General features: G+C 41.9%; 7 protein-coding genes across 10 annotated transcripts in view; 4 read left to right on the top strand and 3 right to left on the bottom strand.

Annotated features, from left to right (window-relative positions):
• The window catches only part of LOC128445721 (mothers against decapentaplegic homolog 6), a 23,320-nt gene extending 20,043 nt beyond the window's left edge, over positions 1 to 3,277 (bottom strand). Inside the window, exon 1 of the mRNA XM_053428526.1 lies at positions 1,871 to 3,277. Coding sequence (XP_053284501.1) covers positions 1,871 to 2,618 — 748 coding nt within the window. The 5' untranslated portion in view covers positions 2,619 to 3,277. The remainder of the gene's footprint in view (positions 1 to 1,870) is intronic.
• Positions 3,278 to 15,623: 12,346 nt separating this feature from the next.
• Positions 15,624 to 19,452, bottom strand: tmem208 (transmembrane protein 208). Its single transcript, XM_053417943.1, has 6 exons — positions 19,246 to 19,452; positions 17,780 to 17,875; positions 17,510 to 17,569; positions 17,276 to 17,412; positions 16,429 to 16,513; positions 15,624 to 16,295 (listed from the first exon to the last, which is right to left on the bottom strand). The coding sequence occupies exons 1-6, from the start codon at positions 19,249 to 19,251 to the stop codon at positions 16,158 to 16,160; spliced, it is 522 nt and encodes a 173-aa protein (XP_053273918.1). The 5' UTR covers positions 19,252 to 19,452; the 3' UTR covers positions 15,624 to 16,157.
• Positions 19,453 to 20,278: 826 nt separating this feature from the next.
• Positions 20,279 to 25,939, top strand: slc39a1 (solute carrier family 39 member 1). Its single transcript, XM_053427067.1, has 4 exons — positions 20,279 to 20,620; positions 21,679 to 21,809; positions 22,298 to 22,606; positions 23,864 to 25,939. The coding sequence occupies exons 1-4, from the start codon at positions 20,506 to 20,508 to the stop codon at positions 24,215 to 24,217; spliced, it is 909 nt and encodes a 302-aa protein (XP_053283042.1). The 5' UTR covers positions 20,279 to 20,505; the 3' UTR covers positions 24,218 to 25,939.
• On the bottom strand, positions 25,401 to 53,031 carry LOC128444336 (monoacylglycerol lipase ABHD2). 4 transcript variants are annotated; one of them, XR_008339148.1, is made up of 15 exons: positions 52,842 to 53,031; positions 50,769 to 50,840; positions 50,391 to 50,418; positions 50,065 to 50,280; positions 46,970 to 47,145; positions 46,270 to 46,437; positions 45,837 to 46,020; positions 44,698 to 44,790; positions 43,767 to 43,868; positions 43,462 to 43,531; positions 43,270 to 43,354; positions 40,409 to 40,629; positions 34,966 to 35,103; positions 30,869 to 31,090; positions 25,401 to 28,906 (listed from the first exon to the last, which is right to left on the bottom strand). XR_008339148.1 is itself a non-coding variant. In XM_053426795.1 (12 exons), the coding sequence occupies exons 4-12, from the start codon at positions 50,271 to 50,273 to the stop codon at positions 40,421 to 40,423; spliced, it is 1,296 nt and encodes a 431-aa protein (XP_053282770.1). In that variant the 5' UTR covers positions 50,274 to 50,280; positions 50,391 to 50,418; positions 50,769 to 50,840; positions 52,842 to 53,031; the 3' UTR covers positions 36,952 to 40,420. The 4 variants fall into 4 exon arrangements, 2 of the variants coding, with proteins under 2 accessions (XP_053282770.1, XP_053282929.1); XR_008339150.1 differs by having other exon boundaries at positions 30,879 to 31,090; XM_053426795.1 differs by lacking the exons at positions 25,401 to 28,906; positions 30,869 to 31,090; positions 34,966 to 35,103 and having other exon boundaries at positions 36,952 to 40,629.
• On the top strand, positions 32,266 to 36,048 carry rlbp1a (retinaldehyde binding protein 1a). Its single transcript, XM_053429820.1, has 7 exons — positions 32,266 to 32,274; positions 32,658 to 32,786; positions 32,892 to 33,096; positions 34,160 to 34,338; positions 34,951 to 35,109; positions 35,201 to 35,311; positions 35,385 to 36,048. Exons 1-7 carry the CDS (start codon positions 32,266 to 32,268, stop codon positions 35,529 to 35,531), a joined length of 939 nt encoding a protein of 312 aa, XP_053285795.1. The 3' UTR covers positions 35,532 to 36,048.
• A 2,257-nt stretch (positions 53,032 to 55,288) lies between the features above and the next one.
• LOC128437731 (EGF-like repeat and discoidin I-like domain-containing protein 3) lies at positions 55,289 to 66,251 on the top strand. The gene is made up of 10 exons (XM_053419967.1): positions 55,289 to 55,512; positions 58,183 to 58,308; positions 58,396 to 58,527; positions 61,441 to 61,554; positions 61,793 to 61,974; positions 62,129 to 62,284; positions 62,373 to 62,517; positions 63,159 to 63,343; positions 63,447 to 63,602; positions 64,166 to 66,251. The coding sequence occupies exons 1-10, from the start codon at positions 55,437 to 55,439 to the stop codon at positions 64,307 to 64,309; spliced, it is 1,416 nt and encodes a 471-aa protein (XP_053275942.1). The 5' UTR covers positions 55,289 to 55,436; the 3' UTR covers positions 64,310 to 66,251.
• A 1,003-nt stretch (positions 66,252 to 67,254) lies between these two features.
• Positions 67,255 to 69,367, top strand: LOC128440585 (hyaluronan and proteoglycan link protein 3-like). Its single transcript, XM_053423342.1, has 5 exons — positions 67,255 to 67,381; positions 67,517 to 67,739; positions 67,856 to 68,001; positions 68,456 to 68,758; positions 69,078 to 69,367. The coding sequence occupies exons 1-5, from the start codon at positions 67,255 to 67,257 to the stop codon at positions 69,365 to 69,367; spliced, it is 1,089 nt and encodes a 362-aa protein (XP_053279317.1).
• Positions 69,368 to 69,618: the final 251 nt, after the last annotated feature.

The raw sequence follows: 69,618 nt of genomic DNA, 5'->3' as shown, positions 1-69,618 counted from the left end.
AGTTACTGTGTGGAAGCATCAGAAACCGACAGACAGCAGCAGATGTGAAAAGTTCATACAAAGTCACTGCAGAGTCAGTTATCACCTCCACAATGGAGGTTATGTTTTCACCCGCATGTTCGTTGAGTTATTCGTTTGTGTATTTGTTAGCAGGATCACGCAAAAAGTTTAAAACCAATTATCACTAAACTTGGTAGAGGCGGGGCACTTAGGTCAGGGAAGAACAAGAAGTGAGTACAGATGTTGATCACTTTCTTTAATTATGTTTTATCGGGTTTATCGGACCACTTCATCTTTCTACTATAAGAACTACGATGTTAACGGCGGTTTGGCCTCGATGGAGTTATACTCTCTTCCGAGTGCCGTCCCATTACTTGTGTTGAGCGTAAAAGTTCTGAGCCTACACGGAGCAATAAGAAGCAAAAGAAGCACTGCAGTGATGACAACAGACAAGAATTCAACCCAACAATACATCGCAAAAGAATAACTATATCTTCTTTCTCAAAATAAAATCAGCAACAAACTTCTGCTACACGTGAGGTGACACGTTCTTAAAAAGGTCTTGTGCCATCGACAGACCATCGCTGGACCAACTACTTGAGCTTTTTTAGTCGTTCTTGCGTCCTCGGCGCCTAGACTTTTTTTTTTTTTTTTTAGAACGCAGGGGAAAATATCCGTAAAAAAATACAAATCCACAGTAGTAGGGACAAGGCCTTAATGTTGTGCTCGATGTAGAGCTTTATGTGTGACACGTAGGTCCTGCTGTCTGTATTTTTTGAGTGGGTGCAGCCCATCTTTCCTTCTGAACAACAAACTTATCCTGTTTGTCTCATGTGTGTAATTCACCATCATATCTCCTCTAACCTGCGTCTGCAAGTACAGTCCCCTCCTCAAACACTGTGCTCCTTCTTTTAACAAACACAACTGCATTCTGTCAAAGTGCTTCTTTCACATTTAGGACATTTTCCTTCGCAGGCTCAGTGCTGCTGCTGCTGCTGTTTCAGGATCAGCCCTCAGTTCTCAGTGCCTCCAGGCCTCAGCGGACATGAGTTTGTGGCTGCGGCCCCTTTAAGAGCAGAGCCAGTAATTGCCGGAGTCCTCAGTCAGTCAGATACCCAGCGAGTCAGTCTGGCGCCAGCACTAAGCAAACTGTATATTATCGGCACTCCTTCACCTAAATAACAAGAGGAGGACCTCCTTGTCAGAGAAAAAAGAGCCTAAGTGCAACTTGAGAGCGACCTTCAATTGGATGATGTGGGAAGCTGCAAAGTTTTACGCAGATTTAAATGTGCGTGTGTGTAATGAGTTTGGAATGTGCAGAGGAAATCAAAGTATTGTTTGACTGAGGTTTAAAAAAAAAACTGCGTTATGAAAAGATGATTACAGAGTGCAGCATCAGTGACATGTGTCCTCAGGAGTTTCGGTGTCATGAGTTCAATAAAAACACGACCTCATCCTCAGTGATGAAGAACCTGATGGGTTTGTGTGTGTGTGTGTGTGTGTTGTAACTGCAATAACAACAACAGGATTGTTTAGCTCCAGGGAAACAACCAGCTGATATATTGGGAATTACCAAAACGCCCATGTTAACGTATGGGTCATAAATCTTCATGTATGTAAACTCAAATCATGACGCACTTCAACTTCAAAACATGTTGTTCTGTGTGTGTGTGTATGTGTGTGTGTGCAGGGTCGTTCACCTGGTGTCAGCTTTCACGAGACAATATGAGATGGTTTAATTAGAGTGATGCGTAATTTGGTGTAAGTTGATCAGCTGGATAACATGTTTACTGAAAGTTTTAAAGTCTTTTCTATGGGGAAAATGTCTTAAAATGTATTGAACCCCCTCCCCGCCTTCCAGTGTCCTTACCTGGCCCACATAAGCGGCTGTAGTGATAGGGGTTGCAGCACACCTTCGCGCTGTCCACTGCGCCAAAGCTCTGGCAGTGGCTCAGTGATTTGAGGTTGGCTGCGAGCGGCAGGTCGCTCCAGCGGTACAGCTTACACAGGAGGAGCTGTGGGGAGATGGGATGCGCACCCAGCCGCAGCTCGGTGCCCGGCACCATGACGCACTCGCTGGGGAGCCCTCCCTTGGCGTCCACAGCCTTGGCCAGGGCCTCCAGAGACCTCTCCTTGAGTCGCTTCAGAAAAACATGAGCGGTGCTCGCGAGTTCATCCTCCAGCCCAGCATGCCTCGTTGCGCACTGACAAGGCCCCCCTCTGTCTTTCCTCGGGGCCCAGTAAGGGCTCCGCGGTCGGAGATCCCATTCCCCAAACAAACAACACGTCACCGTACTACTGTCGCCCTCCTGTCCCGGCCGAGAGCCCCTGTGCTCCCGGGCGCACATGGCACCGCGGTCATCGTCTGGGTGCTCCTCGTCCTCCCGCTCCGCGCACTCCGTCAGGTCCCCCGCCTCGGCCCCCGCGAGTCCCGGGGACGGCTCGGCGTGTGTCACCGGCCGCTGCTCGTGTCTGTGCAGCTTCCCCGAGTGTCTCCCCGCGCACGGACCGCTCCGGGCGCCCTCACCTCTTCTGCTTCCATCCCGCCCGTCGCTCTCGGTGACCAGACGGCTTCTCCAGAGTCGCCGTACAAGACCTGAGCGTTTCGACTTAAACATACGACAGCCTAGACAGTTTTGGATGTGTCCTGTCGGTCCCGTCCGGGTCTCGAGAGATGCCACATCTGATTTACACTCGTCGCGCAGGACCAGTGGCGTGTGCACGGTGCGCACAGCATGCGCAGCCGGGTGTCACCGTGTCCTGGCTCCGCTGCAGCATGAGAAGGTAATATTCAGTCATGAAGGAGAAGGCTCCACTCAGCCACCGCTCAGTGACCCGCTGTCGCCAGCTCAATCCCACCACAGCCCCCTCACTGAGCCGTCAACCCCCCCAGCACCGTGGAGATCCCGCACACGATCCACCGACCATCGCCAGAGCTCCAGGGACGCGCGATCGGTTCAAACAGCATCAGAAACTCAGCACCGAAACTTTTTTGCAGAGTTTCCCCCCGTGAGCCGCACTGAACTCCACCGCGAGTAAAATCCCTCCTTCACCCCAAGAAAGTAATCCTCACACCGGTGAAAGCCCGGAGATGTCTGCCGGCTGGTGGAAGCGTATCTTCGGCTGCAGAGCCCGGGGATGAAGCGGAGGTGGTCGGAGACTCCGGTGCCAAAAGTCCCGAGCTGAAAAGTTGTTTTAGAGACAGAGCTGGAGTCTCTCCGCTCTCCACTGTGTCCTCTGCAGACACACACACACACACACACACACACAAGACATAAACACACACACACACACACACACACACACACACACACACCACACACACACACACACACACACACACATCACTGTCAAGTCAGACAGAGTAGCATAGGGTCGACTGGTTTTCAAAATTAGACTCCAGGGCAACATACATTTATTTGTTGAAGAGAAAACTCTATCTAAGTACATCCAAAAATACCAGATATAGTAATAAGCAGGAGATAGATGTGATTAATTGTGTTAGTTTGCATATGAATGTGCCTTATGGTAAACATTTATTTCTGTATCTCCACAACTTCCTGAGAAGTTTCCTGGAAAGAACTTTGGATGTTTCTTAATTGCTAGGGGCGGGTAAATGTTTTTTCTTTAAAAATACTTTAAATACAAGTATGAATATTATTTCACTTTTCACGTATCACGGAAAATATACTTAACAACACATCTATCAAAAGAGATCATTTTAATCAAACTTGGACACAAGGCTTTTATTTTGAAGGCCACATAACTCAGCACCTCATGTTACTCCATCTGACTTGATTCTCTCTCCCTTTCTCGCTCTCTCTCTCTCTCTCTCTCTCTCTCTCTCTCTCTCTCTCTCTCTCTCTCTCTCTCTCTCTCTCTCGCTCGCTCTCTCTCTCGCTCTCTCTGTCTCTCCCCCAACCCCCCTCCCTCTCTCGGGGCCCAGAGGAAAGCTCTGGAGCCATTGGTTGATTCCCGCCATCATGTGCCAGTCTAGACACTTTGGCGGCTGGGAGCCGCACTGATTGTTGCGCAAACACGGTTTCAAGTTTCTTAACTCTTAAAGACGCAACATCCTGCTCTGCTCAAACTGAAATGTTCCGCTGTGGCTGGTGATCACACTGGAAATCACACTGATCAACCCTGAGTGGGAACATGACAGAAACATGAAAACCCTGAAAACAGTGTTCACATACATATATAATCTGATCCTTCTGAGCATGATTTATTAGTATATACTTAATACATAATAATATAAATATACATAATATATGTGTATGAGGCAGGATTTAAAGCAGGATCTTATTTCTAATAACTCCAAACTGCGAATAGTTTAAATCGATGAATTAATAAAGCACAACTTAATGGTACATATTCATATAATTCATTATAACAAAAACACAATAATAATATATAATTGATGCAAACTATAATAATTATTACTAATATCTTAATTATTACATTAAATATGAAACTTATATTTAAATGCAACACATTATTTAATATTGTCTCGGCCCAACGCACAATGTGCAATAGTAAAGTACTTTGTTGGACTATTCTATTCACAAAATGGTTTTTATTCACCCTGCTGGAAAATGGTTGAAGTTCTGATCAGTTAGTACAAGCATGAGAATAGATGGGTAGAGGGACTAGCTGAACATTAGTAGCAAAGAGCACAAGGGGTATATGCGGGTAAACAGGAGGCAAACAGGGGGTTGGGGTATCCCCTCCCCCCCAGTGGCATCTCATCACTGTGCCAACGTGACCACCTCCACCAGTGCTGGAGACTGGCATTTTAACAACTCCACGAGCGCAGGTTCAAGTGGATGTTGTGGCCGTGGGATTAGCACGCCGCTCTCGGTGGATGGCGATTCACACCTCATATCAGGAGAGTTAATCCTGGGTGTGTGTGTGGCATGTCCAGGGCCAGTGTGCCCAAACTCCACAGGAGTATGTGAGCTGGCTTACGAAGGGGGGAGTCACGTTACAATGGCAGGAGGAGAGAGTCGAGGAAGAAGAGGTGTGTGTGTGTGTGTGTGTGTGTGTGTGTTGGGGGGGGGGGGGGGGGGGGGGGGTTCACTGGGCACCTGTTCAAAATGTGTTCCCCTGTGTAACTCAATCAGAGGCAGAGAGGGAATAGAGAGACGTTTTGGAAGAGGTCCGTTTCGTCGACGGTTCAATGTTTAAAAAAACAACACTGGAATTCACGGATATTGGGAAACATGATTTTTACGTGTTTACAACAACAACACACAACCATGTACATTCTTTAAATATATGTATATCACAGACTCTGAATAACATGAACCATCATCATCCACTGTCAGCTCTGTTTTCTATTGTCGTCCTCTGCAGCGCATTCATCACCATCATAGCTTATCAATGAAAAGGAAGAGGGCTATTACATCAGCTGAGTCAAGCACATAAATCAAAAAGGGTGTAGCACACATTCCTCGTCGTCAACGCTCAGTTACACATCACGCTGTCAAAGTCGGTCGTTGAGGAAGTGTTCAGATTCTTGACTTAAGTGGCCTCAAAGTCCAGGTACCACAGTGTAAAAAATACTGCAGTAGAAAATATTTCATAACAAGCAAAAGTGCTGCATTCCATAAATCCCGAGTGGGCCTGTAGGTAGAAGTGCAAATATGGTACTCGCTCTGCAGAACAGTGGTTCAGATAATAGAGATTAATACTGATGATATGAGCAGCACTCTACTCTTGTGTCTGGAGCTGGTTTGTACTATTTTAAATTCAGTGAGCTCGTTTAATCAAGGGATTCCAGACTGTGGGTCATTATCACAAGTATGTTTGTTTTTGTAAAATGCCATTTATAATATACAGTTGTCATTCGTTAGTGGCGATCCTGGCCTGCCTCCCAAAAAGTGAAGCCAATATATCTGGCATGCCCCCTTGTGGCGGGCTGCAGTACAGCTCAAAGAACAAATACATAGAACAAACTAAAAAGTCCAAGTACATGTCAAATACAACACCCAGGGGGGGATCAAGACTCTTTGGCTTCACTTTTGGGGATCTGTCATATCCTCCATCTTTTCATTCAGTCTTTGATTGATAGTTACAAGGTACAACTTAGTGACATCTAGTGGTGAAGTTGCAAGTCGCAGCTGAACACCCCCCACCTCACCCTCATCAGGAGAACCTGTGGAAACCTTCAGTTGTCATAAAAACTCAATTATCTCTAGTTTGTCCAGTCTGGGCTACTGTAAAAAAAAGATTGGCAGCCTCAGTAGAGAGGACCCACTCCTGATGTAACTATAAAGTATTTAAATATAAAGGAACCATTCTAGGGTAAAGAAAACTACAATTCTTACAATTTAAATAAAACATCACTAGGATTATTTTATATTCAGTTTCTGCCAATAGATCCCTTTCACCTAAATCTTACACACTGGACCTTTAATACTTGTCAGCCTATTAGTGCAGAATTAAAGTTTCCGGATTGTGTGTGTGTGTGTGTCGTTGATAAGGTGTGTGTGTGTGTGTGTTGCGACAGGGGGGGAGGAGGGTGTATAAAGGTTGGTGGGAGAGTAGACAGGGTGTCCGGCACCAAACCACCTCCCAAAATAAACGCCGTCCCTGCGTCTGTGTGTCTGTCCAGCGGCAGACCCGCGGGCTCCCACAGCCCCAGCGGCAGCACAGAGGAGTCAGGCGGCCTGTCACAGGAACAACATGTCATCAGCTTCATTGCTCCCCTAATGGCTCTCAACCAGAGACGTGGCAGACTGTGTGTTGCCCCACCAAGGCGGCAGTTTACTCTGCACTCACACACATGCATACATAAACATTCATGCACGCACAAACACTCCTGCTGCCCACTCCCAGCCACTTACAGGCCAGCACTGGAGAGACTGGGAGGCCCCCTTATGAAAACATACAGGGGTGCTGCAGATAATGTCTGGCCAGGCTGCTCTCTTAATCTGAGCGCCATAGGAATCTGTGCACAAAAACACTGCCAAGGCTCAGTCACGTTAGCCAGCTAAAATATTTATCTGCTCGGAGCTGATCCTGATTTAAAGGTCCAGTGTGTGAGATTTAGATGAAATTAATCTTTTGGCAGAAATTGAATATAAAATAATCCTAGTAATGTTTTCACGAGCGTGTTTCATCTAAACTGTATGAGTTGTTGTTTTCTTCAACCTAGAATGGCACTTTATATTTAAATACTTTATAGTTAAGACAGGAGCGAGTCCTCTTTACGGAGGCTGACATGTTTTTTTACAGTAGCCCAGACTGGACAAACTAAACACCTTTGAGTTTTTACGCCAACTGATGCTTCCACAGGTTCTCTCTCTATTTGGAAGAAGAGGGGGAGGTGAAGGGTATTCAGCTGCAACATGCAACCTTACCACTAGATGTCACTAAGTTCTACACACTGAACCTTTAAAGGAAAAGTTCAACAGTTCTGGAAAATACACGTATTTCCTTCACGAGAAGTTCAGCACAAATCCTATATCATAGCATGAAACTACAGCCAGCAGCTGGTTAGCTTAGCTTAAAACAATGTGCATGGGAAAGCAAGTAGCCGGGGCTCACTCTACTGTTATAAACAAACAAATATATATATATATTTATGTTCTTTTTTAAGGTAAGATTAGTTTTAAATATTTGTTTGATGCTATATAAACATGGGGAGAAACGTCATAATTGACAGCTGAAACTGATCAGTGATTGGTTGAGTGCACAGAAAACCTTTTCTGTCCTTTGTTGCTATTTGCAGCATTTTATGTATTTGCATTTGTAGTGACTTGATGTTTTCTTAATTTGCACATGTGCTTTCTCTTTGCACGTGTTTTTTTACCTCCCAACGAGCAAATATTCAGCCTGTGTGTTGCTTAGAGCCAAACGTTACTGCACAATCTCTTCTCAACCTTCTGCAGAATGAGCGCTGCACGTTAAGAGGCTGAGAGAAGAGGCCGACAGGGCTGCTCTCCTTGTGAACAGTTCTCAGCTCAGCACACACCCGTCTCCGTCTGCTGGACTTCTGGCTCCACACAGAACATGATGGAGCCTTGCACTGCCCTCTCACTCACAGTTCAGCTCTAATGCTGCGCCATCCCTTTGGCACTGCACTCAGCTCCCCTTTCAATGAAGTTCCATGCACTTCTTCTCTTTTTTTCTTCCAAAAGCCGCATATTTATTTTGTTTCTGTCTCTCTGCGGGTCCGACTCTCACGCTCACCACTGGGGCCGGGCGAGCCGCTGGCCGCTCCAGTTGGCTCATTAATCACTCTTCTCCTGTCCCCCTCCTCCCGGAGAAACAGAGTCACTAATTAATGGAAAGCACTTTATGAGAGAACACAGGAGTTTCCTGGAAATTAACCATTAATCTCGACTTCCATTATATGTCTAATAGCATGAGGTGGGAGGGGATGGATGGGTTTGAAAAGAGCGACGCAGTAACACAACGCCGGAGAAAAAAAGCTGCCTAGCAAAGTGTGTAAAACCTCATTAATGTTAATGCAAGCATTAGCCAAGTTAACTAACTGTGCAGGCTGCTGCATCGTCAGCTGCAGGATGGACACACTGTCGGTGTGCACGAATGCAGACTCACATGTTTAGTATTTCACTTCATTTGTACAGTATATACATGCAATGTGTCATCATCATCATCATCATCATCATCATCATCATCATCATCATCATTTCCGCTGGACCTTGTTCAACATACATTCCTCTCAATTTACAATCAGATTGTATATAAAGTCACATCTTCACTTCCTCCCACATCCAGGAATGAAGCTAAAATATCCCAGATACCGACGCTGCCATTTTACTTCACACAAGTTTGTCCAATCACGTATCAATCACGACGATTAATCACCGATTTATAGCATGAAATAATTAAAACCAAGCATATCAGAAACCTGAACACTTGAACATATACAAGTGTTCAAGTGAACACAAACTTACTTGGCCAATAAACCTGATTCTGATTCTGATTCTGATCCTATCCATTGACACAGGGGAGGCAGGATGTATGACCTGTACTGAAGCCAGCCACCAGGTGGCGATCAAGACGTTTTGGCTTTGGCTTACCTCATGTCGACCATCTTTATATACAGTAATGCTTTTTTCCCATTTAACCAGTTGAACGAACACACTGTTGCTAAAACACACTTATATTCATTGTATTGAATTCAAGAATAGATTTTGATATCAGAATAAGACAGAATTTGAGATTAGGAATTGAAGATCTTATATAAATATGTCAGCATGAGTCGAGGTAAACACAAAAAGGGCCACACAGCATGAAGTTTGAACTTCTTACTTAATGCTTACTCTTCCCTTTTTCAGATTCCATCTTGTTTCAGTCGGAATCAGCAAGCTCAAGCTACTTGTGTAAACACAAATCTAAAAAGTACTCAAGGTTGTGTGCTTCATCGCAGACACCAGAGTCACACACTAAATCCTTGCCCTTGGATCCTGTCGAAGCCGCATCCTGATTTCATCAGTGCCAAGGCTGCACGACATGATATTTGTTTACATTCACAGTATTGTATTTTGTTTAGACTTCCACTGGGGGGGAACAGTAACTAAGAAAACAAGGAAGGAAACAGGATGAAAACAAAGGAAGAGGAAGGGAACCCAGTGTGATGGAGCCTGTCTCTCGCTGATCCTGGTTCAGCGGGAGTCATGCAGACAGTGGCGCCACCGCAGCAACTAATTGCCTTGGTCACTCACAGAGGACCTTCCATTCAATGCTTTTTCTTTTTTTTCAAATGAAAGCACAAATATCTAAACAAAACTACAGAATGTCGGGTGAAACGTGACCTGGTTCAGCTGTTATCACATCTTAACATCAGTCACTGATCCTCACTGAGGTCAAGTGCTGGAAGGAAACTAATGAGACGAGTCTGAAAGTGTGCGTAACATCGCTGGAGGCCATGATTTACACTGTGGAAGTCAACGCTTTGTTGGATCATTCTTGACTCAAGTGCATTATGGGTCATTTTATTCATTTATTAATAGATACAGTGGAGAGATCTTTCTGTAAACTGCTCAAAAGTCCTGGTGACGGGGCAATGAAGAGAGTGTGATTGGTTTCAGACTCAGTTTCTACACATGCTAAACAAAACAAGCTCTTTAAAAAAATCCCAGGTTGTAAATCAGAGTGAAAGTGTTTGGAGGTGATTGATTGATTGATTAAATTCAGGAAAACTGCTTTTTAATCAACAAAAAACTTACTTTTTAATCAACAAATTAAACATGAATCAAGACAAATCTGTAAAAGTCGTAGGTCTTTGGAACTGTTTATTCATGTATATTTTGTGTGATGTATGTTGTGTGTGTGGTGCACTGTGTGTAAAGTGTTCAGTTGTTGTGTTGTATTGCAAACGAGTTATAAAGATGACTCGGGCTCAACGGGTGTGTTTTGTTTGCTCCTGTTAAATAAACTAATAAACGTAACCAACTAAATATAAACACAGACACTGTAAGATATAAATAATATCATATACAATAAAAAACAGACCAGATATTTAATCTTACAACCATTAAAACATTGGATTCCTTTAAAACACAATTTAATATTTTTTCACGTAATTTAATTTCATTATACAATTTTTATTATTATTACATGATGTCATGGTTATATTGAATATTGGCTTGTATTTCATAATATTAATGTATTTGTATGGGGTAGACTGGGATTGAACCGAAGGTCCTCTAGTTAGTGGACGACCCACTGTACCTCCTAAGCCACAGCCAGATCAGATTCGTGCTTTGGTTTATGATTCGTGTTTTCACTGGGATTATAAACTTTGCAATAAATAAAAGATGAAAGCACAGAAACGCAGCAGCAGGGACAACAGTGAGATATCTGCAAGCGTGAGCATTAATCTAAATGTATTTAGCATCATGAGACTAAGTTCGGAGAGAAACTCCAGATTGTGCGTATGTGTGTAAGAATGCAACACATTCCGAGGTGTAGCGTGAATTATTTATTATTTCTCTGGATTTAACTCCCAGAGCAGAACATTCATTATTAACTTGACATTCCTGCCTCCCTGTTGATTTGTTAGTTTGTCCTTAAATTACCGCAGATCCACGCATCCACCAATGAAGCATTTCATGCCGATAATGTTTCTCTAAATCCAGAGTAACGTGAAGCTAATTCTCATAGTGTCTGACAGAGAAGGATTTCATCATGAGATGGCAGCTGCATGGGGATGCTTTGGCCAGAACCATTTAAATGCACAAAACAGGACTTCTGTGCCTGTGAGTTCACGGCCTCCGCAGTGAGGATTTGGCAGCGCACAGTGAGTAACTCAATATAGATGACCTAACGAGGCTGAACTCAGATTGAGCAGTAAACCAAACCTTGAGGTCCTCGGGATACTTCAGTCCTGATGCTGATGATTTTCAGAGTTCAGGTGGAGATCAGGGGCTCGACTCTGCTGTGCTGCTCTATTCGATATGAGTTCTGCTGGCACTGCCTTTGTTTTAACATGAACTGTGTCTGACATGACGACTCACTGTCATGTTACCAGCAGGTCATATCAGGAGTGGTAGAGAATACAGGTTGGAACGTTACAGTTATAAGTTATAGGCCAGTACTGGTTACTGCAGACCGGGCCTAGGATGGTATTCCTGTTATAATTTAGGGTATAGCCTATAAATATCATTCTGAGCCTTTGCAGCTAAGGTATTTTTATGCTCATGGTTAAACACTGCATTTAATTCTCCTTATACTTTAAGCACATGAACTTTTTTTGTAATAATATGAGTCATTGTTAATATAATGTTATTAAATATTCAGGTTTTCTTTTGGGAAGATTCTTGTAATCATGATTTTTGTATGTTACGTTAGCCTGAGGTGCTGATGTAATGATTGCTCTTGATTGGCCAGCTCCATTCATGTTTCCTATAGAGAGATAAACATAAAAACAATGACCTTTCATGACCTTTTCCTTTTCTGAAATCGCTCACAATCAGTGGCTCCATCAGACTTAAGGCAGAGTTTGTGACTGCGTCGTTAGAGTTAGTAAAATTTAAGGAGCCACAGAAGTCTCAAAAGATTATATATAAGTTATTATGTTGTGGGAAGAGTTGAGATCTTGTCCGATACAAACGAGTATTATTTATAATTTATGGGGAGACAACAGGATAGATGGTTAATGGGGAGGTGTTGATGTGAAGATAACTCATCCATCATAACCAATATGTTATTGGCCGATATTTCCAAAGCAGCAGAGCTCGGCCCATAAACACCCGTGAGCGTCATAAAGTGAAGTGAAATGATCTGATATCTTAAATTAATCTGCTGAGAGCTGTAGCGCATTAACAGATGAGAGGTCCACGGTTTTTTATTGATTCATCAGATCTGTCTTCAGCTCTCAGCCGATGACAAACAGGAGCAGATGACGGGCTGGCAGGAGACTGAGCGAGAGGTTAAACAGAGGTGACAAGCTCAGTGGAAGGTGGAGCATTCGCCACCAGGTCTGATGATCAAGATACTTTTTCACACAGACACGCGCACACACACACACACACACACACACAAACACACACACACACACACACACGCACACACGCCGAAGTGAAATGCAGCAGTAATTCTTGTCAGCTTCCTTTTAAGGCCACGGTTGGAGCTGTGAATTCTCCCCGGCCGGTGTCGCCTTTAAGCTAAAAGGATGATGCTGGAAATAGCAATGCTTATTTGTCAGTAGCAACAGAACGTGTGGATCGTGAATAAACCCGAGAGTTGCTGGGTCTCTGCTTCACTCTTTTCTCTTCTTTGTGCCCTGCGTTGATCCCAGCCGCTCCTTTAACCCAGAGTGTGCTCAGTGTTTTGGTCACTTGAGTCCAGAGTCAAAACAAGGGTTGAAATGATGAACTTCAGGAGGAGGACTACACCCACGGATCAGCCAAACACCGCTCTGATTCTGTTTACACAGCGACGGGCCGAGAGTTCGAGGGAACACACTCAGCATCGCCTGTAATTGCTTGTGATTCACTCCCCGGACTTCAAAGACAGGGGAGTGCTGCAGTTCAGGGGTCAAAGGCTCCACTGTTGCCCGAATGCCCCCGAATTTCCTGTTTTGTCTGGATCCGTGAGTGGAAAAGGGATCTCCGATGTGGAGGCCACGATCCGTCGGTGCAGCCAATGAGACAAAAGGCTCCGCCGCCCGAGTCTTTTTGAGGTTATCACATGAAACTGAGTCACAGAAAGAATGGAATGTAACTCCGACTCCCTGATTTCGTCTCGTCAGGATGGATGCGTCTTTACTGCCATGGTAAACAAGAAACCTCACTTTCCCACTGCTTTCTTTCCCCTCCGTCTAAAACCAGCAGCCGAGATGGGGACTCTCACAGGCAGCGAAGTTATTTTCAGACATATGCTCCTCTAAAGCGAGACAATACGAGCAAGAGAAAAAAATGGGTTTGCATTTGGAAAAAACATATTATTCGTCCATTTTACAAACAAAAAAAGAGTTGTGCAAATGCTTTTTTCTGAGGATTTTGCAAAACACACGAGTCAGAACACTCAAAGTACATATGTGAGGGTTTTTTTTGGGGGGGGGGGGGGGGGGGGGCTGGGGTTACGTGCAAGTAAGTGGCCCCAGTGCTAAATTACACTGCAGCATGGTCCCTCTCCGAGCCCACATCTGGGATTGGCCCTGACAACTGGATGCCGTGCTGCTCTAATTTTGGTTACTTTGTTTATAACCCTATAATAGAGACAGTAGAGGACCACAGGGCTGGAATGAAGGAGGGCCGGCAAAGTAAAGGCAGTCATTTTGAAAGAGAGCTCTTGGGGATTGTTGTTGATGCAGAAAAAGTATAAAGTTGGGTAGAAAAATAATTTAAAGATTCCTTTGTGAGCTTGTTTTCTTTTTATCACCATCGCAGCGGTACCCCCTTCGACCCGGAGGATGCAGGCTGCAGCTTGTCGGGTTGGGTGAGCACGGATGGAACAATGATGAGAAATCTGTAATTACACTGGGAGCAGATCTGGGCTTAGCCGGCCCACTCACTCTCTTTGGAGTCTGAGCGTGGACATAATCACTGAATACACTTTGTCAACACTCGGATCGTCTGTATAAAGTCACTTTGGGTTCCTGACAATAAACAACGTGTTTGCCTGAGGACGCGGCTCAGCTCACCGGATGGAAACAGAAACGTGGCCGTGCACCAGCTCTCCTCAGTATCAGGGGATTAAACTGTCGTCTGTGCATTGATTTGTCAGCTTCCATCTCAAAAATGGCTAATCCCAACATATGTGAGCAGTTTCAAGAAAGAGACGAGATTATGTCTGGAGCGCTGCAGCCGGTGACTTCCATGTGAGGTTCCACTTCTTAAATCTAACGTGATCTGTCTACATGTCACAAACTATTTAAATTTGTGCTGTGAGCCGTCTGTGTGCAGCCTGAAGCTGCCACATCATTCAGGAAGTGATCACAGCCTCGTGGCAACATCAATGCACATTTAAATAAATACATATGATCTGACATGAAGCATTTTAATTAAAACAATTGGTGAGTTTTGTGGTCACATTGAATTAAATGACATTGAATTAAATGACTTCCTCAAAATCACATATCGAGCTAAATATATTGGTACATTTTTTATCAGACTGTTATGTTATGTTCCCAATAAGAAGTTTTATAGATCAATCAAGTTACTGATTAATCTAAACAAGAATTAGTTGTAGCTTCAAACTACAGTTATGACATGAAGATAGTTGAAGTAAACGTTTGGTTGCTTTTAATAAAGCTGGGAAAGACAGAGAGACAGATGGATGGAGAACTCCTGTGTTACAGCAGCAAGGAACAGCTTCTCAGTGGAGCTCATAACTCCGCCAAATCCAAACAGTCCTCAAAATGTCAGATTAATGATAAGACCAAAACATTATTTCCTACAAAATTGACAAAAATCTAAAAAGAATAAGCTTGCAATGTTCGGGAAAGTGATAAACATACATTGATCCCCATTGAAAAATGTAATGGTTTCCCTCATGGCCAATACCAGACCAATGTGTGTTGATGAAGTGTTTTTAAGAGTGGACCAGTGAAGAAAGACATGAACTCATTAACTCACACATCCTCAGTCGAAGCTGGGGTCCTGCTCCGATATCATTTCTTATGAAATAGAAATATCATAATTTTAACCAAATGAAAACATTTAGTTTCTTCCTAGTTTCTTGTTTAGTTGTAATTCTGTTTGAAATCATAAAAAGCACTTTGTCAATAAATGTATCTATCAATCATCTTTATTTTGAGACCATTCAAATACTGTTAAACCCAGAGATGGCCCAGACTCTTTTGTTAGTTTCACTTGATTGTGTAGAAAAGGAAGAGAACTTAAATGTTAAAATGATAACCTATAAGTTTATGAAGCTTATCATTTAATTCAGATCGTGTCCCAAGTTTGACTGAGGAGGTGAGAATTTCACATCTCTCCATGAAATATATTAGAAACCTTTCAGTTGAGTCCAGCAAGCACAACATGTGTTTAATGTATTTATTAAAGGCAACTCAAACTACTCTTAGCATCAAGGAACATGTATAACACTTGCTCAGTACATTAAGTCGTGACTGAACGGACACGGCTTGAAAAACAACAACACAGAGAGCATGACTAAAATAAGTTTCATCTGGAAAGACATTGTGAAACAGATTTTTATTGCAAAAATGTTCCAAGTAAAAACTTGATTTATAACCAGTTGATTTTATCAGCTCAAGAATGAAATCGCTCAGTCGTGCAACGAAGGATCGATGAGTTCTGTCGAATCAGAGAATACAAAATACAAAGATGCACAATGAAAAAAGTGGCTGAAGGAACAAAGTCAGTTTGGACTCATTTGGGGTTATGGAGGTATACATGGTGTAGGAGAAAGGAGATCCTCAGGGGGCAGTGTAACGGGACCGTACAACACAAAAGCTCTTAAATCTCCGCATGAGGACAAATGATATGTAGACAGTGACATAATCCAAACAGGGAACATTTCATTTCATAATTTAAGGAGAAAATTGGATTAGAAGAGAAGGCGGGAAGAAAACATGGAAAGCAAGATTCCACTCGATCAGATTCGGATTGAGCTTTAATTGAATCACAAAATGTTGTCCTGAATAACTTATGAGTTTCTATCGGTATATTCGATTCTGTGTATAAAAATACTGCTCCGTCTGCTCTGCACCCTCAGAATCTCTTCTGCTGTCTGCGCTCTTGTCTCCTCTGCTTCTTCTCGTTCACTTCCTCTGGCGCTGTTGGGTTGTCTGCCATGAACCAGGGCCCCAAGAAGTTCACCCAGAGCAGGTGCACGGCTCGAGCCGGAGCCTGAAGCACACACACAGGACCAAGATCAGATTATCAGACATCAGGAAAAAACAATTACGCAGAGAAACAGCAGCTATCTCAAAAGATTTATCAGTGGAACTAGACACAGAACAACATAAAGAAAAGATCATACCAGCAGCCAGAGGTACCAGAAATAAGAGGAGATTATGCTGAGCACTTGAACGATGGCAGTGAGCAGGACCACGTCCTTCAGGTGCCTGAAACCAGGACGCAAAAACACACAGGTAAGACATTATCACTGGTGCACACAGAGGCAGCTCAACATCAAGGCTGTCTGTTTAGTTTCATTGGCTTTGGTTTATTTAACCAGAGGAAAAATGATAAAGCTGCTATTCATTTAGACGCTTTTATATTAAACAGGAAAAGGATGAAAGGGTCTTTGTGCCTTTCTTAAGACTGAATATGTAGAAACGAGGAAAAAACTTCTTACATTTTCTGACACAAAAACTAAAAACACAAGATTAAACACATGCGGATTAAACATAGAAATAATATAGTATTAATAAATGAAAAATATTACACACAAATATATATGCACATGCAGTAGCAGCAGTCTTAAGGTGCAGGTAAATTATAGCCACAGGATGTAAAGTGCGAGTTCACTGGTGTTTGTGTTCACAAAGTCAGACTGGTGGAAATTTAATGAATTAAAATGAAACAATATCGTTATACTAGAGAATAATAGAGACCCTGAGAGTAAAACATTTTTCTTCTCACAATAAATTCTCGTCTCAGGAACACTGTCCCCGACTGCCTAAGCACTGACTGATGCAGAAGTGATGCAGCCTGACAGATGAAAACCAGGTAAAAAAAACCACATTCACCCGCTCCTCATGATAACTCACAAGACAGATCACTGCTGTGAGAGCAAAGTAACATTTGACAGCGACATCAATGATTACTGTATGTACACTCTCCGGATAAAACAACTAAGGGGAAAACTTTTGGAGATTACTCACTCTGCCATTCCCTGCTCCATGTTTAGGTCAATTCCTCCGTCCAGGAGACTTCCATCCTCAGCAAACACTGGCTTGGCCATCGCAGTCATGGAGCGGTAACACCCGATGTATACGGCTAATGCAAACATGAGCAGCAGCTGCAGGAGCAACACAAGGTTTAGGTTCCAGGACGGACACTCGCATTCGATCAGTGAATATGAGGATTTTAAATCATCTTAAATCGAACAGACTCACCCATGTCCAAAAGGTAGATGAACTGTAGAAAACCAAAAGATTTACGGTAATGTGTATCGCCTGCGGTGAGGAGCAGAATAAAACACAGCTTCAGCATTTAGTCATTTCATTGATTTATTAAAGAACTGAAGAGAAAGTGTTGAAACCTGATCCAGTGAGACCAAGGACAGAAACAAAGAACAGGTCTCAGAGAAGTAAAGAAGATGTAATCAAAAATTATTTTCTCTTCACTGAACAAACACACAAACAAAATAACACTTGTGTTCTTACGTTAGCTCCGAGGATGACTCTTGTGTAGAACTTCAGAGTGGCCTCGTTCTCCTCGTAGATCTGCTTCTTTCCCTTTGTGCCGACTTTCCCTTTGGGCTGTTGAACAAAACACACAAAAAAAAGGTTCATAAATATTCGTCTGTTTTCCAATCCCATCCACTGACAGCAGTAAGTTCCCTTACAGACATGAACTTCTCCTGGTCCTTGACCAGACCTCCTGCTTTTCTGATGGGGGTGAATTTGATAAATAACAATAAGTCTTCACTTGTGTGATTTGTGTGTCTCCAAGTGTTAAGATATTCAATCTATAGCTAATTAGAAATAAAAACCTAAATCATTATTCAGCTTTCATGTGACTTGGGAAATAAAATCAACGCTCTCGCTTATAATAATAGATCAATACCACATAAACCTCCAGTGTTGTTTCTCTATTAGCTATTTTCACCAGTTCAACATATAATACATTGACTTCACAGCCACATTCATTCTTCTTCAATTCAATAAGGGAATTATGCCAGCTGTTGTTGTTACGTTAACTCAAAAAACTAAAATCAATGCAACTGCCATTTTTGTGTTTTCACAAATGAGCTACAAACAAATAGAAACTCTGAGTCTTTTTAATAACCTAAGAAGGCCTTTTATTCTAGAAGTTGTTAAAATATTATGTGGAACCATTAAACTTATTGTTACTGAGAAGAATCTGTAGGAATTCATGTGTCGGTGTAGAAAAGGTGTTTATTCTACAACTACAGGTGAATGGAGAACAGGACTACAGGTGAATGGAGAACAGGACTACACATGAATAGAAAACAGGAACACAGCTGGATAGAGAAGAGGAACACAGCTGGATAGAGAACAGGACTACAGGTGAATGGAGAACAGGACGACAGGTTAATGGAGAACAGGACTACAGGTGAATGGAGAACAGGACTACAGGTGAATGAGAACAGGACTACATGAGCAGGACTACAGATGAATGGAGAACAGGACTACATGAGCAGGACTACAGGCGAATGGAGAACAGGATGACAGGTGAATGGAGAACAGGACTACACGTGAATAGAAAACAGGAACACAGATGAATGGAGAACAGGACTACAGGTGAATGAGAACAGGACTACATGAGCAGGACTACAGGTGAATGGAGAACAGGACTACAGGTGACTAAAAAACAGGAACACAGCTGGATAGAGAACAGGACTACAGGTGAATAGAGAACAGGACTACAGATGAATGGAGAACAGGACTACATGAGCAGGACTACAGGTGAATGGAGAACAGGACTACGGGACCAGGACTACAGATGAATGGAGAACAGGACTACAGGTGAATAGAAAACAGGAACACAGCTGGATAGAGAAGAGGTATACAGGAGCAGGACTACAGGTAAATGGAGAAGAGGAACACAGCTGGATAGAGAAGAGGACTACAGGGTTGTAGTCTCAACATGTGTGTGATTCTCTCACCGCCATTCTCTCTGTGACCCGCTGCTGCAGCTGTTCGCTCTTCACATGAACTTCCGTGTGTCGCCTCTTCTCTCTGTCTCCGTGTCACAGCATTTAAAACACCGAACACCGAACCACGAATCTGGATGCGTGAAATCTCTTAGACCACATCAGCACTCGGCGAATCCTGAGTCTTGACATTTCCGGCGCAGGAGACTGACGTCATCAGTCCGCGGTCGGCCTCATTCGAGTGGCTCAGAGCGCGAGATCTGCTCGTGAGACTTGGTCTCAGGGCGACATCTGCTGGTATAACTTTATACCAGCAGATGTCGTAGTAGGTTTTAGTTTGCTTTATCTAACATTATTTATTGTCCATCAATCCATTATTACAATTGTATATTATTTTGTTGTATTCTATTTCATTGTAATTTGCATCCCTGTATTATTTTATCAGCATAATACCATAATACTTTTTTTTTCCAGCACCGCAAGTTGAGCATTTCAAAGTATATGCGGGCAATTTGAATATTAATAATTGCTATTTTAATAATATTTTATTTAGCTGTAGTGTGCAGTCAGAAGTTCCCATGAACACAAATATATCAATCATTGTCACATGTGTTTTAAAATTGCTTTTAAAACACATGTGACAATGACTGTAATAATAATGACAATCACTATTATTACTGCACCACAGCAAAAGAAATGATTATTATGATGATTTTAATAAAATGGAGTGAGTGCTTGGATTTTGCTAACAACAACAACAACAACAACAACAACAACGGTCTGTCGATGCCCCCCCGTAACATTTTTCAGGGTAGTCTAAGTAGTCTAACTAATATTCCAACAATATTAGCGAGTAATACACTACTAAGTCATAACTATGAGATACTAAGTCATTATTTAGAGATAGTTTCTTATTATAATGACTTAAAGGATCATTCTGTTTTCCATCGCAGTGGCAGAGATGTGCTTCAGAAAGTTAATCAATAACACATCGATTCAACTTGGCAGCAGAAACTTTTATATCTATCTAGTGAATCACGAGTTTCCTCTTTCCGCCCATTCCTTTGGAGTAGCGAGTTTCCATTTTTGACCCTCGTCGGCCACCGTAGTGAGCCACTTTCCAAACATCAACATGACGGCGGCTGCTCCTTCTTCTTCTCTCGGTGATTCTCTCTATGAATCTCTCAGTGTCTGTGAGCAAGAGCTTCTCGCTGCTTCACTGCTTATCTGATGATAGTTAGAGGAACTTCCCCCGACAGGCTGAGCTGAAACATGGAGTATCTGCTGCAGGTGAAGATCGGCGCTCTGGTCGGTTTATTGCTGCTAACGCTTTTCTTTGGATCTATCCCCGCCCGGGTCAAATGGTTCAGACGCACTAATGGAACAGGTTCGTACCTTGATTGTTATAACGTAAGTGTAGCACGTGAGCAAGTGTGTGCGCTCGGTTTGATTCAGATGTTATATTCATCTTTCAAAGAGAAATCCCCTCCAGAATCATATAATCACCCTGGGTCATGGTGACATTAATTTCCAATTTTATTTTCTTAAGATAACTTTTTGTTCTTACGACAACGACGCCGAACTAACAAGGGGAAGTCGCAGATTCACGTGCAGTTTTTATTTATATTGTGTGATGTGTGAGTATCCACACAGACACAAGTAAACCTTAAATCAACAGAAGTTCAAATGAAGTCTGGTGCATCAGATTGTCACTTCCTGCAGGCTCCTGTGTGACTTAATCCCATTTCCAGTGAGGACAGTGTTGCTGTGTGGACGTTATAAACATCTGCTGATTTTATCAACTGGGACCTACAAACCAATAACGACCTGATAACAGCTGCTGACAACACAGCACCGTTTATACCACAGACTGGGCTTCAGCCATTGATCATGAACCAAACCTAGCCCCACAACCATTGTGTTAATTGTGTTTGTTAATCTCGTGTATGATGGGCTGACACTGTTAGATAAATATTGTTCTATTAAAGGGTTACTGTGGTATTAACCACACTAAGATGTAATGTACACATTCTTTATCATATTAACACACCCTCCCTCGCCCCTGGACCTGAGTCACCTGACGGGGGTTTTAAGCCTGGGGCCTCAAATCCTTCCTGACACATGGTCACAGGCTGTCAGGGCGCTGAACCTTGGCCTTTTCTTTAAAAAAAAAAAATGGAAGTGAAAGTATCGTTTGTGCTCGGTTGAGTCAGGACGCGTCACATGATCCCCTGACTATTATTTTCACATTGGAAGGAAGCGGACTCAGTGATTTCTGGTGTATCATCAATAATTCTAAATGCTTTATTAAATTTTTGTGTATGCTCATGTGGAAATATAACAATTTATTTGTCTTTCCATTATCATTCGATCAAATTTTATCTTAATGTATCTTACGCCTGAACTGTGCCATACAAAGTTTGTCCTTATGGTAATCATTGACAGAAACCCACCGCACAGTCCTGAGCCTGATCAGCTGTTTTGCCGGAGGGGTTTTCCTGGCAGCATGTCTGCTCGACATCATTCCAGATTATCTGTCGGACATCAGCACGGAGCTGGACGTTCGCAAGGTGGAGGTACGTCCAAGTACCAGTATACAACACAAATTATGAGTTTTTTTTATTGGAAAAACATAAACCAAATTTAAATTCAAGTTATTTCAAACAGAAAATCTGACATTTGAGGAGCTAGACCCAGAGAATGTTTGACGTTTTAACCTGATAATTTACCTAAACATCAAACTCATTTAAATATTTGGTGATTAATGTTCTGTGAGTCATTCGGTTAATGACTAAATTAAAATCACAGATATTACATGTGTGTGTGTGATGAATGTACTGTGGTCTATTCTGAAGTACATAAAGAAAAGTGTTTTATTTGCTGTTACATGTTTTTTAATAATTAAGTAAATAAAGTAAGCACAAATGATCAATGCCATAATGGAGTTATCGATCTTTCACAGTCTTGGACTCTTCTTCTTTAAAAAGATACAATTCTGCATTCTGTTAAAATCTCCGTTTAATAAATCTTGATCTTGTTAAACCTCTGTGTCGTTCTCAAACAGACCAGCTTCCCTCTTCCGGAGTTCATCATGGCCTCCGGCTTCTTCATGGTCCTCATCCTAGAGAAGATGGTGCTGACCTGCAAGGACATGGGGGGGGCTCAGGAGGAGAGGGCCCCCCTTATAGCGGACGACAGACACGGACACGGACACGGCCACCGAGCGAGCGCTGATCTGGAGAGCAGCGGCCACCACGTCCACGTTGACTTTCAGGCTCATTCCCCGTTTCGCTCCTTCATGCTCTTCCTCTCGCTTTCGCTCCACTCCGTGTTTGAGGGTCTCGCCATCGGCCTCCAGAACACCGACTCAAAGGTAAGAGAGAGAATGTTCTTCACCTGCTGGTAAAGTTAAAGCTGCTCGATATCCCAGAGAATATATCACATTTGTAGATTTCTCTACTTCCCCACTTTCCCCAAACTAAAATCATTCCTCTAGCTTCAGTAACTCGATGCTGTCTGTCACTGACACTTTCTTTATTTAGCCTTTGTGTAAAAAATGAAGTGTGTTCATGGGATTTATTAAACTGAAATCTTTTATTATAATATATATAATATATAATATATTTATGTATATAGTTCGACGGTGACTTCTTTGTGGCAGCTGAAAAAATTGCTGTTTTCAGAAAAGAAAACTACAACATCAGCAGTTGAATTGATATTTACATTGGTGTCATATATCTATAAAAAAGCCGGATTCTAGTTAATTGCTTCAGGACTTTGGAAGACAAAGAAACTCGCTGTGCGTCTGCTGCTCACAAGACACCCTCAGCTGTTTCTATATACTCAGTTATGTGTTTTCACTTACAAACTTAATTCATTATTTATAAAAATTATAACTCTAGATTACATTAAAGAATACATTTTAAAACAAAATCTAATATAGATGGATTCCTTGGAAATTATTACATTTCCCGCTTTAACTACATTACTCAAAATTACAATTCAAAATGCTAGAGAAGATTGAAATGGTGGAAAAGTGTCAAGAACGATGAAGTAGACATAAAGTAATAAATCTGACTCAGGCAAAACAAGTACATATTAAAAACTGTGCTTTAAAAAAGATTCCTGTGTAAATTAGTATTAAGGGACAGTTACTGATTCAAAATTATTATTGGGTTAGGGTTATTACAAAGGATTACTCTTGTTTTGGTTCACTCATTGAGATTGTGAATATGTCAGGTGAGATTAAAAGGTGAATACCAACACAGCACAGTGCACAGTGTTCAGACATGAGTTTTCCTTTCACGTGAGAAGAACACAGCAGGAAACTGTCTGAGTCAGGTGAGGGGTGGAGCCTGGGTGGAGCCTGGGTGGAGCCTGGGTGGAGCCCTGACTCATCAGAAAAAGAGCACATAGACAGCAGGTTTAATTCTTATCAGCAAAGTTTTTATGACATCTCTCTTTCATCATGTGATATTTGAATATGTCATCTCTTAGAAACATGATCAACTTGCTCACTTTTATATTTTCCTGCTGTCTTCTCTTTCACTTCTCATGGAGTGTGAGCCGGTGATGGCTTGAAGCCACAACAGGAGATAGAAACTATAATGTTCATTTTCTTTTTCTGCAGGTGTTAGAGATCTGCATCGCCATACTCGTCCACAAGAGCATCATCGTGTTCAGCCTGTCTGTGAAGCTGGTGCAGAGCGCAGTCCGTCCGCTGTGGGTGGCGGCTTACATCGGTGTGTTCGCCCTGATGTCCCCTCTAGGCATCGGCATCGGCATCAGCGTGGTGGAGGCCCAGCTAGCGTCTGGAGCGCTGATCCAGTGCGTCCTGGAGGGGCTCGCCGCGGGGACGTTTATTTACATCACCTTCATGGAGATCCTCCCACATGAGCTCAACTCCCCCGGGAAGCAGCTGCTCAAGGTGCTCTTCATCCTGCTGGGCTTCAGCGTCATGGCAGCTCTGACGTTTATAGGATGAGATCGGTCGGGACGTGGCCTCTGGACTCTCTGATCCGACTGCTGCGGCTGGGAGACGCTTGTACAAAAGGACAAATGGTCTCCATTTACAAAGAAGAAGCAGGTTTACTTATGCACTGTTAAGAAAAGTTTTTATGTCGCAACGGAGCTTGACAGCAGTTGTTGATGGTTTAGTGTTTTTAAAATACGACAGATTCGTGTATATACAAACATTTATTTTTAAAGGATTTTATGTTAAGAGGAACAACTTGCTGCAAAAAAGTACAGAGAGGAAAGAGGGGGTGCATCACGAGTTCCCGTGTGTTTCACTGGTCGTGTTCGGACCCACACTTTGTGGCATCAAACAAACCCACTGACGCAGACTTTAAACCACTGGAGACACAAGGTCCTGTTGTATGAATGTTTATATGTTGTGTGTTGCGGTACCTCCAGATTTTATATGTTTACATCCCCTCAGAAGCGCGTCTGACAGCGTCTTAATCCTAAAAAGAGTTTGTGCCTTCACTTTGTTGGTCATATCATTTTTGGAATATCTTATCAATGATGGTTCCACTGACAAAGTCTTATTTGGTAAATGCTGACGTTTTAGTGCAATGCTTTTAGAAGTAGTTTCCAGTTTTTTGCTGCTTTTAAACAATCAACCTTTCTTACATTTTCCCCGTTAACTGACTCTCAGATGCTTTGATAAGGTTGTGCTGGAAAAACAAGAAAAAAGGCAATAATGAGAAAATATGTTGGAAATCTTTTCCAGTAAATAATTGGTTGGTTCCACTAATGAGCTCAGCTCCTACCATCCTCTATTTAAACAAGCTGATAACTATTATTTACATTATACTGACCTTTGTCCCATTTGAGTTCACACTGTGTTCCCACCTTATCCACTCTAACCGTTTTTAATTTGGTGTGTGGACAGAAAAAGAAGCTTTGAAATTCTGAATGGACAGAATTGAATAATTAATTCTTCAAACTAATACTAGCACACGCACCCGACAGCACAGTGCCTACGTGAATTCAGTGCTTTTTCTTTCTGAGGCCCGGGACTGTATTGTTTTAGAATTTCATTATTACCATAATGCTAATATGTTTGTGCACTGAGTTTACCAAAGTGTATAATTGTGACTGAAGTTTTAAAACGTCTCTGTTTAATCTCAAATCCTGTTTTAAGTTTGTCATGTGAATGTCTGATTGTTTCCTGTGCAGAACAAATATTAGGAAGTTGGATTTTTTTTTTTTTGTGGTAAAACACTTGTATATGTCAGCAGCTTTATTAAGACCAATTCAAACATGTCACATTTCATATGCTGTTCATATTTTTTTCATTTAGGGAACTCAAACCAACACTGATGAAACAATTTACCCCCAGAAAAGGACCAGTTTGTACTTCTGCTTCCAAAACTCTTTTCATCTACACCTTATTTAGTGCCTTATGATTATTCACCTCATGAGAGATACGACTTTGTTGTCTGTTGTGTAAACTTGATGAGAGTAAAGATCAAAGAACAATTTTCCATTTGCTGGTTTGTTGTGTGCAAAAGTTTCAGAGTCAAAAATCGAATTGGTCCATTAAACCATTATTTATACTATTTATCCATTTTTAAACCAATCTCGAATCAAATGTTAGATTGATTTAGAAAATATTAATAACAATAAATACACAATAGACCTTTCATACTTCATGTAGTCATACTTGAACTGCAATTTCATATTAAAGAAATGACTTGTTTATGTATGTGTGTTTAATTATGTTAAACAAACTTATCTCAATTCAATTTGATATGTGTTGCACCAAATGACAACAAACATTATCTCATGGCAATGTACACAGTGAAGTCGAGACTTTACAGATTTATAAAGAAACCACTTTGTTCTGTTGGGAGAAAAAAGTCCCTATTGATTATAATAATGATAATTCATTTAAAAAAACTTAATTGATTTATTCTATCTAATACCAAGGACATGTTACAATACCACATATACAAACTCAAGAATACATTTAAGATCATTGTCCCCTCAGCGGTCGCACTTTTAAACCAGCTGTAGCCCTGGTGTATGGCACACACACATTTTAATATATTTTAGTATTTAAACAAAGGACTAATGTATTCTTAGCTCTCTTTTTGTGTATTTATGTATTGTAATGATGTGTATGGGTTGTGTGTGATTACTGTTTGCAAACCAAATGGCCCCTCGGGGACATAAAGATGATCTTAACCTTAACTTAACTTTTATTCTACTTTTTTATATTTTCATTCTTCTATGAGTGAGTTTATACTTATTATGTTATTTCGGACAGATCAATCTTATTCTGATCACCCAGACAGATTCACTGGTTGGCCTCAGGTCCTGAGTAGAGAGAGTCTGACTGGACGTTGTTACTGGGAGGTGGAGATGGAGGTGGGATGGGGAGCAGTTGGTGTAGCAGTCACATACAAGGATATCAGCAGAGCAGTGAACTCACGTGAATGTGAATTTGGATACAATGATAATTCTTGGTCGTTAGCTTGTTATAGAAACAGTTATAACTTTCATTACAACAACATCGAGACTCCCGTGTCAGGTCCTGTGTCCTCCAGAGTGGGAGTGTACCTGGATCCCAGTGCAGGTGTTCTGTCCTTCTACAGCGTCTCTGACACCATGAATCTCCTCCACAGAGTCCAGACCACATTCACTCGGCCTCTCTATGCTGGAGTTGGGGTTTATTATAGAGCCACAGTAAAGAGTCCCGTAAACTCGAATAGACTCAAGTTATTAAAAGCAGTGATTTAGATTCTGTGTTTAAATCTTTAACTTCTTTTGTCTCCATGTTTCTTGATCAAAATTCTTCATGGTGACGTTTCTGCTCCGCACAGAGATCAGCTGTCAATCAAACACCGACCTTCCTTTATCACACATATTTAGTTCTCACTTTGCAAAGACAGAAATCTATAATTACACTGACATGAACGTGTTTGAAAGAACTAATGTTGCTGTTGTTTTCTAAATCAATGTAGAAATCAGTGTTCTTCAATAATGCATTAAACGTGATACCATTAAATTATTTGCTTTTCGGATTTGATAGCTTTTTCCCTTAATAAATGAAATCATCATTTAAAAAGTGCATTTTTTACTTACTTGGGTTATCTTGGTCTGATATTAAAATTAGCTTGATGATCGGAAACATTAAAGTGTGACAAACATGCAAAAAAAAATTGCAAATACTTTTTCACAGCACTGTATTGTAAATAAAAGCTATTTAAATAACGTTACAATTTTTTTTAAAGTATACAAAGGTAGTCTGAGTAAAGTTTAATAGCAAAGATTGAGGACATTTTTATTATTTTTTTGAGTAAGGATGAAAATATCTCGTCAAATCTACTTTAGTATTCTTTATCTATCAATTCTCACAAAATAAGTAAACTTTACCTGAGTTAGCTTGTATCTCCATCTTGTTGAGATGACACTCATCTCAATTTGAAGTTGATCTAATGAAAGCCCTGGTACAAGTACCTCAAAGTAAAAATGTGGACTATGGCACAATGGCCGCTAAATGCAAAATAGCAGGCTTCCTGTTGCCTTTTTTACTTTTTTGTTTGTCTGATCATGAACAATTTTCTGCAAATTTTGGTAAGAATTGGAGCATGTTAAAAACCTCAAAAAGCCAATTCATTGGCCTGAAAAATAACCCTTACAATTTCGATAGGGCCTCACCCTGTCTCACTCTGTCCGGTGCTCGGCCCTAATAGAAGTAATATTAAAACTATTTATTACATTTTGTCAATATGTCAAGTGTGAGAGTTTTGTGTCAGAAAGAGCAAACTGTGATTAGATAAATAATCTTGATTTGTTAAAACATGTCGATTTAATTCACCACATTTCACAGGTTTTAATTTATGTTCCTCTAATGATAAATCTAAAGAAATCTTAAATCAATTACAGTTTACTGCCACCAGGTGGGAGTGTTTATCCTTCTCCACAGGGGGCAAGGTCAAAATAATAATGATTGTTCCTTTTGTTTAGTTTTATTATTCTTTTATTTTCAGTATCTTACTTTTAATTAAGCTGCTTTGGTTTCAGGGTCCTGGTATTATTTTATTATTCTAACTTTTTCAATGTTATTGAATATTGTGTGGCTCACTATCATGACTCAGTGTGTCACCTGACACAAGGAACCTTGTTATTTGTCCTGTAGAACATTCCTGTGATTTAAAATCTCAGTATTTGTTGTTATTAGACGTGAAACAACTTGAGCTTCATCCCAAATGTCAAACAGTGTGATTCCTAATGTGGAGGAAATAACACTGTGTGCGTTTGTGTTTATCCGTGTTCAGGGTGACATAACTGGCAGGAATCCCTTCACATCAAAGAACTGGATTCCAGGGACAAAACCACTTGCATGGCCACGTCTGCGGTGAAACATGGAGGCTTTGTTAACCCCTTGGTTGTGTCTGTGCAGGGAATAGCAGGTCATTCATGAGTGTCCACTAATGAGCGGAGCTGATAAAGGAACAATGAGCGAGCACAGTGCGTCTGCCAGTTCTGGATGAGGACAGAGGCCTCAGTGTGTGGAGGATGGAGATGCAGCCGAGCCCTGAAGCTTCTTCTGCTCACCCACAGCTCATTAAGCTCTTCTACCAGCTTGGCGCTCGCTGCTCCATCCAACACGCTGCAGATTGCTGATGTGTTCACAGCTACATGGAGGCTCTGCTCGTTCCTGCTGCCGTGGCATGAAGGGAGACACAAATATGCAAGCCTTGGTTAATTATGTATAAGTGTCAGTTATATATATATATATAACAATTATTGCGCAAATTAGATCAATGCACAGTTGAATCATTTTTATTGCAGCTCAAATAACTCGAGGCCTGCAAGTTGTCATTTGCCTTTTTTTGTTTTCCCATTAAGATGAAACAAATTGGATATAACATGTTGATTAATGCTTTAGAATCTTTTTAACCAAAGGTTGGACGGACTCCAGACGAGCTGTGTCCAGTCTCAATGCTAAGCTAAGCTAACTGTCTCCTGGCTTCACATTAACGGACCAATATGACAAACATGAAAGCGATCTAAATCTTACACAAAGGACTTATAATGTTTCCAATGCAAAGCCGTAAAAAGGGGGTGTGGAGAGTGCTGCAGCGCCCCCTGTTGGATGGTAGAGCCCCTGCTAGTTCACTATTAATAAAAAATACATTTCAAAAAGTTAATTTAATAATTTTCCGTTACGACCATAGACTGTAAATGAAGATGGACGACGCATCCCCTGCGGGAGCTGCCATCTTGCATTAGTGACGTAATTTGGAGCCAGAGTCTGTGTGAACAACATTCGGTTTCTATAGCATCATATTAGTAATTAACAATCTTCAACAATTGATTTGAACTCTACTTTGACCTTAGTTTGGTCCATATCCCATCTAATAACATGGAGGAGACGGGGTTTACGACCTATACTGCAGGTTCGGTTTCAATTTTGGGATCTTTCTTCCTCCGTCTTTTTATGCAGTCTATGCATTTCACTCTAAAACCACAAATGTGAACCCCTAGGTGGCGCTGCAGGAAAACGAAGTGGTCAGTCATACATTATGATTCGTCCTCTGGGGATCATGAACACTGTGATTAAAATGTTCCAAACTGCAAGTAGACAAAACATGAGATTATTCGTTCCTGACTATGTGTCTGATGTTGTGCGATCATGGATGAATAATCTATGATCTGGACCCACAACAAGTGGTTCCCTCTGGAGGGGGTGTAAAGAATGTGAGGAGAGGAATGTGTGGATGTGGGAGTTCTGCTTCCCAGGTGGTCGTCTCTCTCACAAGTCAAATCCCACCTTTCATGTCACATGATCGGGGTCAACAACAAGTCTGATGTAAGAGAAGGTGGTGAGAAAAAACACAATGTGTGATGTACAACAGCTGAATAATAATGTAAGTGGAGGCTGAATGAAGTAGTTTAAAACTAACTTCTATTAAATTCTCATTCTTTAGATCCTTTCGAGATACTCTATTCAGTTTCAAAATAAAATCATATCTGATATAAATGAGAGCGGTGGGGGGGGGGGGGGGGTGGAGTTGCAGTAGAGAGGTCCCATCGACCGATTACGGGTCTCTCTCAGCTGTCAATCATCAACTTACTGCAACAAACACGGTTGTACAAACAGCAGGGTGATAGCAAAAAATATGTATTTTGACTTATTAGTTTAATTCATCAACCCTCTATTAACATGGAGGAGGCAGGGTATATGCAGCCGGCCACCGGGGGACAATTGAGACTGTTTTGGCTTCACTATTGTGGAGTTTCCTTATTTAGAGTCTGTGTGCAAAATACGAGAACACAGATAAAAGACACAATCAACTATATAGTTTGTTATTCAAACTTCTTCTCAATTTTACAATGTTTTTTCTGAAACGTTTTCAGATTTTCTTTGTTCTCCGTCTTTATTGATGTCAATCAATTAATCTATTTTTAGTGTTTTCAGAAATCTCAATGAATTTTCTTTTTTGTTGTGTTTTTCATTACATTAACATGTTTTTTTTGTGTATCTTTTTACTTCTTCTCATGTTTTCTGTAAGAACTCATTGCAATGTGTAAAATGTTAAGTTGTTGTGTTATGTGTTATTGTTTTTTATTGTTGTGTTTTGCCACATAATGTACCACCAGAGTCCCAGGCCTTTACCACACTACACCTCTCCTCCTCCACTCCGGCTCGTCACAGTTTGCCTGGTGTAGATTGAGCCTCTCATTGTAATCCACTGTGTCGTTGTAATCCTCCTGTGAGTGGCGTTTCCAGTGGCTCCGCCCCTCCTGGTCGTCTCTCCTCCTGTTGTCTCCTCGGTCACTCTGACCTCTCATCCCCTCTGCTCAAGGTAAGGCTGCTCAGCGCTTTAGATCAAATCAGCTGGGAATGAAAATTATGAAAAATTTAAATAACTTGTTAGATGAACAACACTTCTATTCACTTGATGCTGAAACAATCATTCACTGTAATAAGTGAATAAATTGTAAAGTGTGTAAATCCAGCTACCTGCTGTATCTGATGTTCAACAGTCATATATAACTTTATACCAGACTCAATTAACATTATTTAGCCAAATACTGAATGTTTTGTGAATATTATTAAATATTTCAAATTATTGTTTAATAACTTTTGGAGGAGTTGATCAGCAACACTGTGTAATTTAAAAGTCCAGTAAATGTAGCTCAGCTTTCAGGCTGCAATCAGATCGATTTATAACAAACCTGAACGTGAGTTGAAGCAAGAGGTTAGTGCCTGATTTCACAAAACATCTAACACACTGAGTGGTTGTTGGAAAAAACTAATTGTTTTGTACTTAAGGTCTTTTTAAATGTTCACAGACTTTTGTATTCATCTGGACATAAAAATTATTTGTTACTTCACAATGAAACTTTCTTACCTTAAGTTATTCCTTTGCTTACATAATTCCTTGATGAATTATTTACTCCTTTTGACTTACAACAAAAATGCTTCTTCGTACTCATTGAAATTTCCCATTATGTTATTTTGTGTTTAACAAAAGCAGAAAGTAATTTCTTCCTCCTTGGTTTAGGAAATAGATTCACAAGTTTATGTTTTAAAATATTTATTTACTGAGCTGCAAACAGCATATTTCTCTCATGATTCTGGAAACATCTTCACAAAGACTCCACTGATGAGTAAAGAAACCGCTCTTCAGAGCAACTGTTGTTAAAATAACTTTGTATTTAAGATATTACCAGGAAATTATTTTGTAAAAATATATTGGAAATACTTGAGAAACAATGTTGGAACAGTTTTATATGAGAATAGTTCTCAGTAGATAGATTGTTTTTTACCTGTTATATAAGAGGATGTCTGCTCCACTGACGAGTAAATAACACCTGTTGTGTTTATGTAGATCGTTTATATAGATTGTGTCATATTTCAGATTTCTAATCTCAAGACCTTAATTAGAAACCCTCACATCATTAACATCTTGTGTGGACGGTTTTCTTAACAGTTTGATGTTTTCTTCTGTTTGTTCTTTTCCTTCTTTCTTACCAGTGTCGCTGAAGCTGCTGAGAGACGCTACAACCATGGCTGCTGTGAGTAGGATCACTTGAGTGTCACTTTGTCACCGGCTCCCAGTTCACTGGTGGAGAACCTCGGTCTTAGAGAACCATCAGGATCCTGGATGCTGGACCTCAAGGCTCGGAGCTGTTATTGTTCCACTAGATGCTCCGGCTCTCTGGGACGGAACCTTAAGCTGTTTTTAAGAATAGGCTTTCGAAGTCCTTTCTGTAATCATGTGAAGCAGATTAAGCAGTGGGGTGTGTCGTTTGGGGTCTGCTGGAGCTCAGCTGGGGTTGTGCGACATCAGATGTGTTGTGTGTCTGTGTGAACACTGCAGTGGAATGTTTTTTAAAGAATGAGCAGCACATCTTATGATTCTCAATAACCTGTGTGAGCTTGTGTATTCTTCATGCAGACTGGATCTTTCCGCATGGTGTCAGAGGAGGAGCAGGCCATGCGCTCCAAGCTGGAGCATTTGACAGTGAAGGATCATGGGCCGGTGTTCGGGCCGTGCCACAAACTGCCCGGCCACACTGTGCAGAAGGTACAAGAAGACCAGGAGCACATCCACATGAGTTCAAATCAAATCATCCAACAGTTCCTGGAGACCACAGTATCTCATGTGTTTGTGTTACTCTGTCTCCTCGAGGCCAAGGACGAGCTGAGCGAGACGGAGGAGAGCCGGGCGTCCTCGCTGAAGGACCTGCGGGCCATGATGAAGGACAGGGCGGCCGAGGGGGACAACCTGGCCAAACTGTTGCTGGAGCGTTTCGGGGACGAGCCCGACTCGCTGCTGCTGCGCTTCCTCAGAGCTCGCAAGTTCGACGTGGTCAGGGCCCACGATCTGATGAGAGGTGAGGGACAGAGGGGACAGAGGGGACAGAGGGGACGGCCTGTCAGTCCACTGTAAATGAGCGTGGGACCACTTTTGTGCTCCTCGTTTGGGTGAACCCTGCTCATCACAGGACCGGGAGGCGTGTGTTCATTAATTGGGGCCATTGAGATGCTTCTGAGTTCCCACTGACAAAGAGCTTCTTTGTGTGCAAATAGGACAGCAAGCGCACTTTTACTTGTGAACCCATAGTGTTCTGCTGGGAACTCCACACAGCGCCTCCTGAGCTGGAACTGCAGAGACCAGGTTTCTGACTTTCATGAAATGGATTCATCATTTCATTATTAAAAATGTAAATGACAGGATAAAAGAACAGCTTGGGGAATGTCATGGTTCTGCTGCTGTGGCTCAAAAGTTTAGAAAAAGCACTTCTGGCCTTGACAGTAATATACAGGATGAGGAAAATTTAGTTTCTGCATTTTGCTATCGTTACTTGATAATTCGGACCTCACAAAGATGGAAGAATAAAAAAAAACTCCAATAAACTAGTTGGAGAACTGAGAGGAGAATGTGGTTTTATTTCCTAATGGGGGTATTCTTCTTTCAAGCGATGGTGTATGATGGGAATGTGAACTTCTTCTGTTGTGTTAATTACCACACACACAAACACACACACAACATGCACATGTAGATGGACTTTCTCACATGTGCACACATCACATTTGATGGTTAATTGGTGCGTTGAGGCCCAGAGCAGCACTGTAGATGCATTTAGACAGTGGTGTCATTGTGTTGCTCGGTTCAACAAGCAGCTGATGACTGAGACTTTGTGCACTGATGAGGGAGTTCAGCTCATCTCTCAGTTGTCATGTGCAGGTCCATGTGTGTGTTTGTGTGTACTTGAATAAACGTGTGTAGTTACTGTCCTGAAAACTTGAGCTGCTCTAACTGTCAGTGCTCATGTGACCAGAAGGGAAACATATCCTCTGCCCTCTGACACGCTGCTAAATTAAAAAGTACACCTCTAGAACTGTATTCACCCCCCAATGAACAATGCTGACAACAGAATGGCCCCCGGTCTGCAGGTTACGTGCGCTTCAGGAAGGAGTACCCCGAGCTGTTCGAGAACCTGACCCCCGAGGCGGTCCGCAGCACCATCGAGGCCGGTTACCCTGTGGTGCTGCCCAGCAGAGACAAGTACGGCCGCGTGGTCCTGCTCTTCAACATCGAGAACTGGGACCTGGAGGAGATCACCTTCGATGAGGTAGATGTGCAGCAGAGTCACAGAGCACCTTTACAGTAGGGTTAGTGTACACAAGGTGTCAGTCCCATGACTTGAGCATCACCATGGAATCTGTGGTGTAGGTCCAAAACATGTACGCGTGTGTAAAACGGACTAAAGTAAGGTTACTAAATACTGACTTGGTTTGAGTTACTCTCCCTGTCTGGAGTTTGCATGTTCTCCCCGTGTTTGTGTGGGTTTACTCCAGCTTCCTCCCACAGTCCAATAACTAGGACTGAGGATTGGGGTTTGCTTAGTTAGAGACTCTAAATTGACATGTGAATGGTTGTTTGTCTCTGTACGTTGGTCATGTGATACGCTGGCAGCTGTCCAGGGTCAGCTGGGATGTGCTCCATCTCCCAGAGATATAGATAATGAATGAACAACTGTTCAAATGTTTAGATTATTTATGTTTAAGAAACAAAAAGCAATGTGGATCATTTTTGCTGAATTGGTTATATCTACTTATTTTTCCCTATAAAGGTAATTTGACCAACTGTAAAAACACATTTCTTAAAACAACAAATGTGTGTGTGTTCATGTGTTTGCGTGTGTGTTTGTGTGTGTGTGTGTGTGGGTGTGCGTGTGTGTTAGATCTTGAGGGCTTACTGTGTGATCCTGGAGAAGCTGCTGGAGAACGAGGAGACTCAGATCAACGGCTTCGTCCTGATCGAGAACTTCAAGGGCTTCACCATGCAGCACGCCTCGGGGATCAAACCCACGGAGCTGAAGAAGATGGTGGACATGCTGCAGGTCAGACAGACAAAATAAAACAGTGAGAATGTCTCGTTGACGAACCCTCAGACCCTGTGAACCTTCACGTCTCGTGTGTGCTCTCCTGCAGGACTCCTTCCCCGCCCGCTTCAAGGCGGTGCACGTCACTCACCAGCCCTGGTACTTCACCACCACCTACAACGTGGTCAAACCCTTCATGAAGAGCAAACTGCTGGAGAGGGTACGAGCAGTCGCCATCAGTTTGTGTTAAAGACAGTTTTCCTCTCATCTGATCCGGTTGCTTTCCTCCTCAGGTCTTTGTTCACGGCGACGAGATGGAGAACTACTTGAAAGAGTTTGATGCCGAAGCCCTGCCGGCAGATTTCGATGGAAAGGCGCCGGTTTCCGACAACCAGGCCATCGCCACCAAGCTGTTTGGCTCTGAAGACACCGCTCTCTGAAAACACATCTCCAACCCCAGATGCTTCTTTTATGATCGGATCAGACGTGTGGTCTAATGTGAAGCTAGGTTTTTATTATCATTGTTATTATTCAGGTAAATAAAAAAGAAGTATCTAGAGTTAGGAGCAGGGGGCGGTTCACAGGAGAGTAAGACTGGCGATAGGAACGGGAACAGAAAAGGATGTTTAGATGTTTTTACGAAGAGAATAACTGATGGTTCTTGTTTGTGATTGTAGAGATTTGCTCCACTGCTGAATTCATTTGTTGTCCATGTACACGGAGGGCGATGAGTCGGTCATGTGTCTTTGCCTTAAAGCTAAATTTCAACATACAGACCAGCCTTGTGCCTACAGTTGTGTCGGATGAGGGAGTTAATTTTTGTGTGACTTATTGGAAAGGTATGAGGGGGGGAAATGATGATGGATAAACCTGCATGTGATTGTTGTTTTCAGAGCAGGGGCCTCCCAACACGGGGCCACGGCAACCTAGACTCCACGGCCTCGATTCATTCTGACAAAGTGCATTTGATTGTCAATTTTTCAATAAAATAGTTTTTTGTCTGTGTTTTTCTGTAGTTTTATGATTTGTCATTTTTAGCATTTGTTGTGCTGTCTTTTTGGCAAAATTTCAAAGTGTTTCAATTCAAGATTACCAGTGTAAACCAGGATTTCCTAATTAAATCAGATTTGGTTTGGATTCAATTCTGTTTCATAAAGGATGTTTACAATCATTACAGTCTGATCTAAATTGCTGTAGTAAGTAACTGTTCTCCTCCCTGATTCTTTCATGAGCCTTTTTGCTGTTTAATTTGAAATTAGCTGCACGTGTTGCATGTTTTAAAAGCCGAGCTCTTGTTTGTCTGTGTCCTTCTATGTATTTAATAACAGTTACAAAATACAAACACATGACTGTCACTTCACAGCTGCACTTTTGTTTTCTCTTTAAATGCTACGTTCATAAACTTAAACTGCAAAAAAAACCAAACCCTTAAATCTAATCCAGTATTTAGCCGTAGTAGACTGTATGTAAAGACAATATAACAGATATAAAGACAAAACACACATGTAATACATTTTGCTCAAACATGTTTTGTCATTTTATGTTGCTCTTATCACACTCATCTATGTCCAAGTGCTTATTTTAAAGTTGGTCTATTAATAGGACGAAACGTCTTGATTGACAGCTGGGACTAACTCACGATTGGTCAATCACGTGTCGGCTGGATCTTGATACCAGGGCTCCATCTACTGTAATAAATCTGGAATATTTTTGGCTTCATTTCTTCATAGTGGGAGGAAGTGGAGACATATTTTTAAAAACAGTTTTTAGTCTTTGCTACAAGGAATGAACTAGATAACAGCTTCTATTAAAGCCCTTGAGCGGACGTTGACATAAAAAATCATTTCACCATAAAACAAGTTTTTCTTTTGAGAAAATAATTTATTTTGGAACACAACCATATTTTCTCTCGTAATTAGATCACACACACACCACTGGCTTTCTCCCACAAAAACACCCAGGCTTGGATATCAGAGTTATGTTGTGTGACTGTGTGCTCCCTCTAGTTGTCGCCTCGTCCGTTTCACCCTCAGCATCAAAATGTCAACACTAAATTAAAGCTGTATAATGATAACTGTGGGTTCACGTGTTGTGGGCTCGCGTCCGTTTTCTGAGGATCAAGATTATTTTAAAGGAAAAACAAACACTGAGTGATGTCCCCCCCGATCCAAGTTGTATTTTTGGATTCATCGACATATTAAGTCACTCGAGACGTTTTATATTCCACTTCCTAACAAGCCCACAATGTTGAAAGAAGGATGCTTGAACACTGGGGTTAGGATAAATACAGAGGAGCACATGTTCATAACAACACAGCAAAAACATGTCAGATTCCACATCCATGAGAAAAAAAACTATGTGACATGTTTTGGTCTAATAAACTTTGACACTATTTCCCCGTCACATTAGTATTAATAAGAAAAGAGAACCGGTCCCGGGCGGTTATTGCCTTTAGTTGTCATCCCTGGTCCCTCAAATAATTCTATATATTCTATCTTTATATATTTATTTTTTCCTTTTTTTTTTTAAAGTGAAGAAGTTTTGGTTTTTGTCAAATCAGAGGCGGTGACATGACACAGTATACACTTACTGCAAGTTCACCCATCAGCACTCCCACTCTGATGCATGTGCACAACACAAAACGCCATAATAACAATACAAAATACAAAACAAAGAAATACACAAAATGATCCAACTAGCAAACAAATAATACATTCAAATAAAACATCTAAACCTGTATTACTGTGCAAAAAATAGGGTGGAGGGGAGAAACTTAGAAAGAACACAGAAAACTGGGTTGGTGCCTGGTGTGGCCAGGACAGAAAACCCCCACAGGACTGTTTGATGTTGTTTTGAAATGAGAGCTGTGGACCGTGACCAGAATAACCTCACTGAGGGGGAATGACAGGATGTGCGCCATTAATGACTGGCAGTTGTAGTTCAGGCTCCCTGACATCCGAGGGCAACAGCGATCTGTGGTTTTGGACGATGAAAGAAAAAAAAACGGCCGACAGCTCAGAGAGACACTGACACACTCTCCTCTGTGATGTCCCTCATCGTCCATAATAAATAAAGTTAAATAAAGTCTGTTATTATACAACTCAGTGTCGTGAATTCAGTCCTGATCAAAGCAATCCCTGGTCTCGTTCTAACCTTACAGTACCACACAGGGACGGTGAACAGATTCTAGATGTGGATCAAATAAGATCAGGCCGAAATTCTGAGTGGATCAGTGAATCCACAGTTCAATATTTTCATCACTGACATAAATGTCTGAATATTATCACAGAAAAAAAACTCTGTTAAAGTCAGAAACGTTCCAGCGATTTCAGCCATGATGATATTTACTATTACAGCACTAGTTATATTCCTTTGACAAAAGTAAGCTTCCAATATTGAACTCTGATGCTCGGCATAATTAATATTCAGTTGTTATTTTCTCGTCTTTGAGTATTAACAATCAAATTAAAAACTTTTAATTTGATTGTTTCAGATATTCTGCACTCCTCTATGATTGACAGTGTGCAGCTACATGAATTTGCCTTGATTTGCCAAAATTCCCTCAAACTGGATTTAAACACCACAACATGGCAGATCGTATTAAAACATAATCTTTGGTCTAAAAAGCTCTAAGATGCACGCTTGTCAATCCTTGCACGTTCCTTTGTTGCCCAACGGTCTCACCAGTGTTTAGATACAGATTTGCTTGGCTGGACTTCATGGGTCCTTACAAGGTTTGAGAGAAGCTCTCAGTCAGGTTCAGGTTCTGAAAAGTCCACAGGTCTCATCCAGATGTGATCCAAACAGATTTGTGATTAGTGTTTAGTGTGAATTGCAGCGGTCCACGCTTCTGTGTCGCTGTGGCTTTAACGCTCAGCCAAGAAAATAGGAAAAGCTTAAAGTCGTTAAATCTGTAGAATCTGTCTGTTCTTTCTTGGATTCAGGTTTCTCCATCTAAATCATACTATTTTGGTTTCGCTTGGCATCCTCAGCCCTCCTACTCATCTCACCTCACAGCTCAGATTATAAAAATCTTAATGTCTGCTTCATGCCGCTGAGCTCTCCCATCAATAGCAACAGAGCGACTAATAGGTAGACATCATTTTCAAACTGTCAAAACCACAGGCTCACTTGTACTAAGATGTTTGTATGAAACGAGGTACAGGGTCGGGTACTAGCCTCTGTGTGCAGGGGCAGCAGGTTTTCGTCTGTGCAGTAAGAAAAAGGTTTCAGAGTTTCTGCAGGATCCTGGAGCTGATCATAGGCAGACGGAAAAGTAAGAGGGCTCAAAGACGCCGACGGAAGAGAACACAGGGAACATTTGAGTCATCTAACTTCTTGTTATCATCCTCGCTCCTACCAGTTCCTCTTCTCAAACCTATGAAACCTATAAAGGGTTAAAAAAAACGAAAAGAAACGGGAAAAGAAAAGATTGTGTCATACAGGGTTTAAAGTGCATTGAATCAAAACGATAGAATGCGACCGAGGGAATGTGTATGAGTCCCATCTAGGGCTGATCCCCGGTCATGTCTGGTGCCAGGAGGACGTGAACTGGAAGTAAAGTGTAAAAATCCCACTGGAACACTTCTCTACTGAACATTTCCTACCAACCATGGAGCAACAGTTCACCCAGAAGAACAGAGAACGGAGAATTTGAACCAACCAAAACACAAGGATCACATGCTCTGTCTTCCACTCTCGGTCTGCACAGGCACACACAGATATATAAACTACATCTGTGGGTCACAAACACACTAGAAAGACGCTGTGTTGGTTAAGACAGCGGACTAGGCTCTACGGCCTTGGCGGTGATTAGCAGTGAGCTTCTTAGAAAGGTGCAGGAAACGGACACCGTCTGCAGCACAGTCTTGATTTAGGTTTAAAAAGGAGGCTTCTCGTGTGCTCTTGTTTGTCACTGGACAACTCAAAGGGTTGTTCTCGTGTTCCTTCTAATGCCAGCGTGTATTTGGTCAACGCCTCCGCTCGCCAAGGATCGTTGCTGTGTGCGTGTAAAGAAACGAAAAATGTCAAAAGGTCTCGCAACGAAAACGAGCACAAAGGCAGTTAATTGTTTCTGTCCCTTGACATACTGTAAGGTGATGGTGACTAGAAAGGGGGGGGGAGGGGGGAGAGATTGTGGTGAAGGCTTGACATGTGTGGGTCAGTAGCAGTGAGTAGCACCCGGAGGAGAAGGCAGAGAAGAGAGAGCAGTTTAAGGTTCAGTTCAGGTGTCTCCTCAGTGCTGGGACAGTGGTGCTGGAGGGGGTGAGGGGGGTGAGGGGTGAGAGGGGACAGAGAGAGAGGGTGAGAGACGTACAGGCCGGAGGGTTTAGGCTTTTTCCTCCACGCAGGACCTCTCAGTCAGGGGCCCGCTTTGGCATGGCGGTTTCTGTTTCTCCCACTGGCACATGGAGTTGGCGTAACCCACAATCACTTTGTCCATCCAGGTGAGGGGCTGGGGGAAAAGCACCGCGCCCTCGAAGAAGCCCAGGTGGCCTCCGTGCAGTGTCAGGGCAAAGATCACGTTCGACTTCTTCGCTGCAGGATGACACAACACACGGTCATTAGGCTCCTGTTCTGTGCGTCATCATCAGTAAACACAACCCAGGACATGAGAACACACATGGCCTTGCCAGGGGTTGTTATTTTGTGGTAGATAGCGAGGGAGGATTTGCCTGGTCAGACAGATAAGAGATAACAGCAGGGCTTGACTTCTGGCAGGTATGTTCATGAGACAGCTACTGTACCACTGCTGAGACTTTGAGCCAGTCCAGTGAGTTGATAAAGAAAAATACACTACTTCTGTCTTGAATTATAAAGTTAACAAACATTATTCAAAAAGCAGCCTCTGGATGTTTTGTTTAATTGTTTTAACGTGTAGCTTGGAGGTGATTTAGAACAGGACATGAAAACGGGTTTCCCTTAACTGACAGGTTTCTCAGATTGTAACACTCACAGCATGTTTGGTTGCAATTTACATGCCAAACCCTGTGCATGGACTTCTGAAGGAAAATAAAGACTTCTTTTCTTGACTGGTTCTGAAAATAAACTGAACCGACTCCTTAAGGATCACCTAAGGCGATAACTTAGTGCCCAACATCAGTTGTGAACTCATTAAGGATCCTCCAGGGGAGCGGAGCAAATCGCTGCAGCCAGGTTCCAAAATGTTGATTAAAAACTCAGGAGTGGAGGCTAGTAGAGCAGCATATTAACACTGATCATGATCACATACAATGTTTAAAATAATCATATGTGGGTCTAATGCTGTGGTGTCCAAGTATTTTTGGTCACATGACGGGCTCATTAACAATCATCAGGAAAGGATTAAGTACTTCACCTTCACTCTAAACTCTGCATGAGACTAATGCTTCATCTGTGTTTTTCCTCAGTGTGTGAATACAGCAAGAGAAAGTGGATCCATTCATATTTTGAGTTAATTCACAATAAATAAATTCAAAGCATGTCATGTAGCAGAAAAAAACATTAAATCATTTAGATCATCAGATCAGGTCAGCTGACTCAGTCAACTCTTTAAGTCTCTTCCTAAAACCTACATCTATCAGAGAGCCTTTCCTGAGTCTTAACTTTCTTTATAATGGTCTTAATGTATTTTATTGAGCATTTTACACATCACTGGTATTTCTACACTAATTTATTCTGACCCGTTCGTTTTCAACTTGCTGCCTTTGTAATGGATTTTGTGTTTTTAAAAGTGCTCTATAGATAAAGATTATTATTATGTATTTATTAGAGTGCTGCAGACAACCATGCCGGGTCTCGATCCCTTTATCCTCCTGCTCATATCTGGGTTAGTGGGAGAGCCTGATGCGGTTGACTAGTGATCGAGGTCCCACAGGACTTTCACCACTGTGCACTTTACAAAGCAGCTACTGATCTGCCCGGGGACAACACAGTGCTCCCCCAGACCTGGAGCGACCTGGAGCCACCATCGCACCAGGCGCTGAGTGACAGGCTGGAACAGAACAGTCTGTGGAACAGGTTGTACTTACAACAGGATGCTGCAACTCACTAAGTGCGACATTACTAATAAATCATTGTACGCGTTTACTTTGTGTTTACTTAGCATTGTATTACAGCAACATTCAAGGTATGTCTACAACACAACAAATCTGAGCTGCGTATTTAGTTACCTCTTTGTAAACTCTTCTTATTTAATCGAAACATTTTAAATCTGAGCTCATTAAAGCAGCACAGCGTTCTTCTGTTGAGTTCTATTTCTGGTGCTCGACTATCAGAGTCACTGTATCGTATTGTGAAGCAAAGGGGCAGCTGATACTGTGCAATCCTCTCTAGAGACGCATGTCAGATAAAATCGCTTGTACTTCCAGTCAGGACTCACCCGCCCACCCACCCACACACTCTTAGATTAGGAATTTTCCTTTTCAAAAATAGTTAAAGGGGTCAGTAAGTATAAATATAACTCCGGCTGAGCAGAGGGAGAGCTTGTTGGGCGGTATGTCATTTAACCAAGTGCCTTTTTGTTATTTTGAAAATGAGGTTTGAACTTCCTGCTCGGTGTATTTGTAGATTAGATGTTTATTTTGGAAACCTGGGAAATAGTTAAATTCACTTTACACTGGCTCATGGAAAGAGTCTCAGCTGTGTGTTTGAGTGATGTCACAGCTGCTGTAAAGAAAAAAGACATTACTCATAGACTTGAGCTCAGGGCCACACCCGGTGTAGGTCAGGGTGCAGAGCAAACACATCACTGAGCCTTTTCAGACTGTAGACTAACTTATAGAGAAATAAATCAGAGGTGTCAGCTCCAGTGATTAGTCAGGGAGGAGAAGCCTGTGGATTCAATGGAGAATCTCTTGAACATGTGCCATGATCTGTCTGCAGGTACTTCCCAAACTGGTTTGCACAAGGACATTATTTTTGGTTCAAGTTGGTAGAAATCTGTGAATTTGTCGGCAGTATTAAATATTAAGTTTGAATGAGGAATACTGTAGTAACATGCGTACTCAATGCGAAGTAAGTAGTGATTACGAGTGCAATTATGTTCTCTACGCATCTGGTTATCTACACAAACACACGCTTGAAAGTGAGTCGTGTCAAATAAGATTTCTAAAGTTAAAATACTTTTAGTTTAGTATATTATTTTTTAACAATGAGGTTTAGTCTTCGTCTGTTGTTGTGTTGCTTGTTGTTAGTTACCTGCTAGTGTGCGAGGGATAGTGAGCAGTGATTCATGGACCAGGGGATCATCTGCAGAGTTCACTAACAGCAGTGGCACATTTACCTGGAAAAAAATAAAAATAAAAAAACTCACACATTGAATATTAAACCATATCCAAAAGAGAAAAAGTGAGATGATAAGGTGTGTGTATGTGTAGAGGCATATCTTACATTGTGTATATAATGAACACAACTCTCCTTCTCGTAGTACTCTTTGAGAGAGCTGTGGCCGTGGAATTTTCTGTTGGAACCCAGAGAAGAAAAAGAATTGTAAAAATGTGCTCGACATGGAAACGGGTTAGAGAAGAATATCTCATATTTCTGATTCTCCACACTATGCAATGCATAAACACTTCTGCACGCAACAAGTCAAATATAGATAAGGATATCTTTAAACTCAGATCTGTTATTTACTTTATCAACACTGAGGGCTGTGACTTTCACTTGATGAAATCTTAAAGTGTCTCTCCACTTACCTCATGATGTTGTCGTCGATCTGCATGAGGGAAGTCGCTGTGTACAGCCGACTAAGATCTGCATCTATCACTTTAACTGAGTTTCCTCCAAACAGACTGTGTCTGTAAAATTTAAAAGACATAAACACACAAACATTATTGAAGAACAATAAAGAACAATAAATAACTTAAATATTAGTTGCATGCCTTAAGGGGGCTGTATGCATTACTGGGGGGAGTGAGCCTCCCTTTACTGAGAAAAAAAATGTAACCACTTCTAACCAATATCTCAAAACATCATAACAGTATTAGTATGGGGACCTCTTATGCTTTTTCTATTTTGATAGGAAAATACATTATTACAATGTTGAATTGTCATCTTAATAATAGTCGTAATTTAATAGAGTAAATAACTTTTGTGAACACATATTTACATATTTAGCAGAGGGACACACCTACACAAATGTACACAAAGTAGGCAATTAGGGAGGGGGGCCTTAAAGACGCAGGACCTAATTCAGCTGTTTCAGAAAAGACTGAACTGCAGGATCCATAGAGGGCCAGTATAAGAGATATAGAGGGATTTTTTAAATGTAAATAGTGTTAAGATACTCTAGTGGAGTTCAAGGATAAATAAAGATCTGGAAATGAGCATTATAGGTCCTCTACAGAGGCCAGCAAAAATAATTGACAATGGTGCAAACTTTAGTATTCATACAGCCCCTAAAGTTAAGTGCAAATCACAGACAAGATAAAGATAAACTCTAATATCTTTGCAAACAATCTCCTAATGGAAGTTTAGAGAATCGACAAACCACGTTGTCTGTTATACTGATGTGAAGCTGCAGGGTCGTCTTTGGCAAACACGAGAGAACAGCTATGCAACATCTTAAACTTAACATCATGAAAAACTAAAGAGAAACAATTTGTACTTCATGTGCGACAGTGATACCTGTGTGAGAGGATGATTTTCTTCATGTTGTCGGCCATGAGGAAGTTATAGAAGCGTCTGAACTGATCCCACTGGAGGAATGTTTCCTGGGCCCTGAGAGATACAGGCAAACACACAGGAAGTTAGCTTTGTGCAGCCTGTCTGCATTCCAAACAACACACTCAATGTCCTGTGTAATCCGCTGGACAAAGGGTCACACTGGTGGAGAGTAGCAATGGTCTGAGGCATTAATATGCAGCTCACTGACGGAGACAGGCTGAAGCAACACAACAGCTAAAAGGTATTCAACAAATTTTGACCGTTGGAAAACATAAATGATTTACTTCTGTTATTACAATACCATTTGATTTAATAATCCACAATTGTGGAAATAAACCGTGATTGTAACTGAAGGAACGCTGACAGAAGCAAGGGCGTAGGTTTGGATAATGATTTGAAAGGGGAATTCATTATAAAGGGGAAAAGAAATCCTAAGGGACAAAAGGGCCGGTCTCTACAACACACCCTTCTCCCAGTGCCAACACGCAGACCTACGCAGACCCAGCCCATCATATCTGCCAGGAGACACTGGCTGCATGTAAAACAAAGGAGGTGCGGCCCAGTCCAAATGAGCTCAGGGTCGAGAATCCACTACGACACAGATATGACCTAGTGGTTTTAAAACAACATGGTAATACACTGGTTTGATGAATCGTGACTATTTATATTACGTGTTTATTCTGGACAAGTTAGTTCAAATTACACAGGTTAGCCCTTTCTGCATTATGCCCGTTTTTTGTGAAAAATACATGGAATACAAATAAGTGGATGACTGGATTAGGCCACACCCTGATGCTGATGGCTTTGTTTTGCCAACGTTCTTCAAAATAATAATAAAACTTATAAAGTGCTTTAAAAAAGACAAGGGAATAAAACACAGAACGAAGAAAATATCATCATTAATGAATGATTCAGCAGCTGTAAAGAATAATTTATGTCCAGATACTCGATTACATCATGAAGGAACTTATCATTTTGTGACAATGCCATATTTTATTTATATTTAAAAGTGTGTGTGTGTGTGTTAAATTCCAGCGTTATAAAGGGGCTGTGATGATTCAATGCAAATCTAATAAAGAGGGGAGCTGACGACATCCTACCTGAGAGCACTGTACCCCTGAGACACGCTGACGCAACACAGCACGCGCTCCTGGTTCGTCCTGTTCTCGCCCAGGAACTTACACACAATGTTCCCACCCAGACTGAAGCCAACCATCATCAGCTGCGTCTGAGGATACGTCCGCTTAATGTAACCGACCATGGCTGCAAACTCCCATGTGCACCCTGCAAGAGAAACAGTGTCGAGTTACCAATCTACACAAAGCAACATCTGTAGGACGGAGCGTTTCTCTCAGCTCAGCAGATCCAGCTCAAGGTGCCTTTAGCACAGAGCATCACATTTATTTATCTCGATTAGACCTTTTAACTAAGCTCAGGTCTGAAACACCATGTCATCTTTAGATCTAGGAGGTTCGAGGTCACCCACGAGCTCGTGTGTCCCTTTTAACTTCAGAGTCAGCTCCTTGTTCTCACCGTAAGTGAACATTCGTGGAGAGGTGAGCTCGATGTTGGGAAGAGCTCCCAGGTGGTTCAGCACAGCACAGCGGTAACCGTCCTTCTGGGCGTGATCCACAAACGTTCGGATGTAATGCTTCTCACTGTGGTTGCCAATACCAGGGCATATCACCATGGTGATGTCATCTGGTGAAACAGGCAGACAGATTGGAGAGATTCTCGCCAATGAGAAATGTGATAGCATGGAGAAGGAAAGGATGTAATCCCCCTAAACAGCACATTAAGACGAAGCACCGCGACACATCTACAAACTGAATTATTAAAATCAAATGTCATGTGAGCCTTGTGCTTTCTGAGTAGAGTGTGAGACCAAAGCTGAGGAGTCAGGGTTCAGTGGCGTCCGAAGAAAGGATTAGGTTGTTTAACTGTCCTCAAAGAGCCGCGTGATAGACACGGTGCGCCTCGTCTAAAAGATCGATAGTTCAGGAAAGAGTCAAATACATTATCACAGCTGACCTAGATAACAAATCAAAGCTGAACATGACTCTTCTTGTAAGATTACCTCAAATCAGGTCTATTTCTAGCAAAATCTCAAACTTGTCTCTGAGGGATTTACAACTCCCTCTACCCCTGACCCTTTAAAAAGAACAAGCAATCTAAAGTATCTTCCAAATAGCAGCAACCAGCAGTTTAAAAATTTTGTTTTCGAGATCCTCACCTCCTGTTCGATGGTCCCCCAGTGGCTCAAAGAGGTCAAAGGTCGCCGTGGCCCCATCCTGCATCGGCAAGTACTTTCTGATTCCACTGGGGTTCGGGGAGCTCACCCGACCAAGTTTACCATACAGTGCTGTCTGGAGGTGGCCACTCTTGCCCCATAATAAGGGAGGAATGTACCTGAAAAACACAAATAGAGACTCCGCTTTTAGATTGTATCTAGAAACAGGAGTTTATTTGTCTGATGCACAAGGTGAGTGCCTGTAAAATAGAATCAACACAGTGTTATCCTGAGCATGTACATTTGCATCCTCGGTGTGTGATACGGACATGAACTTCCTGATTCATCGTTTTCATACAATGTCACCTTTCTTCTGAACTATCACTCCACCCTCTGAACATACATCAATGTTTAACACCAGTCTTGAGCTTTGTTTCACTGAGTTCAGCCGTGCACGCGTGTACTCGAGTTCCAGTGAAGCTCCTGTAGGAGGGAGCTGTGGGAGTTGAGTCTTCGGATTACGTAATATTTCTTTGAAATGTGGAGCCTTGTGCTGTGCATTATCGTGATTCACCACCTTTCCACAGACACCAAGAGCTTGTAAATAACTTTACAGGAAAACCCTTTCAGATAATATCCCATTATATAAAAGGAATTTACAGAGATGCAACATTAAAATCATGGCTTTAGGGTCAACAGCCAAAACAACTATATGCTTGTTCTCAATGTAGAAAGACTAGGTTGAGTCACAGGTTCTGTTAAAGACAAACCAGACCCCATCTACAAACAGAGGCTCTAACAAAGACATACATGACTTATTCACAGTGTTGAGAAATGACATATTCGCCCACCCTAACCGTTCTTTTGTTTCCCTATTAAATCAAATCCTATCTGGATTCTTTCCTGTTAACCTTGCAGTTAAGAGTGGGAGGTAATGAGATGATATACTGAAGATCTGTATAATGAAACTAGTGGTGTGTACAGTACACAGATCAAAACACAGAGACAGCAGAGCAAAGGGTACAATTACATCAACAGACCTACAACCTTGTGTTTCCTCATCTCTTACCGAGGATCCCAATAATTACTCCACCTAGAAAATACACTCTTACATAAGAGAATTGTGAATCACCAGGCAGACTGCCTGTCACCTGCCAGTGATAATGTAATCACCTCCAGCGCTCAGCACTGCAAAGGCAGCTGAAGCTTAACCACACTACTCTAGAAGATAGTTTGTGACTCGATGATTACAGGCGGAGGATAACCTCCTGGTTGTCGTGCGGATAGGAGGATTAAAAACATCTCCAGGTTTGCCGAGTTCAGTGTTAGTAAGTCTAACAACAGCTTTCTTCTTCTGCAGGCTCCAACAAGTCACATTGAAGATCCCATGAGTATAGAAAACGTGAAACTGATGACAAAGTGAAAGAGATCAGGTATGAAAGCTTGTCAAGAGTCACAGAATTACTGACACTTCCCCATAACTGAAGATAAGGGGAAAAAAATCCTCGAAATTTCACCTTATCTAGCCATTTACAGACAAGACAGTAAGTGTTTCCTCGAGCCAAGCGGAGAGCCCTGAGATCATTTCAGTTATCTGTTCCATGTTGTTTTTTTAATATAGATTTATAACAACATGCTAATATCCGTCGTTGAGAAAGAACCACATCGCAGAGACGTTACAAACTGTGTAACCTGTCATAAAAAAAATCTCTTTCTCTTAAAAAAAAATTCAATTTTAAAGAACAATGGAAATAGCTTTGAAGACAAATATTATGAAAACACTTCACTATGTATTGGGAGTGACGGCAGGTTATGATCGCTCTTTGAACGTAGGTGATTTTGAAGGGGAAGTCTGAGAGAGGTTGAATGTCATCATAACTATCAGGCAACAGAAAACAGATGCATCCCCTTGATCTGGCAAAGATCTAAAGTCCAGAGCTGAAGTCCAGATGGCACAGCCAGACAATTTGATAAAAAAATTCAGATTTATAAATGGGTAAACAAACCTGTACCATGCTGAGGCTCATTGATGGTCTCTCATTTGACTTTTAACCGTTTCATTATAAGACTCAATTTGACTTGGTTTGTGGGTGTGTTTTTTCTGGTATTGCTCTGTTTACTGTTGACTGCTGCCTTGATTTACACACTCAAGACACCATGCAGCACCACACTTTTAACAGCAAGGACTAAATTCAGTTTAAATGTTTTTAAACACTGAGGAACATGTCATTTAAGTACAACAAATGAAAATCTGAATTTTGACTTGTTCTTTGTTGTCCTCATTAGTCAAAACCCCTGTGTGCCTGCTCCATAACCTAAAATGTTGTTGCCCATTAACCTCACAACACCCCTCTTATGCTTTCAACAGTGTAATTGATCTTTGTTATGCAACCCTGCACGGTGTCATCATGCGTTACAAACGTGATACAAACACAGATGATGTGCCAATGCCAGAAACAACAAACACCGATTGGTTCCAGTTAGCACAGTTAAGCTATTCACTGGGGCGAACATTTCTATAAGCAAAAAGTAGGGGTTCAGGGAAGAATGGTAACAAGCCAGACATGAATGTAAACAGCAGTGTGGCCTTAGGAATCCCTGACACCGCGGCTGAATGCCAAAGGGCTCAGTAACAATCGGTTCCATAAACAGACACTCGTGATGAAGACATGCAGAGAGTCGTCCAACAGGGCTGGAACTTCCACTGGAGTATTAGAAACACAGCAGATGACAGGACAGGGACAGTGATACTAATGGAGGAAAGATGATGAAGTTTAAACTGTTTAAAAGGGAGGAAGAGTTTCTCCTTCAAAGGACAGGATGTTATATCCCTGTTGGTAGCCTGGTTTATGTTACACAGCAAAAAACAAAACAATGGTTTGCATCAGTTACTATAAACTCAGCAGACAGATTTAAAGAATAATCAGTCTTACCCCGAGGACAGCATCATCCACACTCAAAATAAAGCCTTGTGTTTAATTAATGCTGGAACTGAGGGTAAGACCAGACAGATGGGACGGCCCCAGATGGCTGTGCAGCAGCGATATATCTATGGCAGCACGTTGAGTGACAGATACAAAGCTGACATCGCAACTCACTCTTTGGTCAGCTGAGAACAGGACTTCAGAAGGAAGCGGTTGAGGGGCGTGTCCTGGTAGGTGAGGTCGGGGGGCGCGGTGGGGCTTTTGAGGTTCAAGCAGCGGACGACGACGTAGAGCACCGTGGCCACCGCTGCCAGCTTCATGCCGTCAAACATGGCCGGCAGCTCCGGAGAGATGGTGTGCACGTCCGACTCGTGAGCGCTCATGATTGCTCTGAAAAACACAAAAACAACGCAAATTATTTTCTGCAGTTTTTGATCAACTCTGGTTAAGTCAGAGGTGAGTAAAAGCACAAAAACGTCAAAGTGAAATATCTGACTGACCTTAATTTTTCTCTTATTGCCAACAGATCTGTGGGAATACAGAGAGAGGATGACTCAGTCAGATGAAGAGCGGGGAGAATCCATTATTTAATACACTGACCTTAATTACACTTCATCTAACACAGTACTGATAGGAAACCTGGCTACATAAAAGACAGAGGTGGAGACATTACTTTAAATAAATCAAAACAAAGTTATCTCCGCTGTGACTTTACAGACAAAAAACAGGAAGTGTCAAAAAGTACAAAGGCCACAGAATCTCCTGCTGACACAGGAACGGGATGTTGTGCCACAGGATTTCACAAATAATACACAGCATTGTTTTGTATCGTTAGAAATAACAAAATGCAAAGGTGAACAAAAAAAGTTTCTCCTGACGTTGTTAGTGGAAAGTTGGCCTCCTATAACGACTCGTTCCGAAAGCCTGAAGTCACAGTGGAGTGGTCAAACCTGTGGAACAAAAAAAAAGACACACAATTAATTAATTGACCCTAATGGAATAAAGAAATTCAGAAGTTTTTCTCCTTTTAAACATTTTCCTTACACCGTGGGAATACTTGGCAAAAACGGCCTGGACACATTGCCAGTGACTCCTCTTCAGTGAGCTGTGACTCCGGCTGCAACTCACTTCCATCTATCAATCTTATCTATCTTGTTTGTTGAAAACGTCAGATTGTTTATGAAGACTTTTACGTTTTTTTCCCACGGCTCAAGGTCACATGTTCAGATGGATATTAGCAAACTCTCACGTTTTTAGAAGCAGGAACCAGGAAACGTGCAGTTTCATCATACAAGAATGCCACATGATTATTTGTTGATAATAGTTTCTTATTTTCTGCCATTTACGTAACTGCTGCTGTTCTACTTGAAGTTATGACCCCTGTCTGTTTGTTTGTTTGTAAGCACGATTACACAAATCTACACGACATATAACCATCAAACTTGGTGGAAGGGTGTGGAGGAAGAACCTATTACATTTTGTTGCGGATCCAGGAATATTTTTAACTTTAACACTGTGAGTTTAGGGTGTTTTTCCACATTTTCATTGAGAATAATTTAATGGACCTCGATGAAGAAAATCCGCCGTGTTTAAAGGAGTGATGGTTTCAATCCAGCTGGTCAGATAATGCGATTTGATTATTCAGAAATCATAAAACTAAAACTCTTATCGAATGTAAATAAAAAGAAGCATTTGCAGCTTCAGATTTCAGTTTTTTCAGGACATTCTAATTTGAACAGTATGGTTTATTTGGACTGGTGGTCAAAGGTCGTAATGGACAAATCATAAATCACCAACAGGATCAGTTAATCTTAAGGGTTTTAAACTTCTTAAAGGTTCAGTGCAGAAGATGTAGATGAAAGGGATACAAATAATGTTTTCACTAGTGTTTGATCATCTAAAATGTACGAATTGTAGTTTTTCTTTACCCTAGAATGGGGCCTTTATATTGAAATACTTTATATTTACATTTGGACTGGATCCTCTCTATGGAGGCTGCCATGTTTATTTTGTTTGCAGTCGTCCAAACTAAACACCTTTTGATATTTAATAACAATTGAGGTCTTCCACAGGTCCTCTCTCCTGGGTGGAAGGGGAAGGGGTTGAGGGGGGGTCCTCAGCTGCAACATGACACTGCCCCAGTACATTCTACACACTGGACCTTCTAAAAACCAGTCAGACCCTGAACCACACGAACCAGGGACAGATGCGCACCAGTACCTCCTGCCCACGTGTTTCCAGGTCACAATAAAAAGGAAAACAGCAGAACCCAGTGGAAGTTAAGTGTTGGACACATCAGCTGTAAAAACACAACACGGGGCCAGAAATGTCCTCAGCTGCGGGACATTAGCTTCATCACTCACAAGCTAGCAGCAGGGCTAACAGCAGGGCTAACAACCCCCCCATCAGAGGACACCTGCGTGTTTATCAGACGCCACAGTGCGTTAAGCTAACACAACCACAACAACCATTAGACAAGGAGATGTTCATGTTCCTCCTTCTTTGTCACGAGCCTCCGCGGGAAGAGAGGCGTGGACATCCCCCGGGCACACACTGTCCTGTCGGCGCTAGCTAACCCCCGAAGAGACGCGTGTGTTGGTTCTTTTTGTTTGGACGGAAGATTAAAAATGGAGAAGCTGCGTGTGCGCCTTTGTTTTTGTTTTCTCTCTGACAAGGCCAGAAAAAAAATTAAAAATAATATTTAAATAAATAATGTCGGCTTTAAGGACGAGGTCGCTCAACGCACTTGCCACAGTATTTAAACTCGGGGGGAGGGGGGGCAGCAGGCTTTTTAAACAGCTTTCTTTTCCCACGACCTCCATTTTACTTTGCTAATTTCTAAGGAATTTAACGGTGCGACGTCTACCGTTAACGATTGATCTAATGAACGAGGCAGCATCACCAGCCGAGCACCGACACGTTCACACACAAACACCCGGGTCTCCACTCACCTCAGCCCAGGGGGAGATGAGCGGATCCGCTCCTCGCTGCTGGAAAGTGCTCCCGGTTGTTATATTCGTGACATGTTGTGTTGATGGGGTCCGGTAGAGATCGGGACGTCCTCCGGTGCAGAGGCGAGGTGAACGACGGCAGCAGCTCCCGAGCTTCTCCCGTTCACTTCCTACAAGGATCCGACATCAGCGTGAGCGCGCCTCTCATTGGTCAATGCGCACGTGACGCAGCACTGTCCATACAAATACACAACATTTTTTTGTTGTTGTTGTATTTATGTTTCTTTGTCTATTGTTTATGTTTTTTTTCACGCCACGTGCGACATTCTTTCCCCTTATTTAAAAAAAATAATACTATATACTTCCAGGATTTTTTCGCACAAATATCCAGAGCAGTGGATGTTACATTTTCATAAATACTCTATTCTCTTATTCTCTTTTTAGTATACTAACACAGGAAGGTATAAATCCCTTATCCCTTTCTTTTAATGTTAACTTTATTTTTTTCCCCTTTGTGAACGGATCAATATTTTCAAGCATGCTGGACGAGATCTTTCCTGAACATCCGAGGAAACAACCTGTTGCATAATATTTGAACTCCAGTGATTCCCCTGCACTGTACAAGCAAACGGTTTGGTATTACAGTCAGAAATGTACTACTTAACTTACAGCCTGTTTGAATTCGTGGCCAGTATCACAAGAGAGACACTGACTCGTGTATTGTAATGTATACTGACTTTATTCTGTGACATATTGACAAACATACGAGTTGTTTGTGGCTACTAGTTGACAATCCCCCAGTGCTGTTCCCATTTGGCTCACTTGTTGAGGTTGAATACCCTTGGTGTTGCCTCATATTGTTGTATAAGTAATGTGATGGTAATAATCAAAATAGTCAATATATGTTTCTCGTTTCCTCTAAAATGTGCACATGTCATTTCCATGGTCCCTGTGGTCTTGTTTTATTCTTAAGATCAGTTATTTTGGTTTCTCATTAGACTTTAAAGATTAGCCAGGTTGGAACCATCTTCATCTATAGGATATGTTATAGTATTACATAACTTCAGTGCAGAGTATCCCCCCCTTGGATGACAAAATAAACCTGCTGTGCATGTGATAAAGGTGTTTTCCTTCCCAGTATATCTGTTACAAGAATCTTCAACAACATGAAATGAGTTAAAAGACGTAATAATGGAACTTTAAATATCCCATATAATAGAATATATCAGACCTTATAGTTGGCTATGTAGTCATTTTCTGTTAAGGCCTGCTAGCACGCCCCCTGTTGGTCAAATGCTGTCTCCTGTGGACCTGGAGGAGCTTTGTCAGATTTGACTAAATATTTCTTGACGCTGCAGTGATGTCGTAGATGGAGGGTCTGATAAAAAAATACACTATAGATGTACATGATGGTAAATATGTAGAATTCAGTGTTTTGGACTAACCCCATGTTGAAGTTACAGTCTTATCCAGCTGATGGCGACAGAGTTTTAGTTATGTACAATTGATATAATAGTGAAAGTCATTGTTTTCCAGGAGCCCAGTGAAAATCCAATCTTGATCCAGATCGCACCAACAAAGCCTGTGAATAAAATATGGCTCCAATTTTCTCTTCAGTGTGAATATAAATGTCATTCTAAACAAAAATACTTCATATCTATCATCTTCATTTGGTGTTGGGTGGGAAAAGGTGTCCTTTATTCCTTTGGGCTATTCAGTAGCCTCCACAACAGGATATTTAGTAAGCAAGGATGAAACTTGTGGTTGGGCCCCTGGTTACACTCCAGGCTACATGGCACTTAACTTTCTCTCCATGCAGGAACTGGCCACAGTCATAGAGCTGTAGAAATACCTTAGTAAGCAATTAGCCAATTAACTAGTAACAAGTTTGAATAATATCTCAAGGCATTTTGAAGCAAACATGGCAAAAAATCACTGGTACAAGCCTCTCAAATCTTTTATGATCATATCTTGAAGATCTTGATTTCTAACTTTTACTCAAACAAAAAGTAATTATCTTATATAAGATCATCCTAACTTAGTAGTATTGATAAATATATGCAAGTAAATATGCCTATCAAATAGTAACATATGATAGATTTAGTCCAGAGCAATAACTAAATCATAATTTATTTTGTTTTCTATGATAGTAATCTGAATTTATTAATATCTGGCTTTTACTCAGACAAAAAGTAATTATCTTATTTCATATCATTTTATTTTATCTCATCTTACCTTAGTAGTATAATCATATTGGCAAGTAAATATCAAATGATAACATACGATATAATTAGTCCAGTGCATTAAACAAACAAATAAACAAGTAAAGAATGGTCTACAAAGGAACCACAACAACATGGAGGCCAAATAAAACACGAAATAAAGATTAAGACGCTGAGAAAAGTGTCTCTCGTGCTCAGCAGTGGCCCCGCCCCTCGCGTGACGTCACACGTCTTTAAGTTGGGTGTTTTGATAAATCGCAGCTCGCTCGCTCCTTCACATTAACTCCTGAGCACCGGTGTTTCCCACAGCACTTCTACACGCAGCATTAGAGCAACACAACTCGACAACCAGAGTCAGAGCAAACAAGCAGCGATGAAACGTCCCGGGATCGTGTCCTCAGTGATTCTCACCGCAGCTGCTCTGCTCGTCTGCCTGTGTTCAGTCAGAGGTGAGTCTGGTTTTCAGATGTTCCAGCTCTTTGTCTGTTTGTCTGCTCGTGTTGTTGTTGTAGCCTCATCTCTGAGTTGGTCTACCTCCAACGAGAGACTAATCTCACTCGTCTGTTTCCACTGAACTCTCCTTCCCATGATCGAATTCCTTCTCTTGTGCTTTTCTGATGTCGCTCCAGTGTAAAGTCATCAAACCAGTGGACAGGGGTGCTACTGGCAGCAGATCCACTTCTGTGGTTCCCATTGTGTGTGTCTGTGTGTGTCTGTGTGTGTGTGTGTGTGTGTGTGTGTGTGTGTCAGTGGCAGTGATGGGGAAGGTTGGGGTTTTAAAGTGCCAGAGGGACAGATGTGCAACATGTTGCTCATTCAAACTACTGACATGCTTATTTGCCCAAAACTCTTTTTTATTAAAAAAATAAAACAAAATGTATCAGTCAATATCGATAATTATCACGATAAATGTCGGGTTATTATTTAGATTCAAGTTTAAAGCCTGTTTTTGGCTTCTGAGTGAAGGTGACAAATCTGAGGTAGATGAATTAAATGTTGTACCTCCTCACTGCTCACTGCATTATATTGATATATATATATATTGAACCTTTGTTATATTACAAGTAATGGAAACTATATTATTTATGATGTTTTCGTGCCCATCCTTAATAATAGTGATACATTTCAACATTTTCCACCTACAAATTGCTATTTAAAATGATGTCAACATGCAAAGTCATTAACGTGTGCAGTTAATATGTAATTTGTGCAACGTAGCATACATCCCAAGATGCCCTCGTATAACTGTCGTGGTGAACTGGGTAATTAAATGTGAGGCTGCCCTGGTATTACACGTGAGCCTCTGTCATTACAGAGTTGTGTCACGTTACTTGCAGAAGTAAACAGGAGCCTAGTTTCTTCGTGTATGCACAGAACAGAGCAGTTTGTGAAGTGTATTTACTTTCCTGGACACAGCTCCTTCTGTTGATGATAGATCAGTTGAAGTTGTTTTTTCAGGTCATGTGTGTTTTTTGGTGAGGAAACTCCATGTGTGGTCTTCTTGGTGCCAACGTGAAGCAGCTGTCCACTTTTAAGTCTTGAGTCTTTACCCAAGGGGGTTCTGTTCCCCTGCTGCCATGTTGTTTACATCCACAGCCTGTTGTTGTGTTTACTACTCACCTGTCAGTCAGGTTTGCTGCTGTCATGTTGTTGTGCAATCACTCATTCCCAAAAGAGCTGCATGCTCCTGGATAATCCTGCAAGCTCTTAATCCTGCACGTAGACACGTTCCGCTGTCAGTGGTGGCTGCATAAATATCTGCTGTTTAGATTTGTTTACACGTGTAGGGCTTTTTAAACACATAATTCAATTCACTATTTAGAACGTAGGACAAGATGGAGATTATCCTGTGTAATCAGCATCTATTTGATATAATAGATGAGTAGAAAGATTTGTTTGTCAAACTAAAATGCAAAACCTTCCTGAGCTTTAGCCTCTTCATCCTGAGAATTTGCTGTTATTCTCTGACTCATGTGCCAACACGTAGATTATCCCAGAGCTTTGAGCCATTGGTCGGACAAAACAAGACATTATTGGCACCTTGCTCTTTAAGAATCTTATTCTGATGTTCGATAAACCATTAGTCTATTATAAATAATTGTGAGTTGCAGCCCTATTTTCAGTATCAATGCAACAGTACACACTATATTACCACAGCTAGAAAGAAGTCAAACAGAAACATAACTTTAAAGTTCTACCACTATACCATTCTACCATTTATTCACAATTCATTCTTGTACATTAAACTGTTTCTCAATACACATAATGAACGTTAGTAGCACAACCTGTCTGCCTCGTTCCAAATGGTTCAAGCCCCGGTTCAATGGGTTCTGGTATGGAAACAGTTACAGCCACAAATCAAAGTTGTCGTGCTCACATATTCAGGATCACATTCCTGTGTTATTGTTATTTTTGTGGTGCCAAACTTTACAGAAGGTGGAGCTCTTCAGCTTTCACTGATTTCCTCCAGGTTTGTACTTCACACCAAAGAAAAGAATAGTTAAGTCGAGTGAGAGGTTGCATGACGGCTGACGTGGCACCTGATGAGTCAACACACTGGTTAAGGATCAAAGTAATAAAACAAAAAACAGGAATATTCATTGTGGCAGTTGAAGCGTGACTCATCAATCTGGGTCCAGCCGCTCCCTCTGGATGTTCCTGCCTTATTCTTTCAGGATCTGTGACTCAGCTCTGCAGCCACATGGTTGTTACCAAATAACAACAATCTTATACTGTAGCAACAAGAAGAAGAAGTAGATCCATCTTTTCCCCCAGAGTGTCCCCAGGACTCTGAAAGACTTGTGTCCTTCAATGTCTTTCAATGAGAAGTTGTCATCCCTTGGAATTGTGGGAAATGTAGGATCCTGTGTTACAGAGTCTTGTAGGCTAAACGTTTGGAGCTCTCAGGCTCCACTGCTTCAGGTTTGGTGATTATTGTTTTGATGTATCCCTTGAAAGTCCCTCATCTTTATGAAATTGCATTGTTAAATACACATGAACATGTATTGTAGTACATGTTCATGTGTATTTAACACTTAATGTGTCAAAGTGCTCGGTGGATTAGCAGCTGCACAGTTTCCTGAGCTCATTTCACACCCCACCCTCCCTCTTTTACTCAGGCAACTACTGTGAGGTGAACCATTGCCACAATGCAGGAACATGTGTGACAGATGTCGGAGATGATCCCTTCATCTGCATCTGTGCGGATGGATTCGGCGGAGACACCTGTAACCTGACAGAGACAGGTGGGCAGAAGAAGAGGAAGTAAAACGTCACTGATTCCTAATTACTTATGCACTGAAACAAATCTGCTTCCTCCTTCCTGCTGTCAGGACCCTGCATCCCGAACCCCTGTAAAAACGATGGGTCGTGCGAGATCATAACTCCGACCAGACGAGGAGACGTGTTCAACGAGTACATCTGCAAGTGCCAGCCGAGCTTCGAGGGAGCGCACTGCCAGACCAGTAAGTTCCTTATGGTTTTCATTCATAACCTTTGAGCTGCCCTCTATGCCCTGTGACATGCACTGAACTCCGGCTATTCTCCACAGCTTTTTGTGATGAGGGGTGAAGTTCTCAATGTGCTGTAGACAAAAACATCTGATCTCCATAGCGGGGTTTATCAATTTATCACCTCCTGCATCCCCCCCACCCAGGTTCCACCCTCCACCTTAACGCACCGGAGATGATCCTGTTTTTGTTAATGTGTCAGATCTGGATCATCTCCTGCTGCGTGCGTCATATTCGAAAAGCAAACTCCTAAAAATGTTTCCACTTGTTAGTTCATGTCTCGAAATGACTTTCCATCTTTATACCACCTCGTCAGTTTCTTTGGATTTAATGGCCTCAATAAAAAGGAGAGAGCATCAAGACGATATTGATGGATTCCACAGAAAGTAAGAGAATTGGGTCAGTATTTGTCCGTGTGAACACGTGAGGTTGTTCCATACTGTCACAGCATCAGCGGGGAAAGAGAAGTGCTGTCAGCTCAGCAGCTCCATGAATGGGTCTCATTCAGTGGCCTCTGCGCTCACTCGGTTTGGCTAATTAGTAAGTTGGAGCACTTCAAGTCTCTTAGCATGCATGCCTCCCACCGAGGTCCAACACTGAGTCTGAGTATGTGCTTTAGCTCAACCAAATCAGACGAAGAATTTGATAATAACAAATCCTCTTAGAATAATGACCAAATTGGCTTTTGGGGGTTTTGGTTTGTTAGTGACTTAAAAGATTGAGAGTAGGATGGAAATCTGGGATTATATTCAACAAGTGTGAATGTCATTATCAAAATCCTCTGGAGTGTTTACCCTCAGCTTTGTGTGCATGACGGCTGAGGGCTAAACTCATTCTGACGACAAGGAGAGAATTATAGTTTTAAAATATAACTCAATGCTTTGTGAAGGAAGGGCTCACCCTCCCAGTGCCCACGGTCTGACCACCAATTGCAGTGTTTTTTGCAGTCCGGTCATCCCCTCCCAGTCATTTTCTAATTCTGACTCAGACGTCATGGGCTGGACTGGTGTGGAGGTGCTGGGATGGGGTAGAATCTGTCCCTTAGATTAAAGTGGAATGCGGTGCTCAGCAGTGTCACCGCAAGAAGGTTCCCATTTTGGCCGGGGTCCTTCTGTGTGGAATTTGCATGATCTCCCCAGTGTCTGCTCCGGTTTTCTTTTACTCCTGCACAGTACAGAAACCCTGTGGTACACTGATGATCTGTCCAGGGTCTACTCCACCTGCTCCAGCTCCCCGTGCAATCCTATAATACGCAGTATAGACGATGCATGGATGAATTGATGGAAGCTACTTTGGAGAGTTAAAAGTTGAAACTGAAACGGTTACATTTCATTTGCAAATCATCAAATGCTGGATACGACATTTCATTAATTCACGCTTCCTTGGCTTGACTCCTGTCAGTGTTTTTGCCAGAACACGTGGAAAGTAGTCCCAGTTAAGAGGGGATATATTGAGTACAGCTTTCACGGGTCGGGTTTAAAGAACGAAGGCCTTGTGAGGGCAATTTGTTTGTCAGTGTTATATAGGCAGTGCTGTGCCAGTGTTGTCACTGCCATACAGGCATGTGTGTCTAAGTTTGAGCAATCCTCTTAGTGTTAGCGGGAATGAGAATTAAACAGACCCATGTGGCGTTAGGTCAACCTGACGTCTGCTTTAGTCTGGTTTCTCAGTACGACAGGTAAAATGAGGCAGCGAGACAACTGCTCACATGTCATTACTTTGCATAAATAAGCTATACAGTGATAAATATAGAGACTGATGGATATATCCGCATTGGCCTAATATGTGTATGGGACATAAACAACTTTGTAATACACCTCCTACAAACATACATTGTGTGTCTGTGTGGTGCTATGTTTTGATTGTAAAGTTTATTTTAACCTAGATGCAAAGTGGTTGTTGCTTCAGCTTTAAAAATAGAAATAAAAACCCAGATATATAATTGTAGTAATGTTCTGCACTGTTATTGACCAAATCACATCACTGTAAGGTTTTCATTATCAAGTTATCTTCAGGTTCTGCAGCGCCACCTAGTGTCCCTCAAAAACTCAGAAATCCATCTGCACCTAGAAGAGTCAGTAAAATGTATTCATAGTTTTTGTTTAATTGTGTTTGAATGATCAAATCTTGATTTGGCTTTTCTCTGTGATTGTGTTTGAAGATGAGTAAAAAAAAAAGAGTTAATTTTCGTTGCTTTCTATTGGAAACTGTGGTTTTACCCTCTGATTTATATATAAACATGTTGTCAAAGGGCGCCACCTTGTGGAGCTTGGGGAGTGTTTCATAGTTCCCTTTGTTTCGGCTGGGAAACAGGAAGTGAAGACAGACTTACTACTTGTTGCTCTGGTTACTGTGGAGGAAAACAGCTAAATACTGGAAAACTTCACCTCCAACATTTAAACGACTAATCTCCCTCTCAACTGGAATAAAAGATGTTTCTTGAAGAACCCAGTTGAACCCAGAGCTCACTGAGTTCATTATTATTATCATCCCATAAACACACAGGTATCATGTGGGCTAACAGATGGTAACACAGTATAAAGTACAACTTAATTTATATCTTGTTTCTTTTTACAAATCAGTGATACAAAACACAATTATCATCTTTGACCTTTGACCTCTAACCTGACCTTCCCTTTAAACTCGTTGCCCAAAGTGTCACACAACTCCATAGCTTTGCCCCTCTGGGTCATTTCTGTCATCAAGTCACATTTAAGAGAAACCAAAACATTATTTTGGAAAAAAAAAAAACGATCTCTCTCTGAATGTGAACGAGCAGGGGTGACCATACTTTATGTTTCGAAAATGTCTGTCCTCGATAAATCTAAAGTTCTTGAAATCAAATAAGTCGTTATCCCCCCCCCCCAGATGTGAATGACTGTGCCAAGCAGCCCTGTAAGAATGGGGGGGTGTGCAGAGATCTGGAAGGGGACTACACCTGCCAGTGCCCCTCACCCTACGTCGGGAAGCAGTGCCAGCAACGTATGTTCACCTACTCTCATGTACATGCTCACTTCTGTATTCATGTACTGCTCCATTTCCTTAAAACATGTTTAAAAAGTACAGGAGTGAATGGACATGCTGCCAATCCAAGATAATCATTGATATGATAATAATATTCAGTAATAGCTATAGCTTTGGTTTCCAGTGGAGAAAAGTGTGGACATGTAGAGGAACAATTAGAACTAAATGTAACCCTTCCTTTGTTGTGATGTCCCAGGTTGCATTTCCCTGCTGGGGATGGAGGGAGGTGCAATCGTGGAGTCCCAGATTTCTGCTTCCTCCGTGCACTACGGCATTCTGGGTCTCCAGCGCTGGGGCCCGGAGCTGGCTCGGCTGAACAACCACGGCCTCGTCAACGCCTGGACGTCAGACGCCCACGACAGGAACCCCTGGATCGAGGTGAGGGACGCCTCACTGAGAACATGACCTGACACTGTGTGGACATGTTGAGCAGAGCCCAGAGAAGCTGTTACTGTTACAGTATTAATCCAAAACGTTTTTCACTGGATGTTATTTTCCTTTGGTTCACTTACACTTTTGCTGTTGATCTCAGATTAACATGCAGAAGAAGATGCGTCTGACGGGCATCATCACTCAGGGCGCCAGTCGCCTGGGCACAGCTGAGTACATCAAGGCCTTCAAGGTGGCGAGCAGCTTCGATGGAAACACCTTCACCTCACACAGACTGGACGGCCAACGCAGAGACAAGGTGAGACTTTACTGTGCATTCATCAGAAGTTACTGAGTTTTTATTATTTAAATGTCCTCACCTCATCTCCCGTGTCTGTGTCCTGCAGGTCTTTGTGGGCAACACAGACAACGAAGGCACCAAGACAAACCTTTTCAACCCTCCAATCGTGGCCCAGTACATCCGCATCATCCCTGTGGTCTGCCGCAGGGCGTGCACGCTGCGCATGGAGCTGGTCGGCTGTGAGCTCAACGGTAAACACACTGAAAACAACCGGCTGAGTACGATTGTGACGCACATAGAGAGTTCAGGATGGCAACAGTAGTTAAAACACAAATGGGGACAGACGTGATGTTTCCACTGTGAGCAAAGATATTATTGTTAGATTCCTGCAGTGGGGGCGAAGTGAGGAGAAGCTCTTTGGTTAAACTCTGTTTGTTGTTTCACTGTGTTGATTTCTTCTTACTGTGGTCGTGCTCACGAACACACAATGTCTGTCAAAGAGTTTATTTAAACATGGTAACATCTCCCTGGGCTTTGACCGCATAGAAAATGTGAAGTATAAACAGTCCTATGTGGGAAGCCACAGAAAACAGCAACTCAAAGACAGATAAACAAAGATATGGGGTTTTGTCCACCTCAGTCCTTTTGTCCTTTGTCTCCAACAATTACACCATTCAGAGAAACATGTTAAATGTGTACACATTGTCTCTGTGCATGTCTATTTCTTCTATTTCTTCTTTAAATGTTGGTGGAAGCTGATTTGTCTTTTCTTCGGGTGTATTCATTTTTTTCGTTCCCCTCCTCTTCTCCACTCCTTCTCCCTCTTCTGCTGCGTTCCCTCCCTTCCGTCTCTGCACCTGCTTCGGATTCACAGTCTATTCAAACACGGCAGGTTGTTCAGAGCCTCGGGGGATGAAGTCTCGCCTCATCTCAGACGAGCAGCTGTCGGCCAGCAGCTCGTACAGCACGTGGGGCATCGACACCTTCACGTGGCACCCGCAGTACGCCCGGCTGGACAAGCAGGGCAAGACCAACGCCTGGTCCCCGGCCCACAACAACCGCTCAGAGTGGATCCAGGTGTGGAAAACCTCCCTGGTTAAATGTCATCATTGGTGAAAAATGTCTTTTGACCCCAGCAGATGTTGCAGAGAGTCACTGTTTTGTTCGTTCCTTCACTCAGGTCGATCTGCAGAAGACCACGCGTCTCACAGGCATCATCACTCAGGGGGCGAAGGACTTCGGGGTGGTGCAGTTTGTGTCGGTGTTTCAAGTGTCTTACAGTAACGATGGAGAGTCGTGGGACACGGTGAAGGACGAGAACACCGGCGATGATATGGTCAGACATGTATAAATCCCTGAAATGTATTTTTCTGATAGACTGTACATGTTCTGTGCTTCTTAGTAAGTTAAGCTGCTTTCAGACTTCAGCGAGTTGGATCTAATTTGTGGATTTATCAAAAAGCAGCTCAGCTCAGTTTGATCAACAGCCCTCTGATGACAGTTAGCCATAAAGCTGCTCGGTGGACGTCCTCACCCAAAGTACGTTATTTGGTTTGGTTATATAAAGATGGAGGACATGACGGCTCCCCAAAAGTGAAGCCAAAGTGTCTCAATCACACCCCTGGTGGCTGGCTGCAGTACTGTTCACAAATGCAACTCCTCCATGGACCAAACAAAAAGTCAAAATACATGTCAGGTCAATTTTTCTCAAAGATGGTTTCTGTCATGCTATGAAATCACGCTGAGACGTCAATTTTACAATTGCTCAAGCTTATATTAGTCAGTCAGCAGAGTTGTTTTTCATTGGAGAGTTGAACTGAACCTGCTTTATACAGAACAACTGTTTCTCAATAAGTAACATTTTTGCTTTAACCACAACTTGAACCTTTTTCTTTGCAGCTTTTCCAAGGCAACATCGACAACAACTCCCACAAGAAGAATCTGTTCGAGCCCCCGTTCTACGCCCGGTACGTCCGGGTCGTCCCCTGGGAGTGGCACGAGCGCATCGCTCTACGCATGGAGCTGCTGGGCTGCGATGACTAGAAACTCATCAACCACCACTTAACTGTGCTCCGTGCTCCTCCACCGGCTCCTCCACCGGCTCCTCCACCGGCTCCTCCTCCGGCTCCTCCACCGGCTCCTCCTCCGCTGACCCCGGAGGAGACTTTGCATTGGGTGGAGATTGTGTTCCCTGAATAGCTTGGACTCTAACACTCGTAGCACTTTTTGACTAGTGACTTTTTTTATGGTTTATATTAATACAAGCTCGTACATAAGTGCTCGCAGAGGGGCCGTCTGTTGAGTGTCTGTGGTATCAGTAGCTTTTGATAGAATATGAATGAAAATTTGCACAGATTTGCTCTTTGTACTCTTCACATGTTGTAAGAATCCAGGTAGATTTCAGCCGCCTCTCGGGTCTGGAGACGTGATCATCGTGCTCTTCACCTCTTCAGTTCTGCTAAACTGACCCTCACCTGTGACAAACATCCTCTCCACCTTATTCACTCTGTTGTCCTGATGCTGTTTTGTTATTCCAGCCCACACTAGCATTATAACACAGGGTCTGTGCAATATTTAGTTTATTTTGCCATTTTTAAATATCCGGGAAAAGAAAATGTGTCCAGGATTAGAGAATTAAAAATATTTAAATCTGATTTGCAGCACACAGATGGAGCCAATCAATTGATCTAACTAAAAAATATCATGGGCTTTTTGCAGTAGGTTTTTCATGTGATGTTGAATTTTTTTACACATTTTAACAGTTTTATTTGCTTCAGTCTTTCATGTAATTTAATTATAATTTAATCCTTTTTACAACAAATGTGAAATATGTAGAAAAATGTCTTGAAATAAGCATATTTTGCATTATTTGTTTTTCAATTCGCCATTGTTCTTGAACTAAGACTGTTTATTAAATGTTACAAGAAAATAGACTTTGATATGCTTTCATATACTGAATGATTTACCTAATGATCCTTATAAAGTCAAAGATCGTTTATCATCTTGAAGTTGTTTCTGCGTCTAAAATATGATGATATAATTATTCTAGGTTGCTATTCCAACTAAAGATTAACTCAGTATTAAATGGATTCTGCTAAAGAAGAATAAGTTTGTTAATCGAACTGAAATTATTAAAGATTTGGATTTTCTATAGAAGGAGTAAAATTATCATACGTGTTCTTTAGGAATTTAACGGGGGCCTGGATTCAGAGCACGTGCTGAGGAGCTGTTCTGAGTTACAAGTTCCTGATTGTGTAAATTTGCTGCAACATCACAATTTGAGGGACTCGGGCGATAGACCGGCTGTCGCTTGGATGCTGGTTTCCTGCACAAAGCCCACACTCTGCAGTTAATGAGAGTAATGACACACTGTTAGCCCCTCATCTGGCTGCTCAGATCCCAGACCTGCTGTGACTGGCCCCGGGCTTCAGCTTTCATCTGTGTAAGACTGCGCCCGGCGTATGTAGACGTGCATTTTGTGTATGTTTCACAGCGGGTTTCAAATAAAAGATGATTGCAGGAAAACACAGCAGCAAACATCTGCTTTCAGAGAGTTAAGGAAGGATGTAAAGAGGTTTGTCGCCCAAGAAATCCTTCCACACAATATGAGCCTTTTTCTTCTGGTTAAAACTACTGGGATTTAAGTCCTTTATGTTTATAGGAATATAAACATAAAGTCATTGTAAGTCACTTTTATTAAATCATAATTAAACATCCCTTCATGCTACCATGCTACCATGCAGATTTAACAGCCTTTACTGTACTGTGTTGGGAAAGAAAGAACGTTAATGGTTTAGTAGAAATAACATGATAGCGTTGCTGAGACTCAAAGAAGTCTTTCAGTAAAATAATTTGCCTGTTACATTTTTTATTTTACAGTTCTACAGTTAATACAAATGGATATTGGAGGGAAACTCTAATTTAAATGTAATAATCTTCTCTGATGTGTAAAAGATTAAATAAAAAACATGCTTTCCCATCTTAATGTGCAACTTAACTTGAACTATAAATGTGAGATGTACATTTATATGTATGTACAGTATATATATAAGCATATTGACTTTAATGACAGTAATCTTATATAACATAAAAATAGAACCAACAGAATAAGACCTATTTTACACGCAAGAAATATGTCTGAATAAATGTTTAAATACTAAATTAATGTAAACAGTTTGTGAATGTAAAATTCAGCCTCTGAAATATAGAAACTAAAAATGCCATTGTATCTGGATGTTATCAGACTTCTCCTGATAAATGAAAGTGGGGAAACGTCTCTGAGCTTCTCTTCACTGACGCTGGCAGCAGCCGACAGAGAAGGTGAGAGAGCTGCTGATCCAGTTGTGGCAGCAGAGCAGCACTAACAGCTCTGCTCCTCTTTGTAAAAGAAAAGTCAGAATTAACAGAAAGTGTTGTCGAACCTGTTTTATCATCAAGGACTGGATCTTTAACTCCTGCAGTGAAACCAGTGTCTCTAATGGACTCCTGAACACATTTTCCAGCAGTAGAGCTTTTTCCTTCTGAGGGACCTGAAGGCAGAACATCAAGGTAAGTGAAGACAATATATACATTTATAAATAAATTAGAAAGGTAATGGTGTTTGGAATATACTTTATAAAATGAGTTATGTGTCTCTTCTGAAATTACTTGTGAGTATTTAAACTTTTTTCTGTAGTCACCTGACGTCCAGGTGTGTTATGATACTATAACACTTGTGTTGTTAATAAAACAGTAAGAGCCTGAAGGAAATGATGGAAAGATCTGCTGCAAATTAGAAAATTAGAAAAAGCAGTTTTGAAGCATAAACATTTTAAAAACTGTTCAAGTGGCAGCTTAACTTTATCATAGAGAACAGTCTGTTAACAGGGTGAGATGCTGCCTACTACTGGAACTGTTGTGCCACTGCATGAAGACCACAATGAGCATATTGTTCTTTACAGGTTTGATTCCATTAAGGATCAGGGTTCATCATCACAGCCTGGGTGGTGATGATGGTGATGATGATGATGATGATGATGATGATGATGTTGGGGGCTCAGCTGGCCCTCGCTGCCCCCACAGTCCCAAACAAGTTCTCCTACTACGACCTCCTCGGTGGAAATGACAACAAAGAAAGTACGAAATGTTGGTCTATTTCATCTTTGTGTTTTAAGTGAAAATGCTTTAGAAAAGAGAGCAGTGTTTTCTTTTTCACCCCCTAACCCTAACCCTAAACTCAGCTCTTGGATGCACTGTGTATATTTCCCACAGCTCCTGTGGGTGGTGTGAGGATCCACGTGGCCCCGGCTCAGGCAGCAGTGTTTGCAGCTAAAGGGCAGAATGTCACTCTGCCCTGCAGGTTTTGGTACGAGCCTGAGTTGAGCTCACCCAGAAACGTGAGGATCAAGTGGTCCTGGCTCCCTGCGGCTGGAGGACCTGAGACAGATGTGCTGGTGGCAATCAGCTCCCGCACTCGAAGCTTTGGGGCGTTCAGGTGGTTCGACACAGGACAAATAATTATTATATTATTATTATCATTATTTGTGGCTTCGTGACCTCGTTTGTCTTAAACCTCAAGTCACTGTGAGTCTGTTGGTGTCTGTGTGTCAGGGGTCGTGTGCAGCTCAGACAGGATTTCCCAGGAGACGCGGCCCTGTTGATGCCTGGACTCCAGTTGAAGGACACGGGACGGTACCGCTGTGAAGTGGTGGACGGGCTGGAGGACAAGAGCACCTCCGTTGACCTGGAGCTACAAGGTCAGTCAGTGTAGGATTTCTGAGCGTATGGAGAGTTTGTGCACGATGAGATAATGATAAAGTCTGAGTGTAGGTCATGCTGATTTAAAAAATATACGTATGACGTCTCTCCGTTTAGATTTTGAAGAAAATCAAATGACTTGACTCGAGAAATCAGGCGTTGACGGTTTTAAAGTAACCTTCATTAAAGGTCAGATACATTATAGTCTTTGCCACTAGATGTCGCACTAGCACCACAATCTCAGACGTGGCATGAGGGCCTTTGACCGGCCTGCACCGGTCTGAGTAATACTAATCTAATGACAGTTGCAGTAACAGTCGTAGTAACAGAAGTAGTATGAGTAAATGTACAGCTCAGTAGTATCACACAATTTTTAAGTAGAAATATTTGGAGCCCACATACTTTGTTTTACAGTACATCAGAGAGTAGTGACATCATTTCCTCCCCCCCAAGGTGTGGTGTTCCCCTACCAGCACCATCAGGGTCGTTACCAGCTGAGCTTCCTGGGAGCCCAGCGGGCCTGTGAGGAGCAGGACTCCTCGATCGCCACCTTCACGCAGCTCCTCCAGTCCTGGAAGGAGGGTCTGAACTGGTGCAACGCAGGCTGGCTGGCCGATGGCACGGTCCAGTACCCCATCACCCGACCCAGAGGGTCATGCGGGGGGCAGGACCTCGCTCCGGGGGTTCGGAGCTACGGCAGAGGGCACCTGCTCCCTCATCACTATGATGTCTTCTGCTTCTCCTCGTCCCTCCGAGGTGCCATTACCTCCTTCCTCCTCATCACTGTCTTTGTGTGCATCAGCTAATCAGGCTTCATTAAACCTAAATCAACCTCAACTCAACAGGGACAAATTACACTGCAATGAGTATCAACTAAGAGTCTTAAGCCAACAAACACAAAGAAATTCAAATAATTATTGACAGGATGATCAGAGAGGATTTCCATACATCACAAAGTCTCAGGTTCAACAAACTTTACTACAGACTCGATACTTTCTATCATTTAAAGCCTTTAGAATCTTATTTGTGCAGAACAATCACAAATAAATAAACAATAAATGTGTTTCCTTCAAAGGGAGAGTCTACTATCTCCAGCCCTTCCACAAGATGAGCCTGCCTGAGGCCCGGCAGGCGTGTCAGGCGGACGGAGCAGAGGTCGCTAAGGTCGGACAGCTCTACGCTGCCTGGGAGTTCACAGGGTTGGACCACTGTGACGCCGGGTGGCTGGCCGACGGAAGCGTTCGCTACGCCATCAGCCGGCCGCGCCAGAACTGTGGCCCCTCTGAGCCGGGGGTTCGCAGCTTCGGCTTTCCACCGCCACAGCACAGGCATGGAGTCTACTGCTATAAATCAGTGGAGGAATGAGTATAGATCACAGCAGCTCCTCTGTTCGGTCTGAAATGTAAAGTTGGCTCAGATTATTTTAATACATGTATCCTGCTGAGCGTCATAATACTGTGTAAAGAGGTTTTCAAGCTATGTCTATGTTTGTTCATGGAATAAACTGGTGAAATGAACATTACTACTTGAATTTAAACTGAGAATAATTCAAGTGGAGATTATTCTGATACTGACACATTAACTGTGCTAATATCAACATCAAGTCAATTTCACAT

This window comes from Pleuronectes platessa, chromosome 1 (assembly GCF_947347685.1).
Source record: "Pleuronectes platessa chromosome 1, fPlePla1.1, whole genome shotgun sequence".
In the NCBI taxonomy this organism is placed as follows: Eukaryota; Metazoa; Chordata; class Actinopteri; order Pleuronectiformes; family Pleuronectidae; genus Pleuronectes; species Pleuronectes platessa.
This window is presented reverse-complemented; position numbering and strand designations above follow the sequence as displayed.

What these genes read in the sequence shown, in the direction of transcription:
- tmem208 (XM_053417943.1), bottom strand. An exon ending in GAGTCATCCTCGGAGCTAAC is followed by an intron (nt 17,570 to 17,779) that starts GTAAGAACACAA and finishes TCCTCACCGCAG; the next exon opens with GCGATACACATTACCGTAAA. An exon ending in ATGGAGCAGGGAATGGCAGA is followed by an intron (nt 16,514 to 17,275) that starts GTGAGTAATCTC and finishes TCCTGGTTTCAG; the next exon opens with GCACCTGAAGGACGTGGTCC.
- slc39a1 (XM_053427067.1), top strand. Translation starts at nt 20,506, where the DNA reads ATGGAGTATCTGCTGCAGGTGAAGATCGGCGCTCTGGTCGGTTTATTG. An exon ending in CAGACGCACTAATGGAACAG is followed by an intron (nt 20,621 to 21,678) that starts GTTCGTACCTTG and finishes AATCATTGACAG; the next exon opens with AAACCCACCGCACAGTCCTG. An exon ending in TCCAGAACACCGACTCAAAG is followed by an intron (nt 22,607 to 23,863) that starts GTAAGAGAGAGA and finishes CTTTTTCTGCAG; the next exon opens with GTGTTAGAGATCTGCATCGC.
- rlbp1a (XM_053429820.1), top strand. An exon ending in AGGAGATCACCTTCGATGAG is followed by an intron (nt 34,339 to 34,950) that starts GTAGATGTGCAG and finishes CGTGTGTGTTAG; the next exon opens with ATCTTGAGGGCTTACTGTGT. An exon ending in AGATGGTGGACATGCTGCAG is followed by an intron (nt 35,110 to 35,200) that starts GTCAGACAGACA and finishes GCTCTCCTGCAG; the next exon opens with GACTCCTTCCCCGCCCGCTT.
- LOC128444336 (XM_053426795.1), bottom strand. Translation starts at nt 50,273, where the DNA reads ATGAGCGCTCACGAGTCGGACGTGCACACCATCTCTCCGGAGCTGCCG. An exon ending in GGGGGACCATCGAACAGGAG is followed by an intron (nt 46,438 to 46,969) that starts GTGAGGATCTCG and finishes CTGTTTCACCAG; the next exon opens with ATGACATCACCATGGTGATA. An exon ending in CAGGGGTACAGTGCTCTCAG is followed by an intron (nt 44,791 to 45,836) that starts GTAGGATGTCGT and finishes TGTATCTCTCAG; the next exon opens with GGCCCAGGAAACATTCCTCC.
- LOC128437731 (XM_053419967.1), top strand. Translation starts at nt 55,437, where the DNA reads ATGAAACGTCCCGGGATCGTGTCCTCAGTGATTCTCACCGCAGCTGCT. An exon ending in CGGGAAGCAGTGCCAGCAAC is followed by an intron (nt 61,555 to 61,792) that starts GTATGTTCACCT and finishes GTGATGTCCCAG; the next exon opens with GTTGCATTTCCCTGCTGGGG. An exon ending in AGAACACCGGCGATGATATG is followed by an intron (nt 63,603 to 64,165) that starts GTCAGACATGTA and finishes TTTTCTTTGCAG; the next exon opens with CTTTTCCAAGGCAACATCGA.
- LOC128440585 (XM_053423342.1), top strand. Translation starts at nt 67,255, where the DNA reads ATGATGGTGATGATGATGATGATGATGATGATGATGATGTTGGGGGCT. An exon ending in CGTTGACCTGGAGCTACAAG is followed by an intron (nt 68,002 to 68,455) that starts GTCAGTCAGTGT and finishes CTCCCCCCCAAG; the next exon opens with GTGTGGTGTTCCCCTACCAG. An exon ending in CTTCTCCTCGTCCCTCCGAG is followed by an intron (nt 68,759 to 69,077) that starts GTGCCATTACCT and finishes TTTCCTTCAAAG; the next exon opens with GGAGAGTCTACTATCTCCAG.